General features: G+C 40.4%; 2 protein-coding genes across 3 annotated transcripts in view; both read right to left on the reverse strand.

Moving 5' to 3' along the window:
- Positions 1 to 3,562: 3,562 nt before the first annotated feature.
- On the reverse strand, positions 3,563 to 51,706 carry LOC109403570 (T-complex protein 11-like protein 1). 2 transcript variants are annotated; one of them, XM_029861575.2, is made up of 4 exons: positions 24,873 to 25,069; positions 11,567 to 11,704; positions 11,155 to 11,271; positions 3,563 to 5,526 (listed from the first exon to the last, which is right to left on the reverse strand). In XM_029861575.2, exons 2-4 carry the CDS (start codon positions 11,587 to 11,589, stop codon positions 4,149 to 4,151), a joined length of 1,518 nt encoding a protein of 505 aa, XP_029717435.2. In that variant the 5' UTR covers positions 11,590 to 11,704; positions 24,873 to 25,069; the 3' UTR covers positions 3,563 to 4,148. The 2 variants fall into 2 exon arrangements, with proteins under 2 accessions (XP_029717435.2, XP_062701345.1); XM_062845361.1 differs by lacking the exons at positions 11,567 to 11,704; positions 24,873 to 25,069 and adding an exon at positions 51,480 to 51,706.
- A 17,954-nt stretch (positions 51,707 to 69,660) lies between these two features.
- LOC109401108 (uncharacterized) overlaps positions 69,661 to 72,089 on the reverse strand; it is a 2,469-nt gene continuing 40 nt past the window's right edge. Inside the window, exons 1-4 of the mRNA XM_029861555.2 lie at positions 71,974 to 72,089; positions 71,760 to 71,884; positions 71,113 to 71,671; positions 69,661 to 69,797 (exon numbers count right to left, since the gene is read on the reverse strand). The exon at positions 71,974 to 72,089 is cut by the window's right edge and continues 40 nt beyond it. Of these exons, the coding sequence (XP_029717415.2) occupies positions 71,126 to 71,671; positions 71,760 to 71,884; positions 71,974 to 72,064 (762 nt within the window). The 5' untranslated portion in view covers positions 72,065 to 72,089 and the 3' untranslated portion in view covers positions 69,661 to 69,797; positions 71,113 to 71,125. The remainder of the gene's footprint in view (positions 69,798 to 71,112; positions 71,672 to 71,759; positions 71,885 to 71,973) is intronic.

The raw sequence follows: 72,089 nt of genomic DNA on the forward strand, positions 1-72,089 counted from the left end.
CGGTCGATACAAGATACATCTTGGAACCTATATCGACAACCTCATCAAGAATCATGGCATGGCAGATCCGAAGACAGTGAGATCCCCGATGGACGTCGGCTACCTGTAGGTCGAGGATACGAGCCAGCCTTTGGAGGACGTAACAAGATACTGGGGCCTAGTAGGAGTGCTAGACCGGATATCGTGGCGAGTACGGCGATTCTGGGGCGGCAGTTCTGTTTGCCCACTGAGGTTGGAGCACAGCAAAGCGATTGTTGCGTTACCTGAAGGGGACTCGAGACTACAGTTAGGAGGAGACTCGAAGGAGAGCCTGGTCGGTTACTCCGATTCCGATTGGGCAGGAGATACTGGGACCAGAAGATCGACTTCGGGGTTCGTGTTCCAGTTTGCCGGCGGAACCATTTCTTGGGCAAGCAAAAGGCAATCCAGCGTCACCCTCTCGACCATGGAGGCCGAGTACGTGGCGCTCAACGAGGCCTGCCAAGAGGACTTTTGGCTGAGGCAGCTGTTTCGTGAGTTCGGCGAGGGACAGGTGAAGCCTACAACAATCATGGAGGATAATCAGTCCGGTCTAACCTTCGTGGAAAGCGAGAGACAGAGCCGTCGATCAAAGCATAATGACACGAAGCAACGGTTCGTGTACGAGCTGTGCGTTGCGAAGGAGATAGATACAGTACTGCCCCACTGAGGAGATGCTGGCGGACGTGTTCACAAAGCCGCTTGGTCCACTGAAGCATAAGAGGTGCGGAGGAGTGTTGAGAGTGCGCTGTATACACTGCTCCACATCAGCGTGCCATTCGGTGCGCCACGTATGGAGAATTTATCTTCACCCGACTGCTTCCAGCCGACGCCGACATCGAGTCTGTATTTACCGCTTGTCCACCTGCGCCATCAATAAAGACGTGTTCATGTGTAGCTCTACCAATTTTAGGTACTAGGTTATGAGCCCAGTGCGGAAGAAAAATCTAGTTCGTTCCGAAAAGTAGTACACGCGGTCGTGGAAATGGGTGAAGAAAAAAATACTCGACTATCAGCAGAACGCCATCGAGGACGAGGAGTATGCGGAGTACACAGCTGCTATCAGAGCGGAGAAGAAGAAACTCGACAAGCGCATGGCCAGAGAGCGTAAGTGCAAAAATTAGCTGATCCACCGAATAGCGGAGGACCAACTCGATTACGTTAAGGACAAACGGACAGCGAAAGATGTGTGGGACGCCTTGAAGAACGCATTCGAGCGCGTTGGAATCACCGGGAAGCTGTTCCTGCAGTTCACCAGCAGTTCCGTCTAAAAGTAGGCGAAAATGTGAAGGCATGCCTGCTACAGTTCGAAAAAGTGCTCCGAGAAATAAAGGTCGCCGGAGTGAAAACCGAAAAGGAGGACGCCGTTTGCCAGCTTTTGAAGCCGAAGTTGTACGATGCACTATTTCACGGCGCTGGAAACCATCCAACCGGACCAGTTGACACTGGAGTACGTCAAGAAACGGCTGATTGATGAGTCAACAAAACGTGCGAACCAAACGTGTCATGTGGATGAACACACAGATGAGTCGGCTTTTGCGGGAAAGAAAAGCGAGTTCAAATGCTTCGAACGAGATCGCTTCGGGCACAAGCGTGCGGAATGCTCCGATTTTCGCCCGGCATGTGGCAAGGGACACGAGAAAAGTACCAAATCGACAACTAAAACGAACTGGTGCGCACGCCACATGTGAACATGAAATTTCGTTCGTTGCAACCACGGGCGACGGTGCACTTTCGGCGCCTTCTGCGATGTCGAGTGAGCGAATCGAGTGGATTTTGGATTCGGATGCGACGGACCACATGGTCCATGATAAATTGCTGTTTGAGGAGATTCATTCACTCAAGCGGAAAGTGTCCATTTCAGTGGCCAAGTCAGGACGAGTCATCGTGGCGGAATCTGCCGGCACAATCCGTGATCGATGGCAGGCAGAAGGCATCCTTCGGTGGTGAATACGAGCCTCTGCACGAATCTGGCGTACTGCTCACTCCCACAGAAAATTTGAAAACAGCTCGCACAGTAAAAGTCAAATGTGACTTTTACTGTGCACGCTGTTTTCAAATTTTCTGTGGGAGTGAGCAGGACGGGGCAAATTCGAACAAAGGCTCACAGTAACAAATTTTGAAAACGACGTATAATCAATGGATTACTGCACGAGTTTATACTGACCTGCTTACTCTTACACGAAATTTGACGTTTGACAGGTGTCGGCACCGTCCAAACGTCAAATTTTCTGTGAGAGTAAGCAGGCCAGCATGAATTCGTGCAGTGGACCATGCTACACCATTGATTATACGTCGTTTTCAAAATTTGTTACTGAATAGATGATTTGTACGTGCTCGAGTTGCAGTGCAATTTGTTCTCTGTGCGTAAGCTCGAAGACATCGGGATGACGGTGAAGATTGCTGGAAGAAAGGTGGCCATCCAAAAGGACGTAGTAGCTTTGCTCCCTTGTCATTTGCCTTGGCTACCCTCTATCGTGGGTGTCAACAAACAAGCGTGTTGGTCATAATATCAGTGCTGACACTATTCAACATTTTGCGCACCAAAACATGATTGCCCCCGAAACATGTCCCGAAAAGCTAGTTTTTAGAACGTATTTGGCTTTCCCAAATTTTAATAATTTTTGCTCAATTCCTACATCATTGATCTCAAAGAAACAAACGACACTGATTCTTCATTAGGGCCTAACTGATATTTTCGATTTCTCTTCATCGATCCTCTCTTTGTATTATTACGGAAAGTGTATTAAGTTTTCCAAGGATTTTTTGGTTGAAATGTGAAGACGACGACTACATCTTGCTCTAGAAGCAAAAAGAATAATGATTTTGTTTGTTATGATCAAGCTATTAGTGAAAGAGAGAATCGACGAAGAGAAATCGATCAATCAGTTAGGCCCTTAAGAAAAATTATTGTCGTTTTCTAATAATTACAAAACATTAGAGAATATATGATGTCGTTTTAGAATATTCACCTCAATACGGATATTAGGGTGTTCCAGAACAAATTCTATCAAAAATTTAGCTTTTTAAGGTCTTTCTTGATTATAAATGTGATAATTACATGTTTACTTTAATTTTATTGGCATACGTTGTTCGGAGAACTTGTAGAAAATAAGTATATCTTTCAACTTATGCTGAAAGAAATATTTTTTGACAAGTTTTACAATTTTTTAAAGTTTGAAAATAGTCGAAAAACACAAAATTGATTTGATGCAACTCCTAATTTCAATGGATTTTGCTGAAATTTTGACCAGTTACTTCTTTTACGATGCCAATCAAAAAAATGGGGATGGACTTGAGAATCAGAGAACATTTTTGAAAAAGTGGACGGACCTAATGGGCACCTGGCATAATAAAGAAGGGTGCATTTTGATTATGCCAAATCGTCATTATGCCAAATTAACGGTCATCATGCCACATATTTTTATGTCAACTGAACTTATGCCAAACGACCTAATGCCAATTGACTTTATGCCAAATGTCCCGCTCCCATCAGAAAGGATTACCAGTTCTTTCAAATCTTATCCATTATATATAGAATTCATTTCGTTTATTGTTTTGATATACCATTTTGTAAAATTTATTTCTACAACTATTTACTTATGAAGTGTATGCTGTATTCGGTCGAACACTGTTTGATCCATTATTATTGTATGTAGTACGATTACACTTACCTACGATGAACAGTTGGAGGATAAAGGCGCGAGTTAACGTAAGTCTCGGCACTTTCAGCTTCAGCAGTGTTTGGCGACAATTGTATGCAGGCATATTGTTTGTTTTGTTAGTATGCTAGCTGCACACGGAAAAGCATTAAACTCGTTGTTAGTAGTTGTCCTTGTCCGTCCGCCAATCTGTTCTATAAACTGTTATTCGACTCTCCTCAGCAGAATACAAATTCCTGTCAATCTATCACATTTCGAACTTACAAATTGCTCATACCAGACGAAGGGTAATGTCCTAAATTTTATCTACTGATGATATATTATGTTCATGTTTAATTTTGTATAATAATCTATTTCGTAATGACCAGTACGAAAGACAAAAAACTACACACAAATAGATGCAAATGACGACTGCGACTATAAGGAAGATCCTAACGTGTGACAATGACAATGCGCTTCGCACCCAGTCTACGCTTTGTTCAAGATTTCATGGTAATACTCTCCGTAAACGGCATAGTTGTAGTAGGAAATCCGCTTGAACGCCGTGGCTAAGCCCTCGATATCGTCAGCGAACTCCTGGAATCCGGGAGGCGCCGGAATGGAACTGTTCGTCCTTAGCACCAGCTGAATGAAAGCAAGAAGGCGTTTCCACATTAGATTCCGTACGGGGGATTCCTTTTTGGCGATTTGAAGAATCTGCGTTTTCAGCGCACCTTCAACCGATTCATCCAGCTTGGATTGGTTGAGCTCTTGCAACCGGGTAGCGATAACCGACCGCACGTGGAGCCAAATGTTCTCAATGTTGTCGTCCAAGTCCTTGGTGTTGTTACAGTGTTGCAGTAAAATTGCCAGCTCTTTGGCTAGATTCTTGCGAATATCTGCAGATTGGGCGATCGACGGTATGGCAGCACACGTGATGGCAAGCGTTGAAGCGCAGGTGCATAGACGGGAGGCACGTCCCTGCAGGCCGATCACTCTATCCCGATCCATTTCCAGCATTTCCGGGAACTCGTTTTCCGTGTTCCAATCGATCAGTTCCAAATAGGCATTGAATATGGTATCCTTTGAGCGACGATTTTGACTATCGCTACCGGTAGCGGACGGACCAGCCGTCGCCGCCGCCTGTTCAGCTTGGGCAGTGTGTTGTTCGAGCACTTGGTTACGTTTGAGCCATTTTTCCGTTTCCGGAAATCCGTCTTTGTAAAGTTCGAGGAATTGCTTAAATTTCTGTTTCTCGTATTCGACCGAGTTGGCAATGACGTCGTTCCTGGCGGCATCCAGCAAACAATTGGCCATGTCCAGCTTCATCAACTGTAAGGCCTCCAAGATCCCCCGGAACAGATCTACGACATCCTGGATTTCTTTCAACTTTGCAATCTGTTCATCGCGCACCGGAGCGCACGAGAGGGCCATAATGTGAATCACAAACTTGGCGTACACCTGGAAATCCAGCACGCCTTGCTCGGCCTGCTGCCGTATCACAGTTTCATCGAGGATCTCGTTGATCCGGGCTAGGGCACGTTCGTTGTTTTTGCTAAGAACACTCTGGAAGGCATCCTTGATGTCGGCCAGCAGCTGGATGGCCATATCGTAGCACGGGGGTTGACGACCGAGCTGCTCTCGCAGGACTTCCCAGTACGCCTTGTGCATGGTGTCCTTGATGATACGCTCCAGCGAGTTCTCTGGCGGTTCGTACGGCTGCAACTTGAAGTCACTGTTGATGGCAATCTCGTGAGCTAGGGTCATGTTTTCGATGTTCTTGACGGCGTCCTGGACCTCATCTAGGGTTAGAATTTTCGGCGGGCTTGCCGATGTTCCGGGCAGGACGAATCGAGTTGGACCGGATCTGAAAGTTAGATAGTATAGTAAAAAGGATTAATGTTTGAATAAAACAAAATTATGTGTGGATCAATATATCGGCGGCAAAAAATGGGGGGAAAAATATGGTATGAAATGGCTCAGTTATGCGATGAATCAAACTAGCGACAAACCAACTGCTATGGTAAAGTACTTTTAAAGAAAGCCCATCATTTGAGAGAGAAAAGGAAAATTATTATGTGATAAATTCCATAAGAAATTATGCCGGAAGCCTCTTCAGAAATGTGTGTATCAATTACACTAGTTTACAAAAAAAACGAAAGTAATGAACTTCTATCAACGACCAAAATTTGTAATGCATAACTATGCTCTGATATTAACCTTCACGTACCCGACCCCCGGGTATGGTAAAGGCTGGGTATGCTGCGCAATTCAGATGCCATTGTGATCCACTAGCTTCTGCCCAGCAACTCCTATCCCTACCTCTTCGCGGTACCGGCCGGAAACTATGAGCAACCTTAGGGAAGATCGGGTAACCAACCCCGGTGGGAACTTTGGTCGTAGGCTGACAGGGAACCCGAGCAGGGAATGAGAACAAACCTATAACAAATTGATAACTCATTTTGTTATTGATGACAAAATGAAATCAAAATAAGTTTTTATTTAATATCAAATTGAGATATCTTTTTGTTATCATTTCAAAAACTCAATGATAACAAGATTTGATTTCAAAAATTCAAAAAATGTTTAATATGCTTTATTAATATTAATTATATTCACAATATATTTGTTAAATCTACCAGAGTATTTTACTTACATATTGACACAAAATTTATAATTTGCTGATTCTGGGTAACGGTCATACTATTGATTTGAATTGGCTTGAAGTAAGTTTTTAGGGTGACTGGATATTATCGACAGGTTTGTTCTCTTCGTTATGAGGGGGTTTTTATCGGCCAAGTTGCCTGAAATTTGGTTGTATAGCTTGGTTGGGAAAGATTTGAGGCCAACTTTGAATTCAACAGGTTTCAAAAACCCTTCCATGACGAAGAGAACAAAACTACCCAGAATACAAAAGTTCCCAGATATCAGTTATTTCAATCTAAACATATTGCCAAATATTTTTAAATTTTTAAATTCTATATTAAAGGCAAATGAAGTTAGATATGGCCAACCAAAGTAATCCACGGTCATTCTACTGTTGGAGGTCACATATTTTACCTTTATAAAGAATTCTCGCGCGAAAAAAGATTCATTGTAGCTCCGTACCAAAATGATGAATCTCGTGATGTATGAAGTTTTGAAAATAACACAGATTTTTATCATACATGAAAATGATGAATGCCATTTCACTTATTGTTATCCCAAAAGGCCATTTTACCAATCGACTATTATGCCAGATTATGCCATTTGGCCATTATGCCAAAATATTATGCCATACGACATTATGCCATACCCGATAGAATTATTGTAGTAAAATATTTTTCCTATCGGATGCCTTATTTTTTCAATGTCATCATTTTCCCCGGGTAACGAGGGAAAAAGCTGAGAAACCGAATGCAACTCAATTCGTAGCTTGATGTCATTCAATTTGAGTCCTGATGCCTGTGGCTCTGGGGTGTCGTGAACATCTCCCACATTTGTTTTGCTGCAGTGCATATAATCAGAAGGAAAAGCTGAAATATAATTACCTATACAAAAATATTAACCATCGAGCGATCGCGCTGTTGTTACAACACGTTGAAAAAATCTCGCTTTTTGTACTCAGCATTAGCGTGGTGCTGGCGCAGGTAGTCAACCGCGCGAGTTACGGAAGGTTAAGGGCAGTTGTCCTTTGACTCCAAATTTACTTTTCTTTGTCACTTCAATGTCCATCATTAATCTTTTAGTTGAGTCATGGTATAGTTATGCTGCATATCTATGAGGATATCATATCCGGTTTCCATACATTTTTTCTTCGTTTAGGCTCCAAGTTACAAATGACTGTTGATGAAATGTTAATGTTACAATCGATAATACTAAGGCATTAATAGGTGTCATATTCTGATGATATCGTATCAAACAAAACAAGTTTTCAATCACGAGATTCTTCTAAATTTAAAATAAAATCTAATTTAAATTTTTACTTATTCATGTAAATTAATGCCTAATAAAATATCAAAATGAATACTAAATTGGTTATTAATTTTTAGTTATTACCCTTTAGATTTGATAACTCCATGAGAACTGCGTATGATATGAAGTCGTAAAATGTAGATAACAAAATGAGATATCAATTTGTTATCAATGAGAACTCATTCTGATTTCAATTAGATATTCCAGTACATTATTTTGTTATCATTTTTGTTATGTTAACACTTTAGTCATACAAAATGAAAACTCACTTTGTTATCAAAATTCGTGATATCTAAATAACTCAATTTGTTTTCAATTAGTTCTCATTCCCTGCTCGGGAAGGGGGGGAGGGGGGGTTGTTTGCTTCGGCAAACCTGAGCGTCTGTTCTCCAGGAGGAGTGGCTCACAACAGCGTCTGATTCCCATGTTAGGGGCGGCTGATCTACGTCCGAGTGCCAGGGAAGGACTCTAAGCTCAACTGTGTACTAAGGGTCCTCCGGAAAGTAGGGGGTTGGTGTCAGGCCCTACGAGCCAGCCGTAAAAAACCATTGTAGCGGAAAATCAGCAACAGAATAATACGAACCGAGACCAACGGCAACGACCCCAGCGAACAAAAAGGACTTGCGATTGGAAACTCGGTACGTGGAACTGCCGATCTCTCAACTTCATTGGGAGCACCCGCATACTCGCCGATCTACTGAAGGACCGCGGGTTCGGCATCGTAGCGCTGCAGGAGGTGTGTTGGACAGGATCCATGGTGCGAACGTTTAGAGGTAATCATACCATCTACTAGACCTGCGGCAACACACGCGAGCTGGGAACACCTTTCATCGTGATGGGTGATATGCAGAGGCGCGGTTGGCGGCCGATCGACGAAAGAATGTGCAGGTTGAGGATCAAGGGCCGATTCTTCAACATCAGCATAATAAACGTGCACAGCCCACACTCCGGAAGCACTGATGATGACAAGAACGCATTTTACGCGCAGCTCGAACGCGAGTACGATCACTGCCCAAGCCACGACGTCAAGATCATCATAGGAGATTTAAACGCTCAGGTAGGGCAGGAGGAGGAATTCAGACCGACGATTGATAAGTTCAGCGCCCACCAGCAAACGAACGAAAACGGCCTACGACTCATTGATTTCGCCGCCTCCAAAAATATGGCCATACGTAGCACCTTTTTCCAACACAGCCTCTCTTATCGTTACACCTGAAGATCACCACAGCAGACGGAATCTCAAATCGACCACGTTATGATTGATGGACGGCACTTCTCCGACATTATCGACGTCAGGACCAATTGTGGCGCCAACATCGACTCCGACCACTATCTGGTGATGGTCAAACTGCGCCCAAAACTCTCCGTCATCAACAATGTACGATACCGGCGATCGCCACGGTACAACCTAGAGCGACTGAAACAACCGGATATCGCGTCAGCATACGTGCAGAATCTCGAGGCCGCGTTGTCAGACGAGGGCGAGCTCGACGAGGCCTCTCTAGAGGACTGCTGGAGTACAGTGAAAGCAACCATCAACGACGCAGCCGAGAGCACCATCGGGTACGAGGAACGGAATCGACGGAACGAATGGTTCGACGAAGAGTGCAGAACGGTTTTGGAGGTGAAGAACGCAGCGAGGGCGGTAATGCTGCAGCAAGGGACTCGACAGAACGTGGAACGTTATAAACAGAAGCGGAAACAACAGACCCACCTCTTTCGGAAGAAAAAGCGCCGCCTGGAAGAAGCGGAGTGTGAAGAAATGGAACTGCTGTGTCGTTCCCAAGAAACACGGAAGTTCTATCAGGCCTCTTGACGGACGGATGTGAGGTGATCGAAATGTGGAGCACTTCAATCAGCACCTGAACGGCGTGGAGAACGTAGGCACGGGAGCCCATGGCAACGGAGGAAACGACGACGCCAGTGCAGTGTAGCGGAGGACGGAAATGAACCAACTCCCACGCTGAGGGAAGTTAAGGATGCCATTCACCAGCTCAAAACTAACAAAGCAGCTGGTAAGGATGGTATCGCAGCTGAACTCATTAAGACGGGCCCAGAAAAGTTGGCCACCTGTCTGCATCGGCTGATAGTCAGGATCTGGGAAACCGAACAGCTAGCGGAGGAGTGGAAGGAAGGGGTAATCTGCCCCATTCACAAGAAAGGCGACCATTTGGAATGTGAGAACTTCAGGGCGATCACTATTTTGAATGCTGCGTACAAAGTGCTATCCCAGATCCATCCGTCGTCTGTCACCTAAAACAAATGAGTTCGTGGGAAGTTATCAAGCCGGTTTCATCGACGGCCGGTCGAAAACGGACCAGATGTTCACCGTACGGCAAATCCTACAGAAATGCCGTGAATAGCAGGTCCAAACGCATCATCTGTTCATCGGCTTCAAGGCGGCATACGACAGTATCGACCGCGCAGAGCTATGGAGAATCATAGACGAAAACGGCTTTCCTGGGAAGCTGACTAGACTGATTAAATCAACGATGGACGTTGTGCAAAACTGCGTAAGGGTTTCGGGTGAACTATTCAGTTCATTCGAATCTCGCCGGGGACTGCGACAAGGTGACGGACTCTCATGCCTACTTTTCAACATCGCTTTGGAAGGTGTGATGCGTCGCGTCGAGCCGGGCTCAACAGCCGTGGAACGATTTTTACAAAATCCGGTCAATTTGTGAGCTTTGCGGACGACATGGACATTATCGCCAGAACATTTGGAACGGTAGTGGAGCTGTACACCCACCTAAAACGCGAAGCAGCAAAGGTCGGACTGGTGGTGAATGCCTCAAAAACAATGTACCTGCTGGTAGGCAGATCCGAAAACGACCGGATCCGTCTGGGTAGTAATGTTACAATAGACGGGGATACTTTCGAGGTGGTGGAGGAATTCGTCTACCTCGGATCCTTACTGACGGCTGACAACAACGTGAGCCGTGAAATACGAAGGCGCATCATCAGTGGAAGTCGTGCCTACTACGGGCTCCAGAAGAAACTGCGGTCGAAAAAGATTCACCCACGCACCAAATGTACCATGTACAAAACGCCAATAAGACCGGTGGTCCTCTACGAACACGAGACATGGACCATGCTCGAGGAGGACCTGCAAGCACTCGGATTTTTCGAGTGACGCGTGCTAGGAACGATCTTCGGCGGTGTGCATGAGAACGGCATGAGAACGGCGGAGAAGGATAACCATGAGCTAGCTGCACTTCATGGCGAACCCAGCATCCAGAAGGTGGCCAAAGCGGAAATGATACGGTGGGCAGGGCATGTTGCAAGAATGTCGGACAACAACCCTGCAAAGCTGGTGTTTGCAACTGATCCGGTTGGCACAAGAAGGCGTGAAGCGCAGAGAGCATGGTGGGCGGACCAGGTGGAGTGTGACCTGGCGAGCATTGGGCGCGACCGAGGATGGAGAGCGGCAGCCACAAACCGAGTATTGTGGCGTACTATTGTTGATTATGTGATGTTGTATAAATGTGTGTAAATGTATGAGTGTAGAAGTTAGGATCATAAACCCAGAAAAAGTACTTACTTATCGGAACCTTCGCTCTCAGTGCGTGCCCTCAAAATGGCAGCTTCGATGTTGGCCGGAATGTCTTTCGCCTCGCTCGAGGACGACGATTCAGCTGCGGACCCTGATGAGTCCATTCTACAAACATAGATAAAATACGTTAATCAAATTATCAATAACAATTCGGTATAGCTATTGTAATAACTCGGCTGGAAACTTGATCCTTCGAGAACGTGGTGATTTAAATAATTACAAAACTTTGTTACGTTAGTTAGTTAGTGTGCGCAGGAAAATCAGTTTCGCGCGCTCGTGGTCAGCAACCATACACAACCATACCATGCGTTCCCTTTGGATATTAACTCTACGACTGTTTCAAAAATAGATCACCACAAATTGAGCCGGTGTGCTGCCCGCTTGGCAGTGGCAGAATTACCTTGAAAATGCATCAGCTGGCATGGTTTTACTTTAGCTTGCTGCCTTGCTTGGTTGACGTGTTGCTTTCCCTCTCGGTAGCCGCCGCGTCTCGATCCCAACGAATAATGAACGGTTCGTTACTTACAACTTCAAGCAACTGTATACAATGAAAAGCACACGTGAATAGAAAGAAGAGAACACTGTAACAATAACCACTTGGCGCCGCCATTGTGCGGTTACTAGATGTTATGTAAGACTAATTATAAATTGAACCATATCACGATGATACGCCTTGTCGTCGTTGGAGTTTGAATGCGTTGTAAACATTGTTGATTGTTTTGTGGTGCTACGTCACATAAAAAATGCTTTCTAATCAAAGTATCTCACGACATTAATAGGACGAAGGTATAAATATTATCAATGAACTCAAACAACTCTTCATCAAACTGTATCAACTGCATAGTGCATAGAGGTAATAGGGCAAAAGCTCCCTTAGTGGAGGTAGTGCCAATAGTGGTGGTAGTGCCAATTTAGCACTATTTCGACCAAAAAGCTTGCAAATGACATTTTTAATAGATGCATCATACCTAAATAATAACATTAATTCAGTTTTGTGTTCAGGATTTGCAGATAAACGTATTTTAAACAATTATTTTCCTTAATTTTTTTGCTCCTTTGCACCTATAGTGGTGGTAGTGTTGCTATAGTGGTGGGTCCCATATGAATTCAATGGAATGCGCCACTATAGGAACCAATGTTAAATTTTACCTCCATAATAGGCACCATGTACCTATAGTTGGTGCAAGTGATTTATTAGCCAAAACCTAAATAAACAATGATTTTTACATTTTTCCTAGCAAATTTAAGTGAAAAATTATCGATTAATGTTTTCAGACCTTTTATTTTGTGGTATTATCAATTTTATTCAATTATTTTACTACAAGGAGCTACTAAGAGCACCACTATTGGTACATTTACCCTATACTTAATAGACAACAATGCTAAAATACACATGGTGTACCAATAGGGATGGAATGTCAAGGAAACTATAAGTATGTACTATCTGCAAACCCTTGATACAGTGATAGACATTCGTTTAGCCGAGACCAAAAAAAGTGTCAGGAAACTCATACAAAAGATTTTATTATAAAACTTTTTTATCGTAGTGATAGTATATCTAGTACTGTTTTATAAAAATGTGATACATTAAACTTACACATACATTGAAACAAAACCGAGGGTAAAAACCCTTCAAATGTCATTTTTTGCCTAGACATTCGTTTAGCCGAGGTAAATGAAAAAAATGTTTTCAATAGATTTTTTGCAATTTCGTGAGCATATTTCGAGGATATACTCCAAGGCCTTTAGTTTATGACGTGTTAGCAAGATAATTGACCTTAAAAGTTTATTTATTTGTGAAATTCAGAGAAATATTATAAAAAAATGTTCCGATAAGGAGAAGCGACGATAAACAAATTTATTTAAGAAAAATGATTTCTGTAAACACTCAAACGTAAGCTAGATTGGCAGTTTTGAAAATATGGCACAGAATTATTGTAAGAAATGTTCAAATTATTGCATAAAATGTCATGAAAAAATTAAGTATATTGGTTTTGGTTGCTTAAACTTTAAAATGGGATTGATAAAAGTTAAAATAAATAGTTCTGCATTGAAATAAAGACGTGTCCTAATGCCTGTGGAGTATACCTGTTTGATACTAGCATTACTAAATGAGTTAGAAGACTGCAAAGTGAAAGAACTGCAAGAAGTGTCAGATTTTTTGTACCCTGTTTATTCAAAAGCAGGTGCTCATACATAAACGCAAGATATGGTCAAACAATTGGCTTATTTCATTCAATCTGAAGAAATATATTATAAATGAGTCTTAGTTGTGAACCACATTCATTTTTAACATGTTTTATTTGAAAAGAATGTCTAAATTATGAAACAAGTAGTTCATGCTAGAAATTTGAATACTTTTGGTGCCATTGCTAGAAATGTGAGCCGTTCAATGTATGTTATTTCAGCCAGAATACAGTCTAGAAGATATTGGGAGCTATTAGAAGACGTAATAGTAGTAAACGCTGTTATTTATGCAAGTAAAACCATCATATTTCATCAAAACAATACTTAAATATGTGATTTTTTGATGGTTTGCGTTATTTTTTTCTGTTAAAAACATTGTTTTTCGTAAATTTTCAACCTGCTTCGGTCATGAAACTTTCATTCGATTCTTTTGAAACACTTCCGATTAAAATAACTACATCAAATCTCAATTTGGAAACATTTACAATATTATGATATATTTATATGAGATGCATGCAAAATTAATATGGCAACACTTCCAAAAACGATCTAATTCATGATTTACAAGTCGATCTATAATGCAGGTCACCATACAAAATGACTTTGTTGGATATTTTTAGAAATTTGATGTTTTTTTTATTACGGAATTCTAAAAATTGTACAATTCGGCTAAACGAATGTCTAGGCAAAAATGACATTTGAAGGGTTTTTACCCTCGTTTTTGTTTCAGTGTATATGTAAGTGTGATGTATCACATTTTTATAAAACAGTACTAGATATACTATCACTACGATAAAAAAAGTTTTATCATAAAATCTTCTGTATGAGTTTCCTGACACATTTTAGAAAAATTTTTAGCCTCGGCTAAACGAATGTCTATCACTGTATAGGTACTTAACAACTTTGCCGAATAAATGATCCTGTTCATTGGAAACTATTTTGAACTATTTGAGCAACTCCATAATCAACTTCCCAATGATTAATTTATTTTCCAACTTTCCAGGAATGTTACAAAAATTTCACAGGGGGATTAATCATTACATTTTCGATTACAAAATTCGGCGAACAATTTTCGAGGCCATCTACGACGGTCCCATAGCTCGTCGCCCCGGCGACGTTAAGCAATGCATTATACCTACTGTATACGTTGCTCCACTACCGTCCGCCTGTAGTAAACGCAGTGAAACGATCCATCGGGTGGATGCAACATAGCGGTGTTTCTCAAACTTTGATTCGTACAAGCAGTAATCCTGTGTCTCTCGTACATCTCTACAACTCTGGAGTTCGATTTGAATAGGTTGTATGTACCTCCTTTGATTCTCAACACAATTACGGCCTATTCAAATTGAACTCCAGAACTACTTAACAGGCTTAAAGAGTTTTGAGGTAATGATGGCTGTTGGAAAATACCAATTTTATGGCTGATGTTATCCTAAGAATCATCCCAGAATGGGGTACCGTCGTTGGGGGTGAGAATGGGTCAAAAAAGGATACTCAAAGAATGTTTGTTAAATAACAAATTCAATTGAAGTTGGAATAACTTTTTGTTTGGTATGTATACTCTTTTATGTGGTAATAATAGTTTAGCAAGAAAGTATCACATTATATGAATTGCTTACTAAACTACAAATGATTGAAAATTGACCCAATCTCACCCCTTAGAGGGGGTGAGAATGGGTAAAAGTATTCGAAATCGCCTATCTAAGGATATAAGTTAATTTTATTGATCACTAGCTGTCCCGGCAAACGTCGTACTGCCTGCCTACTGTGTTTTTTGACGTGCAGCTCCATGGGGACGTTCCCCGCAAGGTCATTTGTATGGGAGCCCCCCGTTCCAGGAACCGGAGAGGTCTCGCACCAAGCTAAGAACCTTCCCCGGTCCCAAAAATACCCAAACACAAAATTTCATAACGATCGGTTCAGTAGTTTCCGAATCCATGGTGGTCAGACAGACAGACAGACAGACAGACAGACAGACAGACAGAAATTCATTTTTATATATATAGATCTAGCAAACCTACTTGAAATACAATGTAACCATGACGAATAGACACTTAGGTATTTTTAAAAGATGATTAATCGACCTAAAAGGGCTAATACAACCAAAAAAATGGTTGAAATTTAATGAAATAACGTTTATACCTATTGTTGTATCGCCATTATTAGTCACCATCCCCATCCCCATTTAAAGTTTCAACCTCTAGAGAGGAGGGGGGATTACAACGAGGGAGAGGCGCATTGAAAGATTCACGAAAAAAAACATGATATTTTTAGTATACTGCATTAGAAATTTTTAACCAAATCCTCCGTTATAAACACTTACATATATTGCCAAAGCAAAACACTCCTTCTCAAGATAGAGGGTCGTTTAAATTATATGTTACACAACATTTCACACTATAAGACCCTCTCCCGCAATAACATTTAAACGGAATTTTTGATAAATTTTGTATGAGTTCTAGCACAACGGTAAACTTATTCTTCTGTCTAAACGCATCGGTTTATTGTTATAAATTTTGGGCACTAAACGTATGAACACTCCCGCTTGACACTTCTTCGACATATTTTCGAAGAAAGGCGTGCTTTTATGAAGATACGCTAAACGGGCGCCAACTGATTCCTTGATCAGCTGTTGCCGGCAACCAAGCCCCCAGCTTCTTAGCGCGGAAGTCGGGGGGTGTTCAGATGCAATGTTTATCAATTAATAAATTTGTGAGGATATTCTTCCGCGATGAATGTTTTGTATTTTCTAAAATAAGGTGTAATAAAGGCAATTTACCTCGCAATTTACATAATAACCAAGATAATAACCTATGTTTTAAGTTCTTAAGACCTGAATGTTTGCAATAATGATGTGCTCGAAACCAATTTGCTGATTGATCGATTTCTATAGAATACATCGAGGACCCCCTCGAACAAGCCCTCGAAATTCGACGACTGTTCTGAACAGTTTCACAAACAGTCGGGATAATCCAACTTTGAACTGAATACACAATACTCGCATCTCTTTACATCTTATGCGATCGACGTAAACAAGCCTATCGATTTTATCTGTCAAACTGAGGTCAAACCGGTCAAAACAGATTGAAACATTTCGACAATGATTTTTCATAAGGGCCTAACTGACTTGATCGATTTCTCTTCGTCGACTCTCTCTTTTGCTAATAGCTTGATCAAAACAAACAAAATCATTATTCTTTTTGTTTATATAGCAACATTTAGTCGTCTTCTTCGCATTTCAACCAAAAAATCTTTGGAAAACTAAATACACATTCTGTGGTAACACAAAGAGAGGATCGATGAAGAGAGCTCGAAAATGTCAGTTAGGTCCAAATGAAAAATCAGTGTCGATTTTTCCAGTGAACCACGCATTAAAGTTTGTCGTCGGATGGCCGCATCCGGAAAAGATGAATCCAGTGGCCGTGATACGAACGACCCGCCTGAGGGCGCCAGGGGGTCGAATGGGGACTGAATAACAAGTTGAATTTTTGTTAAGGTTATGTGCACTCGATAACTTGCTTGACCCAATCTCACCCCCATTCTTAATATTTAGACATTATGTCGAAAATATTGATTTTTTGTAATAAAAAGAGCAATGACAGCCCGCTTTTTTCATTGCATCAACCAAGTAATACCTACAGCTAACCACTTATAAGAAATTTTATGGTTAGGTACTTTTGTGAAATATTACGATGGAGAATTTTTTTCAGAGTGATTCAATAGTGCTTTCATCATATAAGTTTAGCCACAAATTTTACAAAAAACCATTATTGCTAAACATCTTATTCTGCGTCATGACGTGTAAAAACATCTCCTCTTTGAAATAATATAAAGTTATCAACATAAATTAGCGATAGTTGATGAGCTATTTCAAATTTTGTGTTTCTCTGTTTTGACCCAATCTCACCCCCCAGACCCATTGTCACCCCCATCGACGGTACATACTTTACATAATCAGCAAACGGCGTCACTGTTTTTTGATTGCAGGCTTCTGATCTATGAGAATAGCAAATGAGTGTATCTGAGTACAAGTGAGTATTTCCATCCCTGCCAGTAGATACTTTGCGATTTTACGATCTTACTTATAAGCTTGCAATATGCTCTTCCAAATTCTGAAAAAAAAAATGGAGTTTTCATTGAATGTTTCAAAGTATGTTCGATGCTTGAGAACCACTGTGATACAGGGTCCATTATTTTTGATCTTTTCTGGTTGCCATCGTGTTCGTCACTATAGAGCTCGCTAGACAGATACACAACCAGCCAGCAACTCGCGTGCTTCTCTATTTTTATTCTTTTACTACGGAGGTAGGTTTACACCGACCGTGTATGGGTAAGTAGGTTCAGCAACGTACCTTGGCTAATCGCGCGCGAGTCGGCAAAACAGCGAGACAGCGAAATGCGGTCGGATAGTGTCTGTGGTCGGGGAATTGGCCATTGCACGCAGTTGGACGGAATAGATCACGCTATAGTGGACATCGAGAACGTATTGTCAAATGTCATATAATGATTTTTGGAGTTGCCCTTTTCCAATTTTTCGTAATGAGTTTGGTTGCTGCAAATATTGAATTTGTTCTATGACAACCCTCCTTCAAAAATTCCCAAATATTTAAGGACAAGGTGTTTGGAGTGCACAGCTCAAATTTTCTCGAGCACAAATCTAGAGAACCGTCAAACGGATCTGACTGAAAATGTAACTCAATGTTTACTGTGCGGAAGCAAGCATCAAGATACATTTTCAGCCAGATACGTTTGACGGTTCTCTAAAATTGTGCTCGAGAAAATTAGAGCTATGTACTCCAAATACCTTTTCCTTAAGGGGTGCTAGAGAAAATCTTCGAATAGGATATTACACTAATTTCGCCTACAAAAGAAGAATTTATCAAAAATTGCTCATGATTTTTTACCGAAAGTTCCTGAAAGAATACTAACATAATGAGGTCAATTTAGTATTTCAGCAAAATATTATTTTATGTTTCCAGCATTCTAAGGAAACAAATCGTCATCGTTTACCAGAAAATCAAAAGCAGTTTTTTTCACTGAAATCACAACCAATTTTAACACTTATGTGTCGGGTACCTTTTTCAATTTCAAATCTCGATATTTTAATGTTTATTGAGACTAGGATGTTGGAACTCTGTTAAATCTTAGAACTCGTGAATATACATCTATTACTGGGGTTGACCAAATTTTAAAGTGAGGAGGGGCAGGGGGAGGGGCTCCTGCATTTTTTTATTACGTGGAAGGCCGGCAGGGTACCCGGGTACCCACGAAATCGAAATGATCATATCTCCGTCAATTTTTCATCGATTTTGGAAATTTTTAGCTCATTCAATTCAGAAACTCATCATCTATCGGGAAAATATTTGGTTAGACCGATCTAATCACCGTGGTTTTCGGAAAATCCATATTTTTGGGAGCATGTCCTTATACCATATTGAAACCCACATTGTTAAGGCTAGCATACCTTAAAGTGTTGATGGTCAACCATGGCCTCACGGGAAGCTTGTTCCGAAATCACAGTTTCAAAGTCAACACGTTTTATGATTCCAGGCCGGTGAGATACAATATGCCAAAGCAATTTTACGATGCTTGGTACCGAAATTGCTACTAACCTACCGAAAATCCCGTATATTGTATTGTATAAAAACACAAATCCGGAAATCCGGATTTTCCGGTACCTATGGTGATCGGACCGGTCCAATCAAATACGATCTCGATAGATAATGTTTCTGAGTTGAATGAGGCAAAAACTTTTAAAATCGGTGGAAAAATCGATGAGATATGATCATTTCCATTTCGTGGGTACCCGGGTACCCTGCCGGCCTTCTACGGGTGTTTTTTTTGCTGGCCACACTACGGTTAATGAAACTTTACCATTGTACTCTAATTACCATCTGGATAACAGTGAAATATTTTTCATTGACGGTTTTTAGATTTCTGGCAAGAAAACTCCTTTTGAATAATTGATGATTGCTGATGACTGAATGATGGTTATTTGAGCCTTAAACTTAAACTTCAGAGAATACAAACATGGCTGCCACAATGGCCGACTTGGTCCCCTACTCACGTTTTCAAGAGCACCAATCTTGAAAATTTGTAAACAAATGCTCTCGATTTGTAAAAGCTGCCTCATTTTTTGGAAGTGAGCAAAGCCATGAAAAACAAGCGCAGCTTGGCTCGATGCTTTGTTCGTCAGATTTGTGCCTCTAAAGTTTGTATGAAAAAATGCAATGGGATTTCTTGATGCTTCACCTTAAGAGTGAACATATAATTGTGCTCAAAATCTCTTCCAGTCATGTTCAGGATTTACGGCCAGGGTTTGCTCGTACACCCTAAGCACAGACAAACAGACGTCTCACTCTACCCACTCCCCGTCGTTTTCCTTTTTAACGGACTATTCAAATATTATGTAGTTCGCAAATCTCTCCCTCATAGCGCTGGTACCATTTTGCTCCTGTTTGACGTTTGCTCACTACCGCCATCTACTACATGAGTTTGCGATACACAGCATAATTAGCATTGGGCGATTATGCTCTTGTGATGATGATTTTAATCGCACTTTGTTCCAAGTAATACGTCTGTTTGTCTGTGCCCTAAGTATTTTTGGCAGATAACCAGCTAATTGAGCTGATTTTTTCCATGCTGAATGCATTCAGCAAAATTTTGGCAATTTGCTGAAACATCCAGCACTGATAACCAGTAAGGTTGTGCTGCATTCCAGCAAAAATTTAATCGCAGACAAACAGATGTATAACTTGGAACAAATTGCGACAAAAATCATCGTCACGAAAACATAATCGCCCAATGCTAACCAAGCTGTGTTACGCAAACCAATCAATAGGTTGCGGTAGAGAAAACATCAAACAGGAGCAAAAACGATGCGAGCGCCGTGACCGAGCGATTTGCGAACTACACAATATTTGAACTAACCGTTAAAAAGGATAACGATGATAAGTAAGTAGAATGAAACGTCTGTTTGTCTGTGATTTAATGATAATTCAGCAATTCGTTTTACTGATTTTCACTTTGCTGTAAGCGTTTGGTGTGTATAACACTCTACATGTTCGCTAAGAATTTATACCTTTTGAGTAACTATTTCCTACAGCCTTTCACTACATCGAACTGCAAAACGGTGAGTCCAAAAGGAAAGCGTCCAACATAGCTCTGATCCTCACAAGTTCCTACCTCATGCTTCCACGGGTCAAGCGATGACAAAGACTGCCAGCTAAGAGTTATGTAGCAACCTCAGATATCAGAACGCCGGCTCCAGAGGCACGTTATCCTCCATAGCAACCTCGCACTTAATTTCGACGGCTTTGGGACAGATGCTCGAAGGACAAAAGTCGAATGAACAAAAGTTCGAACAGACAAAAAGTAGAATGGACAAACATTTAAGTAGACAAAGTTATCAGCTGATGTGTCTCACTTTTTTTATTCTTCAATCACTTTACCTAATATACAGCTCTATTGTCCACTAGGGCACTGCGTGAGCGATTCTAATTGGAAGCTGTACATACACTCTGTACAGCGCCTAAATGTATTCTATTTTTATTGTACTACATCGAACTGGTTGCCGCTGCGCTGCTCTCACGTTCTACCCTATAGACGAGTGCACTGATGAACTGAATTCATCGCGGTTCGAGAATTTTGACACTAGAGCGGGGCCGCTTCCAATCAGAATTGAACAATTTCCAATCAGAATTGATCAATTCTGATTGGAAGCGACCCCGCTCTAGTGTCAAAATTCTCGAACGCGATGAATTCAGTTCATCGGTGCACTCGTCTATCATGGTAGAATGATGAGCACGAGGATGTTCATGTGTCGCTGTTGTTCCTGTTCGCCGATGTCCAAGTATCCGGGTTCATTTGAGTCATGAGCTCAGAAGAGGGTCAGTGTCAGCTGCTCTCAGGGGGAAAGAGCAACTGACGAAAGTGCCGGGGCTGGGATCGAACCCATGACCATCTGCTTGTAAAGCAAACGTGTAGCCACTACGTCACGGACCCCGGCATGTGTCTGACTTATAAGAAAAAAATATTAGACGAGTCTTTGTTGTTGTTCATTGAGAGAAACGTTATAGTGTTGTAAATCATAATGCTTTTAAGCCGCTAACATGTTCATAGGAAGAATTTCCTTCTTTTGTTCATAGGCTGCTATTTCAAGATGTTTTAACGTAGAATTTAATGGTAATTTAGTTTGATTCTTATTTGGCAAATTTTCCTTCTTAAATTTATAGGCTGTTCTTTTAACTTTTGTTTCTGAATTTCTAATTTTTCAATCAAACATTTTGCCTTCTCTTTATGGATTGATCGGTACTTCCTGTGTATTATACTGTATAAGTAATAATATCGTTTTGTTTGCTTATATATGTAATAAACAGAGCCTGCTTCTCAGCTTGTTTGTTCTGTAAGTTCTATAAGCTCTTTCACAGTTACGAACTGAGAGCTTTTGCTGTTAATGACCATGTTGCATGTGTTCACCGTGTGGCAAGCACGAAGAACCAAGGAAGTCAAGAATATTTCCTTTACGAAAAGTTCCTGGTCCGGCCGAGAATTGAACCTGTCACCCTCAGCATGAATTTTTCCTTCTTTTGAACATAGGTTGCTCTTCCTAGCATCATTGCCAACATAGTTTTTGGCGCTGAAACTGCTGATATTCAAATAATATTTTTTTCCTTCTTTTAAGCATAGGCTATTATTTCTAGTTTGATTGTTAAAATAGTTTTTGGCAATAATAGTTGAAAATGGTAAAAATAAAATAAAATAAAATAAAAAATAAAAATAAAAATAAAAATAACGTTTTCAGTTTCATAACTGCTGAATATTGCAATTCATTCTGATGGCTATTCGGCCTAATGACCTTCGGCCTAATGACCCTGCATCATTCATACCCTACCTGGCCTACCCTATATCCTATCATATACCCTATCCTATACTCCACCCTAACCCATTGCCAAGAAATCCCTGGCGTGTGAAGGCCTTGAAGAATTTCCGAAAGAATCTCGGAAGAATATTACCACAACGAATCATGGAGGTAAATCACTGAAGGAATCCAGGAACAGCGGGAGTAACCTCTGGAGGAATTTCTGAAAAAATCAAGTACAAATTACCGAAGAAATTCCCAAACAGAGACCGGTAGGAATCGCTGAAAATATGCTGGAAGACATCACGGGAGAAATCCCTAGATGAAACTCGGAAAGAATTAATGAAGGAAACCCGGGAGGACTCGAAGAAAAAATCCTGCGACCAATTCCAGAAGGAATCCCAGCAGGGATCCATGAAGGAAGTCTAGGAGAAATCTCTCAAAGTATCTTGGAAGAAAACCCAGAAAGAATTCTGTATCCGACAGAAATCACTAAAATATTCTGCAATAATCCCCGAAAAATCTCGAAAGCAAAGCCTTTGAACATCCTGGAGAAATCTTTGACAGAAAGCTTGAAAAAGTTCGGTAATTGTGCTAGAATAATCCCTGAATGATCCCTGGAGGAATCCCTCCCAAGGGAAATTACTGAAGGAATCTCAGGACAAATCCCTTGAAGAACCCTGAAAGGAATCCCTGAAGAAATCTCTTGAAAAATCCCTGAAGTAATCTCAAGAGTAATCCTGGAAGAAATGCTCCGAAGAAAACCCCGGGAGCACCCTAGTCGAATCCCTGATGTAATCTCGGGAATGATCCGTGAAAGAGTCCCGGAAGAAATCAATTAAGGTATCCCAAGAAGAATTCCGATAGGAATCCCGTGGTTAATCGATAAACAAATCCCAGAGACAAATGCCGGGAGAAAGCCATAAAAACACTGAAGAAATCCCGGGAGAAATACACAGCCGAGTAGTAATCTAAATGTTTCCTTATAAATGTCTAAAATCCGAACTACAAGTCTTGTAAGTTGCCAAGATCTCGGTTAAAATTCTGAAACCAAGATTTGTACAACCGAGCTCGGGAACTAAAAGTGTGCATGCAGGAATAACGTAAGGAATCCCGGAAGAATCAATGGCGGGAGGAATTAATGTAGGAATTCCGGGAAGAATACCGAAAGAAATCCTTGTAAAAAAATGCCGGGAAAAAATACAAAAGAATGAACGAAGAAGTCAATGAAGAAACCCCGGTTGGAGTCTCTGAAGGAATCTCTGGAGAAATTTCTGAAAGAACCTCGGAAAGAATCGTGAACACCGGGAAGAGCCCCTGAAAAAATCCCGACAGGAATACTAGAAGGGATCCCATGATGAATCCTGAGTGGAATACTGAGAGGGATTCCACGAGAAATTCTGGGTCAAATGCCTACAAGAGGAATTAGAAAATAAAACCTGAATTCTTCGGAGAAATTCATGGAGAATTAACTGGAGGATTTGCTGAATATTTTTATAAATAAATCCCTGAGGTTTTGTGCGGAGACTAACATATCTGTGACTTAAATTACATCAGTAGCATGTAGTGCGGTAGTTTTTGACTGGCAATCTTTCCGATACATGGCTCTTGTACAGTTAACGGTTTTGTTCAAAACGCCGTCTTTATATTGCTTCATTGATTTGATACATTAGCAACAGTAGTTTCTTCACCTCGGTGCCACCTGCTTGAAGGATTTCTTACTCAACCCTCCTTTGGCATTAGGGTCATTTTTGGCCCAAAGCGTACACTACGCTAGCGAGCTGTCCCCAACGTGATGCAAAATGAAGGTTAAAATTACATTACCGAACTAAGTTTGGCCAGATAAACTTATTTATAGAAAACATTGTTTTGTTGGGCTGAGAAAATATCAGTAGTATAAATCAATTATACTACAACATCATCTAGTGAAAAAAATCCAACTAGAAATCAATCCTAAATTTTTGGGCCCATCGCCCAAACGGTGTGGAAAACACCGTAGTTATACAGTTATTCAGTTGCATTTACATCCGCATGTTTCGATTGTTACCGAAAAACTTTTCCTAGTCACGTTTTGTTCCTAAGGTGTCAATAACTAGACACATCACGTTTATGTAATCATTGACCTTTGACAAATTTTCAACCAACGATGAAAATAGGGACAAAGAACGAAACGTCGTAGCCAAGTGCCATACTTCACACTTCCAGCACTCTCCATTGTTGCCACTTCAAATCTATGCTTAGATAGATACCTACTTCCCAACTGCTCTGAGTATCATTACCCATAGTCACGATTTCCCTTCGTCACCCTGCATTCTGGGTACAACACCGTGTGTGATGAACGTGAAACTCGTTTCAACCACCTAAATGCGCAATTACTAGCTTGCACATGAATCCCTTGTGTTTGAAAATAATCCCAAGCTTCCCAGCTTCTATATGGTAGCCTTTACGCACGAGACTCTACCGAAACGCACCACTTGAATCATCGAAACGTCTCGCACTTTCTAGCATTTTCGCGCAAATTCTCGTTCGCTTGCGTATGATTTCACAACAACCCACGAGGTGATGCAGAGTTCCCAAAAAATGTTTGCAAACAAACTCCAAACGTATTGCGTCAGGCGTATCGGATCGATAATGGCAAGGGGGAAACGAATTCACTCACTGCTAACTGCACTAGGGAAAAGTATTCACACTTATTCACTTTATAGAGTCACTTGAAAGGAATACCCAACTGGAGAACTAGCTAACCGTATCGAACAAAGATCAAGACAAGACTGACTGTGTCGCGTGCAAAAGCTAGGCAACTGCCTCGTCTATAGCACTGACTGGCTGGCTCGCGCTTCTGATTGAGACCAAACACAATCTAATTGAATACGCCATGCCAACCACCAGCTCAACCCAACCAAACGGATGGCATCATATCGATATATGGAGAGTCAGTGAATGGAAGCAGTCGGATAAATGCCACAGAGAAAGTCGAGAATTTTCGAAAATACTATGTAAAATAAGATTACATATTTCCAATCGGATACATACAAAAAATGTTGTTTAATTTTACAAATACATTGTTTTTTTTTCTAATAATATGGAACTAGCTCATCAAAAAAACTATATACTTGTTTCCATCGGAGAACCAAAATCGAGAGGAACTGAGCGGCCTCAACAAATGACTGACAACGTATGGCTGAATCTAATAGAAGCCAGTATTTTCATAAGCAACTTCCCAAGAAACATTGATAGCTGAATAAGAGCTTATTCAGTTAAAATTTTTGAAATCAAGCTGAAAAGTAGTTTATTCAGTCGTTGTACAGCAAAAAATGTTTGTTGGATTATGGAGCCATTTTAAGGAAATCCTTGGCCATCCGGGAATAGCACTTTTGAATCATCTAATAGATCCTAATGCAACGTCCATATTTCAGCCATGAATGAACCACCACAATGTGTCTGGTGGAATCATACACTGAAAAAATAAATCACATATCACATGGAAAATTTCCATTAGTTTGGCTATATAACTGTTATTGGATTTTCCGATGAAAATTTCTTTGGAAATTTCACATGAAATCGATACGGTACATGGAAGTCATTAGGAAATCACATAACTTCTATTGGAAAATCACATAACTTCGCAAAATCTATGTGATATTCCCATAAAATTCAATGGATAAGCGTATGGAAACAGTCCATGTGAAAATCGGATGAAAACAATGTGAAGATTTTTTTCAGTGTATGTTGAATGGGGTGGTGTTGGTCCAAGCGTATAGTCGTCGTCACTCTGGGAACAACCGCACGAGTAGATAGCAGGAGACGACGCGGAACCACGGCAACGGGTTTATTGTGTATACACAACAACAACGCGGGACGGCAGTCAGTCTCAGTCAGTGGCTTCAAAACAAAGTGTAAACACATGCGTCGTAGAAAACTGTGGTGCTGTGGTTCTCAGACCAGACCAGTTAGGTACCTATTGAATCCGTGGTGTTTGTGCGAGCGAGCTCGATCATATGGTTGGCTAGGGCATAGATCAAGTCTAGATAGATAACTATAATTTTTGCAATTTTTCTTGTCCAGAACAATATTAATTTATTTTTTTTTAAACGGATACGTTTGCATCCAAATCACAAGTTATGGTTTAATCGCCCAATTTAAAGCCTCAATTTATAATTTGGAATAATTAAATCGTAATCCATATTTTAGCTATTTCCAATTTTATTTGAACGACATACATTAAGAACAAATTTTGAATCAGAAAAGTTTTTTAACAGCTTTCTTTGACCCTGTGGTGCCAAAGGGGTCATATCCAAATCAAAAATGAGTGTATCAAATCATCCATTCGATAAAAGTGAACTTTGTCTTCGGAAAAGTTATTGCAAAAATTTCTCCTCTACTGAGGAACAAAATGAGTAATTGGGTTTGAGATAACATTGACATCCTAGAATATCCTGAACACCAAGAAATCCAATCTATTCTAGTCTACACATACACAGCCATTCATTGAGAAAATCCTGGAAAATGATTTTTTCTTGTAATTATTAATGTTTGGAGTGCATCAGAAATGCATTACAAGCATTAAAGCGGCCAGGCCTACTGTGCAGCGTTATTTATTTTACCATATAGGTAGCTAATGAGCGGGGACATCTCGTACCAACCGCTCAGTTTTGTAGTAAGCTTGCTTAAGGTGAAACGGGACGCCGTGTTATTTTTCCTATCTTGCCTCTCTTTCTAACAATTTGCCTCGCGATTTTGAAGATGGTAATCTCGAGTTCTATCGCACTGAAGATGCTGAAAAACAATCAGCATATGCACTGCAAGTGAGCATACACAGTGATAGGTTTTTGTTGCAAAATATGAAGTAGAATCTGAGATTACCATCTTAGTAGCAACAGAGCAATGGTGGATATTTCCCCGACCGTCCCGTCCGCCCTTAACACACTCTGCGAAGGGTCTGCGGAATCCAAAGTAAGCTCGATTTCCTGCCAAAATGCGCCTCTGAATTTCTCTGCTAGTGTTGTTGTCGGCAATTACCAGTGAGCTCAAATACACGAATACGCGGTGATACCTCCCTAGAGCAATTTGCCATCTTGGACTCATTCTTTAGTCGGATGTACATACGTTTCCGCCATCGTCTCAAATTTGCGAGCTATAATATCTATATCATCAGCGAAACCAAGCAACTGAACGGACTTCATGAAAATCGTTCCACTCGTGTTTATCCCCGCATATGGTACCCTCTACCGTCTACCCCCGTTGGTTCGAACGACACCTCATGCAAACCAACGGGGTACATTTTTTAATTTGAACTTATTGTAACCCTGTGGGCATCGAAAAACACACTGGTGGTAACCCTTTTTCCTGTTTGATTCTGCGTTCCGTTTCACCCCGTTCCATGAGAAGAATGACGTTTGAACCATTTTTTAGTTTGAACGATGTGCAGATTAGAGATGACGGGCTTGGTGGTCTAGTGGCTACCGCTTCTGATTCGTATGCAGAAGGTCATGGGTTCAATCCCTGGCCCGTCCCTTTTCATCCTACTTTGTATCTTTCTATCCACTTCCTCACTCTCTCTCTCTTCTCTACATATACAACTCATGTATACAGTCCGGATTCGCTGGTTGGGTCACGACTGCGCCCCGATTAGCGAATCGTGTTCGTTCGTTGGGGCAACTGACAACTGATCAAAATGCTCTAGACACACGCAAGTGACGAGAAATACGTCACGGAACACTCACATACTTGCGTAAACGTTCTGTATACAGGAGCTGTGATGCGACGGCGGTCAGACGTCAAACTCGTTTTGACATTGACAGTGCTTTTTAGTTGGGTTTTGCCCCAACCAGTGAACATTCAACCATCGAGACAGCCCATCTAACGAGCTCTCAACGAACGAATCGTCACTGTATTCATATGTTCATAGCCATCGCTAGAACCAGAAACGAATTGGAAAAAAGTCGTTTCCCTCCCTTCCAATTTCCACTCACAGCACAGTGTATAGAACACCTACAAGTTATGCAACCAAAGCGTGCTGTGCCGCTTGACCTTATTCACCTCATTCACCATACAATCTATCACCTTACGAACACTATAAATAACCCCCTATCCATGGATCGCATCACCGACCCACACACTAAGATTCAGATGTTCCAGCTCAGTAATTTTTTCACTGAGTTCAGTATTTTTTCCATCTTTTTACTGAGTTTTCAACAGCAGATTTATTTCGGTACACTCGGTAATCGTATTTACCGTTCACCAGTAACGATATTTACTGTGTTTCAGTAACTTTTGACAGTTTGTGAGCTGAGCTCGGTAACTCATTTGCAGAATATCCGCAAAATAAATAACCGAGCGTACCGAGTTAAATCTGCTGTTGAGAACTCAGTAAAAAGATGGGGAAAATACCGAGCTGATCTTAGTGTGCAACGGTGACTCCCAGATCTACCATCCTTTCCGTCTAACAAATACCCCAGTCCGTGCTGGTTGTGGGGATGCAGAGGTGATCTCGGTCTTTAGTAGCAACAACCAACACACTCTAACATTCCTTTCCCTTCCTAACTGACTATAAGGACGTGGCCGGCACCGTTATAGATCCAAAAATGTATGAGCTGCTAGAATTGCACTTTGAGAATAAGTGGAGTGTCCCCGCCCTTATTCATTTGGATCTCAGTACAATTGGTACCAGCTCAGATCAATCACGGAGTAGCAACCATTGACATGTATAGTCAGATTTGATCGTTGATGATGATCGTTGAACGATGTGCAGATTAGAGAAGAGGAGGACTAGGAGAGAAAAAGATTGTATGCATGATAAGTAAAGTGTTCCACATTTATAATCAAAATCATAATTTTCTTTAACTGATAAATTATTAAACATCAGTACCGTGATTTTGGGTGAAATTGGTCAGTGGGGTGAAATTGATCGACGAGAGGTCCATTTTTGTTTGTTAAAAATAACGTTTTAAACTTAAAACAAATTGTGGAAAATGGCCATCATCTTGCTCAAGGGTTATCGAATGATGAGATTACATGTTTTACAGCCAATTAGTTACATATTTCGGTATTAAGTTCAATATTTTCCGAAACTGTGTGTTAGGCGATCTTCATAGACACTTCCAAACTTTTGTTTCCGTAGTTGTATCGCACATGTAATGTACAGGGGATGGCCAAAATGTTTGGGATAGGCAACTTTTTTTTCTCTCACAAAAAAGTTGAACATGCAATAACTTTTCATAGAGCGCATCAAAAAATCTCAAATTTTGACTGTTTGTCAATATTTCGCAAAGTTAGAACCGTTTGGATAAAACACTATTCTTTAGACAACTCATTTTTGAGTAGTCATATCTCGGAAACCAGTGAACCGAATTGCATGAAGTTTTGAACGTACACTAACAATATGTAAATGGTTTAAAAACTATTAAAACATAGGTACTTTTTAAACGTTGAAAAAAGTTATCATGGATTGACACTTTTTGGATTTTTCTTGAAAAAATGTATTTTCTTTATATCAATGTCAATAAATTTTAGTGTTGATATCCAAAGATTTTCCACTTCTGTTCTCAATTTACCTCTAATCAGATATATTAGAGCCTATTTAGATTGAAGGAAGAACACATTTAATATTTTTTGAGTGGTATTGTAAATTTGACTTATTTTCCTCTATATGGGTAAAAATTTCAACCCGGTATAACTTAACTCGCCGTGAGAAAATATTACATTTTATAACGTCGTATTAAGAATCAATATATTGTTGATAAACGTTAAAAAATTCATTCAATTCGGTAATCTATGCATAAAATTGCATTTATTCGGAAGTACAATATTGATACACATAATTAATAAGAAAATTGCATACTTTTAGGCAATTTCTTTGGATTTATTAAACTTTAAACTTAAATAATTAAAAATATACTAAACATGCAACAGTTTTGCATAGCTTTTCGCATTCTGGGGTGGTTAATTCAGTTGGAAAAATAATTTTCAGCACTTACAAAGGCATTTCACTGAATGATCAATTTCACCCCGAAAGTGAAATTTTCGATTTTCTATTTAAAATGATATTTATTATAATAGAATGATTTGCTGTAAAACTTTCCACCTCATTGACTGATGAAACCCATGGTCGTACTTTTTAAATCATTGAATTTAACCATATCGACAAACATGCAAAAATTAGACGCAAAAAACTGCGAAAAGTGATCAATTTCACCCGAAATCACGGTATTTAGAGGTAGTAAGTAAGCATAAATAATGAATTGAGTTGCACTCATCCCAATGAATTTTGGATGAGTTGCGAATTTGGAATCACCCGACGTCTAGATTTCGATTACCCTGTGAGGTTATATCGTGAGTTGACATAATTCTGATGGAATAATATGGATTATGTAATAAGTATTACAGGGGATAGACAAAATGATCGGGACATGTAAAATTTTCACTTTTAAAAAAATGGTCAAATAGCTGTAACTTTTTGAAAAGTGCATCAAAAAATCTAAAATTTTCACTGTGAGTTGATCAACTAGTTGTGTATCAATGGTCCAATTTTTGGAAAGATCGGGCTATTTTACATGAAGTTAGAAAGATTCTAGAAAAAGTCAAAATTATTCGATAGCCAACTTTAAACTGTTATATCTCCGGATTCAATGAACCAAATGCAATGAAATTTTGAGCGTTCATGACTTATATGATGAGCTTTGCAACACTTTTGACATAATCTAATATTGTTCACAAGGAATAAAATCATAGCGTTTAGATTATTTTTCTGATATAATACCACATTATCGAAAATTTCAACATCGCTTCAAAGTTCGAGATGGTAACACTAGTTTATAGCATCTTTGAACTCGGTAAGCTGATGATCGTTTTTGGTGTAGAATCATGCCCTGAGTTCAAAAAAACGCGAAGGAAAAAAAATACAGCAGAGCGGAATTTTTTCGACTTTCCATACAAGGTTGATGATTTGAAATCGATGTTTGTTCTATTTTTAAGCAAAGTCGCTCACTTGACACATCTCATTCTCCGTAATCAATGCTCAGATTGAGCTGATTTTTTTACTGTAACACGCCTACATATGATTTGTCAAATAAACGTTGAGAAAGATATTTTAAATTGTTTTTATTCTTATCGAAAAAAAATACATTTCTTCAAATATTTTTTGAAAAATTTGCTAAAATTTAAGGAGATCGTTCCCAAAATTCGCCATTATTTTGAATGTCATCATTCTGACGCAAAACCTGCATTCAGATGATCGAATGGTATTATATTCAGCTTTTAATTTTTGGAAAAAGATTTAAAATTGGTTGAACAAAACGCAAGATATTTGAATTTTGAATTTTATTAAATTCCATATTTTAAAAAGTTGTCAAACTTAATATTGAGCTAAAACTCAAAAACTGTTCTACTTTTAATTTTTTGAAGCACGGTTTCGAAATCAGCGCTTAATTATGTTTCAAAAATTTTGGTCGTTGACAGAAGTTTACGACTTTCGTTTTATTTTGTAGACTAGTGTTTATTTGAATTCGCTCGAATTGACTTTAATATGAATATGTTTTGAAAGGAAGTAACAAAACAACCGGCATCAAATTTGAAAAGTAATGGGAAGCATTTCAAAATTAGACCAATTTACTAAAAAATCATAAAATAAATGAAATCGCTGTAACTTTTTTCTTGTTAATAATTTCAAGTTAAGTTAAGCGTTTTTCAATGCTTATTATATGCGTCATAAACGCTCAATATTTCATTGCATTCGATTCACTGAAGACGGAGATACAACAGTTCAAAGTTGGCTATCGAATAATTTTGACTTTTTCTAGAATCTCCCTAACTTTATTTTGAATAGCCCGACCTTGACCAAAATTGGACCATTGATACACAACTAGTTGATCAACTTACAGTAAAAATTTGAGATTTTTTGATGCACTTTTCAAAAAGTTACAGCTATTCGACCATTTTTTGAAAAGCGAAAAATTTGCCTGTCCCAATCATTTTGTCCATCCCCTGTAATTATGTTTTGTAGCTCATATTCCGTTTCATCGTCACTCAACGATAGAGATTTACGGAAGCTTGTTGGGAAATATAGAGAGTTGAAGTGAAACCGATATAAGTAGTCAACAAACTAGACAATTAAGAATAAACGTTAATAAATTTTCGTAGCTTTTAGCTCTCACACCTGATAACGACAAACTAAGGTGTTTGCTTAAAGGACTTCTCAAACCCCACCTCTCAGCACCCCTCGAACTCTCTTACAATCGGTGATAGACGGCGGCATAAAATTTGAGAAAGTATCTTGTAGGCAGCGTTCAACTTGTCGCTCTTTTTATAGAAAACAATATACATTAAAATGGGTGTGGTTTACCAGCCCAGGCTTAAGCGCCTTTGCTCGCTCTCGGAGTAGCGTGTGATTTTGGATATAGTTTATATTCATACGAATTTGAATAACCTTCTTAATGAATATGGAATAATTCGTCATTTTTTGGGATGTTGTAGGCATGGGTTTCAAACTGTTCTGAAACTCAGCACTTTAAATCTACAGAAGTAATATTGCTCATTTTAGCAACAAATAATTTGTTACATTGCATAACCTGCTGCAATAGGCTATATTCATGAATCTTTTGGAAACTTGGAAGTCACTCATTGGTATTAATAGGATAATGCAGGTTATCCCAACTAATTTGGAATTCAGAACCACAGATCTATACTCGTAACAGAAGATATACCCACTATGCAGAGTAACATCGCATAATCAACTAAAAATACTGGACCTAATAAACTAAAACAACTGCAAAAAAGTCTACGTTCTTTTATTCTTTTAGAATTTTCTGCAGGATTCATTCAGGGATTTCTGCAGTGATCCCTTTGATGATTTCTAATCTGATCTAATCTAATTTAAATCTAAGAATGCTTTGAGTTATTTCTTAAGAAATTCCAGACCCCTTCTATAATGGACTGTGTGGAATACTAACTTTCTCTTTCACTCTTGCAAACATTTTGTTAACACCAAGGCCAAGAAACTCCAGAAGTTTCTTGTAGAATTCCCAGGGAGTTCTGGATGACATTCTTCCAGGATTCCTAAAGAGGTTCCGTCTGGGATTACTGCAAGAGCTTTTGTCAGGATTCCTCCACGAAGTACTCCCGAGATTCTGCCACAGAATTTCACAGTGATTTCATAAGAAACACCTCCTGAGACTTCCGGAGTTCAGAAATTCCTTCAAAATTCCTTCCGAAATTTCTCTAGCAATTAATTCCGAGATTCCTCCAGGAATTGCTTCTAGGATTACCCCAGCTATTTTTCCTGGGATTAATCCGGAATTTTCTTCCATGATTTCTCCACAAATTAATTCTAGGATTTATCTTAGGATTTCCTTTTGTGATTCTTCAGCTCCATCTGTGATTGTTTTAGGGGTTGCTTAAGTAGTTCCCTCTAGGATCCTTTCTGGGATTCCTAAAAGGTTACTCCAGGAACTCCTTTCAGGAATCCTCCAGAGAGGATTTCCAAGGATTTATTCCGAAATTTCTTAAGGAGTTCCTGGTATCTTCCAGGATTCCCGCCCTAGATTTTCCTAATAGAATGAGATGCCTGCAGAAGTTTTTTTTTACTTGCAGTAGGTATTCCTGGAAAATATACCTGGGAATTCTAGGAATTTCACCCAGGATTTCTTCCGCAATTCCTTTAGGAGTTCTCTCGGGGATTGTATCAGGAATTCCTTCCAAGATTGCTACAGAAACTCCTTCCAAAATTCCGCCTTGGATTCCTTCCAAGAATTTTATGCGAGATTCCTCCCGGAGTTCCTTCTGGGATTTTTTCAAGTTTTCTTTCTGAGATCCTTCCAGAAATCCTACAAGAGCTTCTTTCAGTATTCCTACAAGAACTCCTCCGGGATTTTTCCAGGGGCTTCTTCCGAGATTATTTCAGTGAGTACTTCTGTGATTGTTTCAAGCATTCCGAGAATTTCTTCTGAGCTGCAGTCAAGAATTCAGCTTTTGGATTTTTTTTTCAGGAACTCTTCTTCCAGGATTCATCTAGGAACTTTTTTGTTTTATGTTCTCCAAGAATTCCGTTTGGAATACCTGCAGATCCTTCTGCAATTCCTCCAGAAGTTCATTTTTGAATTCTTTCAGACGTTTCTAATGGACATCCTCCAAAAGTTTATTAGAGAGTATTTTGCAAAATACTTCCTGCAGTTTTTATATATGGTATTCTTTTCATTTCATTTCATATCATTTCATTTCTTTATTTCGTCAATCCAACGTAGACTAGTACCAAAGAATAAAAATATAAAGAATGCCCTCTCTTGTCTTTTTCTATGTAAACATCAAGCGACAAGACAAGTGGCGCTCTCTAAGCGTTTCAAGGTGGAAGCTCTATGTAACAGTGTTCGTGATTTGTCATGAGAGAAGGTGGTGTGCGTATGTTTTGGTATCCGCATACAATCAGTAACGCACACTACCGCATGAAGCTTGAACTTTCATCCGCAGATAGCGCTGCGGTATTGTCCCCCCGAGCATCAGCGGAGTGGGCTTTCTTGATATTCTTATTCTTTGCTAGTACATAGACGTAAACAAAACATATACATAAATTTTGTTTTCTATTTCTATTTAATGCATTTTATTATTTTTTCCTATTTCTCATCGTAATAGGCTGTTTTATCTCACGCAAGTCTGACAGGAAAAGGCCTAATTTCCCGCACCAAATAAACAGTGCTGTAAGGGTTCATTACAGCACTGATTTGCGTTGCGTAATGAACCATTACAGCACTGTTTTCAGTTTTAATCAACTTCTTGATGCTTTCTGGACGCAGTTTTGAAAAATAGTGACAACTACACAGTATAACCTGCTATAATCAAATTTTCTTAAATAAGGCTATGAACACCAGTGTGCAGTTTGATGGAAAAGTTTTGTTAAAAACTAACCTCAAGCGGTAATTTATGAAATTGCAAAAAACGTTGTACGCAACTCGGTGCAGAACTCGATTTTTCCAGCACTTGTCGTAATTATCCAACTCGGCAAGCCTCGTTGGATAAATGTACGACTCGTGCTGTAAAAATCTTCATTCTGCACCTTGTTGCGTAAACTACTATTTTATAGGGGTCTAAAAAGTAGTTCGTTCAAACTATGCGTGTCTATTTCTGTTATTATTGAAATATTGTTTCAGATTATGCCGAGACATTGTAAAGTCAATCATTTTGCAATGTTCATTATAGATTGACATCATTTGATTAATTGGTCCAAATTTAGCGTAATCCGTCCGATTATAACAAGTTTTAAAAGGTGTTCGACTACGAAGACGCCGTGTAGGCGTATTGAAATTGAATTTAGATAAAACTTCAGATGAGTTAATTCGTTGCGAAATAATATCATTTACAAATGAGATCATGGCGATCTCACGACGCTCTTTTAATGTCTGAATGTTAATAGGCATGCAGCGTGCTTCATATGATGGAAGAGGAAATACTGTGCAACCTAGTTTCCGAAGAGCATATAATAGGAATTGTTTTTGTACTGATGCTATCCTGTCGATATGCGTTATTCTGAAAGGGGACCAGACAATGCTGCAATATTCCAGAATTGACCTCACATAAGAAATGTACAGAGTTTTTATTGTATACGGGTCTTCAAAATTGTAGCTGAAGCGTTTTATAAACCCAAGCATATTATTTGCTCTATGGATGATCGTATTGTAATGGTCTGTGAAAGTTAGTTTAGAATCCAAAATAACTCCTAGATCCCTAACTCTTTCACATGTTCCTACTTCTTGGTTTCCTAGAGTAATTGCGTTAGTAGGTGTGCTTAGTTTTCTGCTAATTCCTAACGATGCTCCTGCAGGATTTCAGATTTCTTTGAGGAAAATCCTCCAGCAAATTTCTTCTGGTTACAAGGAATCCCACAAGAAACTCCTAGAGGAGTTCTGGTACATGTTTGTGGAAAAATCGCGAAGAATTGCTAGAAGGAATCCCGGATGGAAAGTCTGTGGAATCCCAGAAGAACTTCCTGGAGGGGTGTTACCGTGTCGTCATCAAGTCATAAAACAGCACACTTTCCCCGGCACGCGAAACCCACAAAATAACTTCCCACATGTTGAATTTAATCATACCACCCATGAAAATCTGGCGACATTATTCGAAAGCTTCGGAAGCTGACGAAATTTTTCTAAGTCTGAAGCGTAAACAATAAGGCCACGAAACGCCGAAGAGGATTTCCTAGTGGTATTTCTTTTGATTTCTTCACGAATTTCTCACTGGCAAATTCTTCTAGAATTTTTCAAGTCTTTTCTGTAGGCATTTGGTTCTATAACATTCACCCGAAAACCATTTACCCGAAACACATTCACCCGAATGACATTTACCCGAACGTCATTTACCCGAATGCGACATTTATCCGAATGCGACATTTACCCGAATGCGACATTTACCCGAATGCGACATTCACCCGAATACGACATTTACCCGAATACGATACTTACCCGAAAAATGCGAAACCGTGGACTTGATCTCCATATGATTTGTCAATAATAAATATGTTATGGCTCGGTGTTATACAGCCGGCTTTCGTTAGACCTTATAACCGCGGTCACCAAAGTGCGGCCCGCGGGCTGCACGCTATGTCCAGTTCTCTATGTTGCCGTAGAATTCCTTGCAATGTTACTTATGGATGTTGTCCTACTCCCGAAATAATCAAAAATAACGTGTTGAATGATTCGCAAATCGATCACGGTGTTGCAATAGGAGCAGTTGAAAAATGGGATTGAGGATCACTGCCTTATAATTATCAAGCCAAGTGATCATCAAGCACTCTGGTACAGGACTAACTGACGGTCAAAATGCAATTTTAATTTGAGGATTTTTTAAAGTTTTGTTTTTATTTTTTTTTAACGTCTCCACATTACAAGCCCGAACGCCAACCCGAAATCATTCGGGAGGTCGCCTAAAAAGTGTTCACTGTGGACAATTTATTAGAAGTTGATAAAACTTAATCAGTTAGAAAATGGTAATCCTTGGGCAATCTTTAGCAACGTTGTGATTCATGAGAGGTTTACGTAGAGGAAAGAATTATCATAAGTTAAAATTGCATAATAAAAAGAAATAAAAATATTAAGGGATTACGGAAACGTAAGAAGCAAATGCAATGCATTTAAGAAAACTGCGATGAAGGGTTGCTGATTCAAACAATTTGCCTGATATTCAGCGTGCAGAGCTGAAGAGCTCAGTATGCTTACCTAACCGGCCTTTTTTGAAACTATTGTGTTCTCTTAAAATATGCTTAAACATATGCTATTAGCGCTAATTCCAAATCATATTTTAATAAATAATTCTCCCTTCTTTTTATTATTGGCTGTTCTTTGGAACTATAAAATGCTGTTACAATATAGTTGTTGAAGTTTTTATTTGAGAATACTTTTTATATCTAGCTATGAAAGTTCTTTCGAAGTTATAGCTATTTCTTTGAAAGCTATAAGAATTTAAACCTGATATGTTTCCTTCTTTTAAATGTTGAATGTTCTTTCAAATAGACGATCTTATAATCATACCCCCACGAAGTTCGTTTTCATTATAATTCATTTAGTACCGAATTCTTGCCTCAGACCTTGTCAAATGGCTAGCTTTCTGATAAGTGAGAATGCCCGAAAAGACATCAAGCCATTCGGCTGAAAATTTTTATGCCGAAAGCCACAACTGAACATTTGAGTGTAATGACTTTTCCATTACCAAGCTATTACATTTTAACAACACAGGCTGCTTTGAGCTACTTATATACATTTATATACTCGCTCACAATTTAGCAGCCATACTGCAAGTATTCTCCACTTCTTCTAATATTTGCCTTCTTTTTAAAATAGGCTGTTCTTTTTAATTCGCAGAGTCCAACTGTGTACTGTAGCTGAGTTGGTCGACCGAACTGGAAATAGAGACTATTTTTCGAGTTGGAATGTTATATACATAGCTTATTTGCAGACGAACTTCTAACTCCATGAAAGATTTGTCCTTCTTTGAATAATAAGCTGTTCTTTGAAGTTAAGATTTACACAATTGAATGGTGGCCAAATTAGCAATTTGATCAGATATTTTCTTTTTTTTAGAATAGACTGTTCTTTCGAGGCCTGCTAATCGATCGATCTATATTTTTTTTGGCCTAATGACCACTCTGTTAGTATGCTGGGCTTACTATCCATTTCTCTACCTATAATGGGGTAATGACCCATTCGTGGATAAAGTCCTATTCGGGGTTATGGATTTCGGGCCGTGCCATTAGGGGTAATTTGGTAGAGTTTCTTTTACAGAAATAGTGTTAACCTCACTAAGTTGTTTGGTGGCCAAACTATTCCTATCCATCGGAGATTTTTCCTTCTTCTCTTCAAAAGCTGTTCTTTCGAGTTGTACTGCTGCATATTTTATTGGCGTTCGAACTACTAACTGTATATGAGTTTTTTCTTCTTTCGATCATAGGATGTTCTTCTAAATTACATTTTCACAGGATTGAGTGATGGATTCCAAGTCTACACCTAAAAGTTTTCCCTTCTTTTAGAAACAGGATGTTCTGTATTGTGAACAAATTGCAAACTTTTTCATCAAAGTTTATTTTTCTAATGATATGTTGATTTGCCGAGGGCTGTTCTCTAATTGATTCGACCTAGTGACCATTCGGCCTACAAATAGAGTTTTTCTCTTCTTTAAATCATAAACTGTTCTTTGCTTATCGAAAGAACAGCTTATGAATCAAAGAAGGGTAAATCTCTAGAGGGAATGCCAACAGCAAACACAAAAAATATCAAGCTGCAGTGATTAGTTTTATTCAGGTGTTTGCCCTGTGAATTCCTATCGCGGATCATTTCTGAGAAAAAATAATAAAATGTGTTTTTGAGGAATTCGACATTAAACATATTTGTCTGAGCCGCAATACAAAATAATACATGTACTTTTTACATTGAACAAAACAAATTAACTTTACTCACAAAATCATAATTTATGCAGAGTAATAAACTATTCGGGTAAATGTCGCATTCGGGTATGTGTCGCATTCGGGTAAAAGTCGCATTCGGGTAAATGTCGCGTTCGGGTAAATGTCGCATTCGGGTATTTGGCATTCGGGTATATGTTACATTCGGGTAAATGGTTTTCGGGTAAATGTCTTTCGGGTAAATGGTTTTCGGGTAAATGTTATAGAATCCTTGAATACTAACAGATATTTCTCTAGAGATCTCAATACGAATTCTTCCAATGATTTCTTTAGGCACTATTCCAGATTTTTTCCAAGAATGCCACTAAGGATGGCGCTAGATAATTCCTCGGAGATTGCAATAGAGTTCCATCAGAAATTAGTCAAGAGATTTATCCGGGAACCCCTCTAGAGGTTTGTACAGAAATATCTTGCGAGTTTCCTACAGGATTTTTTGTAGAGTTTCGTCCTGTAATTTCTCGGGTAGTTTCTGCAGGAATTCCTACAAACACTTCACCTGGAATTTCGACAAGGATTTCTCCAGTGATTCATCTTAGGATTTTTTGGAGGTTTCTCTAGGGATTTTTCGACAGAGAAATTTCTAAAGATTTCTCTAGGAATTTTGCTCAGTGTTGTAATTAGCATGCTTTCCCGTTACTGGCATAACCGCTCCCAGTACGTGTATGTCCTGTACACGCGGCAGGGGATGCTTTCGGCTTAGAACACTTTGGATAAGTTGAAAGGCAGCGGAAACAGATGCTCCGCTTCCGTTGCAGTCTACTGATACAGTCTGATATAGCTGTGTTCAAGTAGGGAAGAGAAATAAAAGATTGAATAGTTATGTTGTGAAATGCAAAAGAAAAACTACAGAGAAACAGACGTATCACTTTAAACAAATTTCATTAAAACCATCGTTACGAAAACGCAATCGCCCAATGCTAAACGTACTGTGTTTAGCTGGGCGATCACTAGGTGGCGCTAGTGAGCAAACGTAAAACAAGAGTAAAAACGATTCCAGCGCCGCGAATGATTAATCGACCAATTACCGAATATTTGAATCAACCCTTAAAAAGGATGGAAAGCGAGCAGAGTTTGGCGTCTGTTTCTCTGTGGAAAAACATTTGTTATGATTTAGCACTGAATATTCACTCAGCACTCCAGGCAGGAATCAGCACCCACTTCAATTTTTGAACACAAAGCACCACCACCCAACCATCTCCTGGTTTCCAAGATATGACAGTTCAAAAATTGGTTGGCTAAAAAATAGTGTTTTACAAGAACGGTTCTAGCTTCGCAAAATATTACCCAATTGAGCTAAAACTTGTACCAATGATGTGCATACAAAAGGTTGACAAACAGTCAAAACTTGAGAATGTTCGATGTACTCTATGAAAAGTTACGGCTTGTTGAACTTTTTTTTTGTGGGAGAAAAAAAAACAGCTGCCTATCCCAAACATTTTGGCCACCCCTTGTATTACCTAGTTTTACAAAAATTCAAACTTCTCTTTATTTCCATCAAGAGACGAACCAGCCAAGGGCTGAAAGTCTCTCTAATAAAGACAAATCAATCAATCAATTTATTTCCATGAGGTGCGTGTCGGATAAAACAATGAGCCGATGCACACGAGCGTTAATTGACGCTGCGTGAATTCACGCTGCGTCACCGCAGCGTTCCTGTGGGGCATGCGTTGACATTGCGTGCCGCACACGGTGCGGCGCGGTTGCGGTGCGGCAGCGTTGCGTTCTCGTGTGCATTCTCCCATTTGATTGTGTGTAACTCAAGACGCACTTGCGTGCACGCTGCGTTGCCGCGCCGCCCGTGTGCATTGGCTCTAGACCACCAACCATTTTTCATACAAAATGGCCAAGTTTGACGATGTGGTGATCCTCGGTTTCTAGCGAACCGATTTGGCTGAAATTTTGACAGTCGCCACAAATTGACCACAAATAACCATCATTAAAATCTGGTATTATTGTTTTGTCGCATCGTATATTTGCAACTTTTAAAGTAGTGAATAGAACTCAATCAATTTCAGTCAAAATTTTAGCATAATCGGTTTACTAGAAACCGAGTAACATATTGTCAAACTTGGCCATTTTATATGAATAGGACCGGTGGTCTTATTTTTTTGTCCAACACTGTATATAATCCCCCCAAAGGGCCCATATAGCCGAGGCGGTAAACGCACGGGTATTCAGCATGACCATGCTGAGGGTGACGGGTTCGATTCCCGGTCGGTCCAGGATCTTTTCGTAAAGGAAATTTCCTTGACTTCCTTGGGCATAGAGTATCTTCGTGCCTGCCACACGATATTGACGGACGTCCACTAGCAGAGTATAGTGGGATAACTCGGATTAATCGAAGGAAAAAGGGTAATAAACGCGATTAAACTACGAACGAAGATTTATTAACGTGTTATTCGTACAAAGGAAAAACGGAATGAGTGAAAATTTTGTTTTTGCTCTGTTGGTAGCAACGAGGGAATGCACGGTGGTTATTCTCTTCCAACACTCCTCCTGAATTACCACCGAAAGTCCTTATTTCGATAGTCCAAGTCGATCCACAAATGTTGTCAGCATTGTAGGCCCTAACGGTTTCGTGAGGGCATCTGCGATCATTTCAGCTGACGGGCAATACTGTAGAGTTACGATCTTCCTTTCACACAGCTCACGGATGTAATGACTCTTCGTGTCAATGTGCTTAACTCGACCGCTGCTGCGTTCTGCCTTGACGAAGCTGAGACAACCTTGGTTGTCTTCAAAAATGGTGGTAGTCTCCAGTTGAGGTTCATCTAGATCCTTGAGCAATCGTCTCAGCCAGACTGTTTCTTGACACGCTAGGGACAAGGCATTGTATTCTGCTTCTAGAGTAGAGAGAGCTACGCTGTCTTGCCTTTTGCTGACCCAGCATATCGGGCCCCCACCGTAGAAGAACACGTATCCGGTTGTTGACCGCCTTGAGTACTTGTCTCTGGCCCAGTCAGAGTCGACATAACCAGTGAGAACCCATCCATTACCAGGGCCAAACCTCAGCTTGAAGTCTTTCGTCGTCTTCAGGTATTGCACTACTCTTCTAGCTGCCGTCCAGTCCATTTTATTTGGCTCGCTAACCTTTCTGCCAAGAAGGCCAACACTTACCGCAATATCTGGTCTTCCGTTTACTGCTATGTACAGCAGTGCTCCCACTAGACTCCGGTAGAGCGAGGTGTCTTGGAAGTTCTTGCTGTCAGCGTTCTGAGTGATGTACCCTGTATCCATTGGTGTTCTAACCGGCTTGGATCCTTCCATGCCGAATTTTTCGATCAGACTGTCGATATACGCTGTCAATTGCATCGTGTAGTACTCACCCTCTTTAACGATTTCGTGGCCTAGGAAATATCGCACATTTCCGAGAGACGTGATGTCAAACTTCTCCCGCAATTTAACGAAGACACGATCAATTTCGGCCTCTTCTGTGCATGCCATCAGAAAATCGTCTACGTAAACAAGTAAGTAGATCACAACGCCAGAACTGTTGAAAACATAGAGGCAAGGATCAGAACCACGCTGTTTAAAACCGATGTCCAGTAATGCTGCGTGTAGCGCCTTATTCCAGCACCTCGCTGATTGCCGGAGCCCGTAAATGCTCTTCTGCAACTTGCACACGAACTCCTCCTGTCCAGGTGCTGCAAAGCCAGGGGGCTGCCGCATATATAGCTCTTCTTCGATCCTTCCGTTTAGGTACGCTGTTTTAGCATCGTATTGCTTCACCAACATACCTCGTTTTCCTGCCACTGCTAGCATCGCTCGTAACGTTGTCAGACGGGTTACGGGTGCAAATACTTCCGTGTAGTCAACGCCGTACTTTTGTGAATAGCCCTGAGCTACTACCCTTGCTTTGTATTTCATCACTTCACCAGCTTCGTTCTTCTTAAGTTTGAAAACCCACTTTGCGCCAATCAGTTTCTTTCCGGCTGGAAGCCGCTCTAGAGTCCACGTATCGTTTTCTTTGTGTGCCTGCATTTCTTCTACCATCGCTTGCTTCCATTCAGGAGCCGCCAACGCTTCGCGGTAGTCGGTCGGCTCTTCCACGCGAGTTGCCAATCCAACGACGAAATCATCGTACCTGGTTGGCAACACGCCGCGCGTAGCACGGTTCGATCTTCTTACTTGCTCTTCTTCTCCGTAATACATATCGTCTTCCAGTTCAAATCCAAGAAAATCACTTTCTGCGTCTTCATACACTTCTTCTTCGGGTTGTTCAGGTGCTTCTGCCACTATTTCTTCTCGATTGTGCATTACTTCTACTTCACATTCGCTGCTCGGAGCTGCATCCACTTCCACCGGCTCTTCAGCGCCGTTGAGCTTATCTGCTGCCTCCCGCTGTTCAGAACCATTGCCCAATTCAACGAACCGAGCGTCACGACTGATGATGATCCGGTCCGTGTTGCGATTGAGGAAGCGGTATCCTTTGTGATGCTCAGAATACCCGACGAAGATGAGCTTCTCGGCCTTTGGTTCGAATTTCTTGCGTTTTGCATCCGGAATGTGGACGTAAGCCTCACATCCGAACACACGAAGCTGCTTGAAGTCCGGTTTCTGCCCTGTCCACAATTCGTACGGTGTTCGCTGTACTGCTCGTGACGGTAGACGGTTCTGGAGATGGACCGCGGTCATTACCGCCTCTCCCCAATAACGTTTGGGAAGTCCTGCGTCGAGCAGCAGACAATTCGCCATTTCTTGCAAGGCTCTATTTTTTCGCTCGGCCACTCCATTCTGCTGTGGCGTGTATGGAGTGGTGAACTGATAGTGTATGCCTTCAGCCTTGTAGAAGTTCAAAAGATCCGTTCCGATATATTCGCCCCCGCCGTCCGATCTGATAGCCCGGGGCTTTCGGCCGAACAAGTTTTCGACCGACCGAACGTACTCTTTTATCTTGTCTGCCGCGTCGCTTTTTGATTTAAGCAGGTATACCACGCAGTACCGTGTACAGTCATCAATCATGGTCATTAGGTACTTATTTCCGGCGTACCAAACCTCGTCACGCTCCAGCAACGTTTGCAGCAGCAGACAATTCGCCATTTCTTGCAAGGCTCTATTTTTTCGCTCGGCCACTCCATTCTGCTGTGGCGTGTATGGAGTGGTGAACTGATAGTGTATGCCTTCAGCCTTGTAGAAGTTCAAAAGATCCGTTCCGATATATTCGCCCCCGCCGTCCGATCTGATAGCCCGGGGCTTTCGGCCGAACAAGTTTTCGACCGACCGAACGTACTCTTTTATCTTGTCTGCCGCGTCGCTTTTTGATTTAAGCAGGTATACCACGCAGTACCGTGTACAGTCATCAATCATGGTCATTAGGTACTTATTTCCGGCGGGGGTCGGATTGTCCATTGGACCGCACACATCCGTATGGATCAGATCCAGAGGTTGCGATGATTTGCGTTCAGTGATCTGCGGGAATGGCCTGCGAGCCAATTTTCCTTTCAAACAACATTCGCAGACAACTCGCGCGCCGCAGTCTTTAATTTCAAATCCGCTTACCATGTCGTTTTTCTTGATCACACTTACGATGTCCATGTCTCGGTGGCCCATTCTGCGGTGCCAGGTGTGTTGACACTGTTCGTGGTGGTTGCCTTTCACAGCCAGGCACTCCTCAGCTTCCTTCAGCTTATACTGGCTACCCACCGTTTCGCCAACTGCAACAACGGAGCCTCCCGCCGTTCGGATTTCACAGCCGCTTGCCGTAAAAGTGACCATGAACTTCTTCAGTGCTAGCTTCCTGACTGAGATTAATCCACCTTCCAGGTTAGGGACATACAATACGTTATCCAAGGTGATCGCGACGCGTTTTCCTTCGCCGTTAATGCCAAAGAATACTCCAGATCCACAGCCGGCCGACCGAGTCTTGGTGCCGTCGGCTAGAGTCACATCGACTATGACGTCCTTCTTGAATTCGTTGAAGAAACTCCGATCATTAGTCATGTGGCAGGTACAGCCACTATCCACCGTCCACGCGCCAGCAATTGCTCCTCCTGCAACAAAACAAACCGCACCATACACAACAGTATCGTCGCTCACTTGTACAGGTGCTGATTCGGCCTGAGCTTGCTTCGCATGTTGGTCCGACGTCGCTTGTTTCGATTCACTTGGCTTGTCACTCTTCTTCGCCGCAAGAAATTTCCGGCACTGGCGGCGGAAGTGACCCGGTTGGTTGCAAAAATAGCACTTTTTCTTATCAGGTTTCTGCGCATCCACCTTCATGGCTCTTTCCGCTCCAACACCGCACGATTGCTGGCTCTCTCGCTTCTGATTCTCATCTCGCAGTCGTGAAATCACGAAATCCATTGTCAAATCGACCTGGGGACGATTTTCGAGCGAAGTAACAAAGCTGTCAAATGACCTCGGCAAACTTCGTAGCAGCATAATGATCCTCAGCAACTCCTGCAGCTCAACACCAGCGTTATCAAGCTTTTCGAAAAGATCCTCCGTTTGTTCGATGTGCCGCTCGACGTCACCACCTTCTTCCAAACTAAGCGCGCAGAGCTGCCGCAACAGAGATGCTTGGTTCCCAATCGTCGCCTTGTTGTGGTACGTTTTTAGATTGTCCCACATTTCTCGCGCAGTCGTCGATTTCTTAATGAACCGCAGCTGACTATCTTCGACAAAGAAAGCGATAGTAGCTCGAGCCTTTGCGTCATCCCTCTTCCACTGCGGCAGCGTAGCATCCTGCTCCTCGGGTTTCGCAGTAACGATGACGTACCAAACCTCGTCACGCTCCAGCAACGTTTGCATTCGATACTGCCATGAAGAGTAATTTGCACCACTGAGTTTGGGAAACACGACCTTCACGTTGTCCGCCATCTTCCCGTTTCAATCGCGCGCGAACAGTTCTCGGAAAATTACTTTTTCTTCCGGATTTCTCGACGATACCGCATGTAGTGTTCAGTAAAACACATTTGGTAGCTTTGGATTTCTATACATAAGTGACGTTTATTCATCCTACCTCATTCATAGCCTACTACATCTCTCCTTATCTTTAATAAAATTTTAATATTAATTTTACATTATTTCATTCTAATTATAACCATGTGTGTATCTACAGATAATGTTTTATGAAATTATGTTTTCAATACCTATGGTTGACTAATTTCCAGAATACTATCTGACGGGACTAATTATAAATTTGCATTAATCTGCATCATCCTTGGAATCTTCTACATCATATTTCCTGTTATGAGGCTCGCTAAAGATGAAGATGAGAGTTCTTGAATCTGGTGAAAAGAGGTATTAATTAATATTTGAACACCAATATTTATGTATATTATTTTTTTTTCCTCATTATACTTAGCCATCACTTCTATATTTCTCCCTCATTTTTTCCAAATAAACTGATTATAATCATGAATAATACTTCTTGTTTTCTTGAACTTCTGTTCAATGGTTTGCTGAAATGAGACTTAGAATTTTAACTGTCATATATAAATAAAGAGTCACATTAAACAAATTAATAACTTGACTCTTATAGTAGACTATTGATTTGCTAAATTTATTGATTTAAGCATAGATTCGTTTTATGGTCAATATGGTGTTGTTTTCTCTTGTGTCAGCCGTCAAATTATTTTATTTCGCAATATACTTTCCAAGAAACGGGCCGGACGATTCGTTTTATTCCTTCGATTCATTCTTGAGCCGGGCCGAATTTCAACGATCTCCCTACGTTCTTTTTTTTTCAGAAATGGACCAGGAACATTTTCCTCTTCATTTCATATGGAGAAGTAGACCGGAATCAGTATTCCCTTTACTCTCTTCTGTTTACCAAGGAGCGGACCGGACGATCTGTATTTTATTCCTTCATTCTCTATTTGGAATGGACCGAATTTCAACAATCTCCCTTCGTTCCTTTGACAGAAACGGACTGAGATTTACTAATCCCCTTCGTTTCATACGGAGATGTAGACCGGAATCAGTGTTCCCTTTACTCTCTTCTATCTACCTAGGAGCGGACCGGACGATCTGTTTTATTCCTTCATTCTATGCATAGAATGGACCGAATTTCAACAATCTCCCTTCGTTCCTTTGACAGAAACGGACTGGAATTTACTAATCCCCTTCGTTTCATACGGAGATGTAGACCGGAATCAATGTTCCCTTTACTCTCTACTAATCAACCAAAAACGGAATTGGAGAATTGTGCTATTCCTTCATTTCATCATCGAAATGGACCGAATTTTCTCAATCTTTTGAGTTCCTTTTACAGGAACGGACCAGGAAATCCTATTTCAATATAAATTCTTTTGTTTCAGATGTAGACCGGAAGCACTCATAGTGTTTCCTTTACATGCATTTGTTATTCATTATTCCCTCAACTCACTTATGAAACGAATTTTCACAAATTTTCTTAATTCGTTCTACAGAACCGGACCAGATTCTTTTTTTTCTTCTATGCTGTGTTTCTCTATGGAGAAATATACCAGAATAACTGTAGTATTCTCTTATCTCTTAGCAGTAATTCAAAATCAGACAGTATTGTTAGTAGCGCTATTTTATTTCACAAAATCAATGTTTTAAATATGTTTTTCTACGAGTTATAATCCTTTTCATTTCTAGTTAGTTAGTTAGTACATCTGAGAATGGAAACCATATCTGTAGCAAAGGCTTATTAATATTCCTTTCATTCGCAAGAATACCAATCTCAACGATTAGTGGACAAACGCACATGTTCTTGATTAATCTGAACTTTCCGCAATCCAACAATGTTAGAATAAATAAATAAACCGTGAGGACTTGTAAATTAGATTTGTGTAGTTACTTTCATATTCAATTGAATAGACAAAACACCGCTTACTTGATTAAGTAAATAAACATAAGTCTTATTTATCTTGTCTGTTACTTTTCTATTCATTTGTTTGAATAAATTGCACTTACTCTCCTTTTCGAAACTACTGGTTGGACGAAAAATATCTCGATTATTTGTCATTACATTTAAACACAATGTAACTTTACTAATTTACATCATGCTCAATAAAGTGAATGAACATATTTTTACTAATCATTCCTCAAGAATTTGTATTGTTTTGGAACAAATGGATCAATGCCCATGATTGTGGAATTCTATTATTACATTTAATTCAAATGAAACTGCTTCAAACTTTAATGATTTTTATTGTGCTTGTTGAGGGTGTAGGAATATGTGCAAAATAGATGAAAGTAACCTTCCGTAACTCATGTGGTTGGCCGCCAGCACCACGCTAATGATGAATACAATAAACGAGATTTTTCAACGTTTTGTACAAAATACAACAGCGCGATCACTCGAGGCTTTAAATCAAACCGTATAAACTATTTATTTTTATTCAAACTTCTCGTCGAATAAAAACAACTAGAATAACCAACGACATAGCATTTTCTTGAACGGTAAATTTGGTATGTCAGGCTCCTTTTTTTTCTAAACCATAGAAGGATAATCTACAAATAAACACCCTGATATCAAGGATAGGGTAGTGTGGGGCTACAATAGTAAAAACCAGTACTACTCTTTCCTGGTACCCACTAAACACATTCCTATTGTCGCTAAACCCTACGTCATGTCAGGCTCCTAATAAAATGCAACTTCCTAATAGAGTGCATAGTTTTCCGTTCTTCAAAATCGGAATCATAATGTCACGTCAAATTCTCATAACTCTCCACACTAATTCATATAATCAAAAAAAATATCTTTCAACGAGTTATTATGTTTTTGTTTTATCATATTAAGCTTAGAGTACTGATGAAAAATTTCATTTTTTTTTTTTTTGGAATATTGACCTTGGAGGTAATAGTAGCTTCTTGTAGTAAATTAATCTAATTAAATCGAGCATACTACACAATGAAAGGTTTCAATACGTTAGCCGGTAGTTTTGCACCTTAAATCGGTTATATGTAAAAATATTAAAGCTACGCTTATTTCAGCTTTGGGTAATAAATCACTTACACCAAAAATAGATACATATACTGTACCTAGTATGGAGGGAAAATTTAACTTTGATTTCAATTGCTTTGAAATAGGTTTCCGGAACTATTACAAATACCCTTTTTTCCAACATAAAAGTTGCAAAAGCGGTAGGTTTCAAACTGATGCTATTCTAACAAAGAGAGCGATTACCCCAGTAGTTGCGTTTATTTTTAAATATTCGATATTGCTTCAATAGTACAAAGAATACACAAGAGAAATTTAAAATCAATAACTGAACCGTTTTACCATACTATTCTTGAATATTTTGCAATTGTCAGGTATTTCCATTTTGCTTGAATATGTTATATTAATTATTTATGGTGGGCCTGACTAGAAAGATCCACTCAAAAATCAACTTTCAATACCCAAACTCCCACAAAGATTTTGATATACTATTATTTTATGAATTTGATTCAGGAATGTGTATTTATATCTAACTAAAGTAATAAAGTATGTTTGTCTATTTATCAATTTCTATGTTTTTTTTTCATCACAGTAACTAAACTATTAGCTGTTTCGCTGCTTAGCAACGAACCAGTGTCAGACAAAATCAAAGAATTTTTTTTACACCACGTCAATGTACAACCCAACAAAATTTTAAAACTCCAAGTCAAATTGGTCTGAAATAATTTGTTTAAAGCTAAAACTTTTTTTCCGTCCTGAGCTTTATTCCAATCTGGAATTGTGAGCACATCATCTGAAACAAATCACTACGCCACCTGCTGGAATAGATCACCGTATGGAACAACATGTTACAGAGGGATTACGTTCATTCCCGCATCAAGACACCATTGTCGTGAAGAAAATCCATACATAGTAAATAAGATACGATACCTGTTGCCGGTGAGACAGTCACAAGTCTTACTATGAATCCCTCCTTCTGTGGTCCGCGATTGGGAAGCCTCATACCGTCAGCGAAACTCCACCTTCTTTACGGTATTCATCTGAACGTTGTATTCACACCAGCCGACGAATGCCGTCCCGAGCTTTCTCCGCGGGCTTGATCGCTGCCGAATTTTCCGATTGCTGGAGCTTGTGTGACCCCCGACTTGCGTTTCTTCTGGATTCGCCGCTACACCAGTTTCTTCTTCCAGCTGCCTCCTTCGGAAGGGATCCCATCCTCGTCGCCAATGTAGTGTTCAGTAAAACACATTTGGTAGCTTTGGATTTCTATACATAAGTGACGTTTATTCATCCTACCTCATTCATAGCCTACTACACCGCACTTTTCCCGATTTCCGACACTGGGGCCAGAACCTGACGGACGTCCACTAGCAGAGTATAGTGGGATAACTCGGATTAATCGAAGGAAAAAGGGTAATAAACGCGATTAAACTACGAACGAAGATTTATTAACGTGTTATTCGTACAAAGGAAAAACGGAATGAGTGAAAATTTTGTTTTTGCTCTGTTGGTAGCAACGAGGGAATGCACGGTGGTTATTCTCTTCCAACAGATATACGCATGCAAAATGGTCATTGGCAGAGGAAGCTTTCAGTTAATAACTGTGGAAGTGCTCATAGAACACTAAGCTGAGAAGCAGGCTTTGTCCCAATGAGGACGTTACGCCAAGAAGAGAGAGAGTGTATATAATCCCTTAACCAACCACAAAAAATACAGTTATTAATAAATAACTTCAGTTGAGTATTATGCTAAATTGCATAAATAAATAATAAATTCTACATTGAAGATCTTCGAAAGAAAAAAAAGAATATTATTATAATTCAAATAGGATCATATATTTAAAATAATGAATAATAGTTTAATAGAAAGATTAAACAGGTTTCATATGATGATTACTGCTTAATGATTAAATTTTGAAAGTAGTGTGATTTGAATTAATGATTAAGGATTGAAACAATTATTAGGGTGTTTATTATTAAATATTCTTTTTTATTAAATTTCAAGAATAAATTAAAACAAGAAATACTATTAACCATCACTCTATCACCTGAAGCAGAAAAAAAAACAAACTCCAGACAACAAAGAAATTCAAATCACGAGATTTTACTCCCTACTATGTATACTACGGTACATATTATAGTAACAGAAACTATGCAATCGGTAGTGGAAGTATTTCTCCATACGATTCAAGAATCAAACGTAAATGCAGACTCAAGTTCTTCCTCTGTATCCCACCAGAAGAAAATCGATAAATCTTCAACTTTCTTCAGTGGAACTTACGTGGGCAACGTAAACAAAGAATGACCATGAAAACGACGCAATTCCACGATCACAGGGGAGGAAGAGTTGTGTATCATGGGAGTCGCGCATCTTGACCTGAGGGGCTGAAACTGGAACCACCTTCCTTATAGGGAAAATCAAGTTTCCAGCTGCCGTGTCAACGAAAGAACAAAGAAAACCAATCGTTTGCTACTTACCTTTGTGTTGTTTGGTTGTTTTCTAGGTAGAACCGTGGGACAAGAAATCACAAGACTAATTCACTTGAACAAAGCGGACTTCAATGGAACACGAATCTTCCAGTAACACAGTTCGGGTTACTGCACAATAATTTAGAATCACTGTAATTAGGAGAACAATATTTTTAATTGCTTTGCCAAATTTAGTTGAACCATACGAAAAAGACGCGATCGACAAACAAGTTGCTTCGCAATTTGCGTCAAAACAAACACGACGAGACTGACGAGAGCGGGGTAGCTGTCAAAATCAGCTGCCGTAAAATTTGGAGTTGTTGTGGGATGCGAATGCGGCTCTCTTTCCTCTCTTTGAGCGATCTCACGAATACTCACGAAGTCTTCTCTGCAAATTCATCAACGGAATCTGTACAGGCCGTAGAGGCGTTGTGTACAATTTTCAACCACTAACCAAGTGGTGTTAGTAAAAGCAGTGCGCAAGTTTGAGTCAGAGAGGGCGCACAGCAATCACTCTGGGGTAGTGGGTGGTGAGGTGGGTGGTGTAAAATGGGGTGATTTCGGTTTGGCGAAACAGGGTTTCCAAACTCACGTTTACCGATTTAGATTACAGCCACAAGCAAAAATGGCAGATTAACATAAAGTAGTTTTGTATTTTTTATTCATTATTTATTATTAAGGGGAAATATTCCATCTATTAACCCTAAAAGGGATACCTGGGGTCCATTGGACCCCAGGCGCCTTTCAGAGCTCGTCTTTGATGGAACACACTCAGCGAGGTGACGAAACTGAGGCCATGAAGGTATCCCTTTTAGGGTTAAGCAGAGTGCTCCCCAATTCGTCCCTACTTAAAACAAACGATTGAAGCGTACACACTTCGAAAAAATCGTGTAATATTGTGTCATTTAACGCCGACATATAGCAGCGAGCAAAATGACACAAAAATAAGTAAGATTTTATTTTTACACTAGGCGAAAACTATGCGACGCAGTAATTTTACAGCACCGCTTTTCTCGTCGACATAACCTCAAACTTGAACCCGATATTTTTTACTCCCAATCCATACAAACATTTCATCCGCACAGAATTCCCATCCCACCCAGTTTCTTAGTTTACCGGCAGAATCAGAAAACACTTTGTTTTACTTAAATTCATAACAATTTATTTATCATATTTACTGTACTGTTTTGCGTAAAGACAGCTGGTAATGAACCTCGACTTCTCGACTGCAGGAAATCAGGGTACAACGTCTAGCACTTGATGTTCTTCCAATTCGATCGCTTTCTTTGCTACTGGTCGTTTTCCACAATGCAGGATAACATTCAATCGTCACCAGAAACTTAAACGCACAACAATCGGTACAAACTTAACTCAAAACCCAGTGTAAACAAATGGACAGACCGTTCGCGAGCCACTCATGTTGATAGTTTGACGTTTCGTCAGCGCATGCATCGTGATTGTGTCGTGGATCGTGTAAATTTAAGTTACATATCACAGAATATTGAACGTCAATACTTTTAAATGAGCGCATTCTTCTCATAATGACACAATATTCATTTAACCATGTACGTTGTAACGATCGCATCAAAAGTAACTCAAAATTCAGTCAATTTTTAGTTTATGGCATGGTAGATTACGTATGTTCTTCATTTAAGTCACCCTTAAAATTGAGATTTTTTTGGTGTGTAGTTTATTTTCTCTTTATTTTTGCATTTTTTTGTTAGAAGTGAGCATACACGAAAAAAATTTTCCTTATTATATGTATAATAAAATGTTATACATTTTTGCCATTTCGATTTCCTAATAGAACCTATGTTCTAGTTGTTATATACGATAACTAATTATAATAAAAACTCGACCGATAAAGATTTATGTGAAATAAATAATTTGGGAAGAAACTCTTTCTATGAAAGGAAGTAAAATACGTTAGATACGTTCCGACTCCTCTCATGCAACGGCTCATGCTAGACTGAGCTAGCTCTTTATTGATGGACTCTCAGTCTCTTTTCAGATGCGTTACTGGATAACATATCGATATATAGTTCAGATTAGGGTGGACACTATAGTTCTCCCTTCTTAAGAAAAGACAATAATCAAATAAATTTCAGAATGAACATTTCAATAATTCAAAGCACTTCAAACATTCGATATCAAAACTCGTTGACGATGGTAATTTAGCTCCAGCAAGTTGATGCCTAGCTATGTATGTCGGGCTGCTCTCGAGCGGGTGTTGATGGGACTTCGGACGAGCTTGGCCTTCTTCCTTTCGTGTATGCGATCAGATGTCGGTTCTTCCGGAAATCCATAGAAATCGTCATCATCCTCGATTGAGTCCCTTCTACGTTTATTCATCGCGTTGGCAGTGACTGGGAAGTGGACCACTGTTCGGTTTCGCTTGGATTCGTGAACAGCCTTCAGTTGTCGTCTATGTGCATTCGTCTTATGCTTACCGATCAGAATCTGGAAAATATTATCAGACATTCTTTTTATAAATACGGCCTCCAACCATCTCGGGAATTTGTTGACATTTTCATAAAATAGCTTATCCCCTGCCACCAGCTTATCTAAACCATCTTGAGGCATTTTAGAAACCGTTCCTAGTTCCTCCTCTTCTGGTAAGGAACTTTGCTCGGTATCTCTCAAATAATGTTTGTACGTTTTCTTCGGATTAATCAAATCCAGTAACATTTTTGGCTGGTATGAAAGAACTCTTTCAGAAGGAAATTCGCCATCTGCACCAATACAACTATTTCTATAGTTAATCAGAAATAAATTTAGTTTATCGTCAACGTCTAATGACTTTGTTTTACTGTCAAGTAGAAACTTTTTAAGTGCCTCTTTAGCCACCCTCACCATCCTCTCTGCTTGGCCATTACTGGCTGGATGGTAAGGAGGACTTTTCAATACTTTAATACCGTGATTTTACAGGAATCCAACAAATTCATGCGAGTTAAATGGCGGTCCTCCGTCGGTGACCACCACATCCGGTAGACCAAACCTCGCAAACATTGTGGCAAATTTCTTATTTACAATTCTCGCCGTCGTACCAGAACGCATCCAATCAATTTCTAGCCACTTCGTATGGCTGTCTACAATTAAAAGAAAGTTGTTTCCCTCTAGATAGAAGAAGTCCGCGTGTAGACGACTAAAAGGACGAGTAGTGGCAATCCAAGAACCAGTTGCTTCTGGCTTCTTGATTACTTCCATCTTAGCACAGCTTGAACATGATTTTACAAAGTCTTCTATATCTGATGTTAATCCTGGCCAATACACTGTTCTCCTAGCTAGCGTTTTCATTTTAACCATGCCTTGATGGTTCGTGTGCAACAATTTTAACACACCTTCTCTCAGGCAATAAGGAATTATTACTTTATCTTCCACCATTAACACGTTATCCACTAGCTCAAGTTTTGTTTTTTGTGCATGAAAATCTCTAAATTGTGGAGAAACAACTTTTGGCCATCCAAATGTAACAAATTTTATTATTTCAGTCAAATACTTGTCCGATTGAGTTTCCTTGGAAACTAATGCCAGATCTAAAGGTAGATCATTGGAAAAATTTAAACTTTTGATGTACTCTTGATCCAAACTACTAGGTATTTTTTGTTCAAGTGGAAATCTACTACAGAAGTCTGCATTTCCTAATTTACTCCCAGGACGGTACTCAATCACAAAATCGTAAATTGAAAGCTCCATTACGTAACGTTGTAACCTTGTGACAAATATGGAATTCCGGCCATCTCTTCCAAAAATACCTATTAGAGGCTTGTGGTCAGTAAAAACCTTGAATTGTTGGCCAAAAAGAAACTTATGGAATTTTTTTATGACACATACCAAAGCCAAAGCTTCTAGATGCAATATCGGGTACTTTTTTTGCGCCGCATTCAAAGAAAATGAAGTGAAACATATTGGACGTTCAGCCCTATTTTCTGTTTGTGCTAAGACACCCCCTAAACCATAAGTGCAAGCATCCGTAACCACGATCAAAGGTTTTTTTGGATTGTAAAAGGCAAGAATATTTGCATTTATTAAATTTTGTTTGCTTTCTTTGAAGGCATCGTCACATTCTTTTGTCCATTCAAAGCGAATATCTTTCCTTAGAAGGTTGTATAAACATTTTAGCTTTCTGGAGATATTTGGCACAAATTTATTGTAATAATTTATTAAACCAAGATATGCTTTCAATTCGGTCACGTTTTCTGGTATTTTGGCCTTTACAATAGTAGATATTTTGTCTGGTGAAGGAAGTAATCCGTCTTCTGTAATCAAATGTCCCAAATATTGCAAAGAGTTAACGAAAAATTTACACTTTTTAAAATTAACATGAATGTTTGCATTAGAGAGCCTTTCAAGAACTTTCTCTAATTTGTCCATACATTCTTTAAATGTCTTGCCAGCTATGAGCACGTCATCAAGGTAACAACACATCCCATCCTCGTCGCCACTGTTATATACGATAACTAATTATAATAAAAACTCGACCGATAAAGATTTATGTGAAATAAATAATTTGGGAAGAAACTCTTTCTATGAAAGGAAGTAAAATACGTTAGATACGTTCCGACTTCGTCTCATGCAACGGCTCATGCTAGACTGAGCTAGCTCTTTATTGATGGACTCTCAGTCTCTTTTCAGATGCGTTACTAGATGACATATCGATATATAGTTCAGATTAGGGTGGACACTATACTAGTGTAATAAAATATATAAGGCAAAGCCAAAACACAAAACTTATACATTCCATTATTCTTGCTTATGTATAGTATTAGGTTTTGATCATGGTCATTATAACGAAAACTAATAAAACGCATAATGCACGCTAATGCGTTTCATGTGATTGATTCATACTCTTTTTAGCGATTTTAAAAATTCAAAAAGAATAAATTCTAATTTAAATGCTATGATGAAGGAATAGTTGCAACTTTCTGCATCATAGCATTTATTTAGCCTGAAGTTGAATGTGGATTAGATTTGCAAATTAGGCAGAGTTTATTATCTTTCATAGCTTGGGTTACAATTTATGGAAAATTACAATGGGTAAATTTATTGATGTTCTTATAATACAAAATGGTCTTATAAACTAATGTATAGCCTCGTTCCGTCAAACCTCCATTGAATTAAAATCGTGCTTTTTGCGGAAATACCATCTATTATTGATACAGAGTGGTTTAATTGGGGGACCATCGATGTAATCGATACTGTAGATGCAATATTTATCGGTCTTGTCAATGATTTTATATGCCAGAAAATGTTCGTCAAATTGTCCTACCACCCATCTTAGACCTACTAAAACACACTAGAACCAGAGACTAGAATATCGATTATTTCCAGCAAATCTACATTGAGATGTTGGGTAATAGTAACATATGTGCCGGTTTTGAAAACTGTGCCTTTATACTTGATCTGTGTAGTTTCTCGCATGTTTTGATCGACTCCGAATGGGAGAGGTCGCGGTAAACTTTTAGCATAATGCTTATCTTCCAAACAGCACGGTTTAAAAGTACCTTCCAATGAATCTTTAAAAAAATCTTTGTGGAAAACATCGTGGCTAAACTGCAGAGCGGCTTTCATACATAAAGTATAACATATGTTTTTCCTAGACGAAATGACCCCTGCGTATTCTTTGAATGTTTTATGCTTCGCTTCATATCGGTAGTTCATCAAAGAGCTCACGCTACCGCTCATTAGTGTTACTGATTTGTAATGACATAAAAAATGCTGCTTAGGCTTCAAATGTAATTTGAATAGAATTTGATATTGTCTGTGATGCTCTGAACATAATTGTCGCAATTCTTCCAACTCTATGTCGTTGAATGTTGGCATAAGAATTTTATCAGTTATTTTCACCAAAGTCTTACAAAATTGCCATACTGCGTCGCTTTGTGGTACAAATGGACCTAATATAAAAGTAAAATAGTAAAATAGTGTCTCTGATGGTCTATTGGTCTTGACGTCATTATTATAGGTTTCTATTGTTCGTCTGTATTCGAGCTGTTCTTCGGTATCAGTTTGACACTGGTCACGTGAACGCGAGCAGAATCTGCAATAAAAGTTTGCACTGAACGTCATAAATTGATGCATTTGGTGCAAACCAAGGTTATCTCCTTGAACAATCGATAAAACAAATCTAACGCTAATTGCTTTGTCTTCAATAATAAACGTAGTGCCCTTTTCCTCAATTCTTTTGAATTTTTGAATTACTTCGTTAAACAGTTTACTAATGCCTACCTCATTGATTTCTACTTTTCGAATCATGCCAGCAACAAAGATGTTGCATAACTTTGAGCGGTACTGATCTGGTATTGTAGGAATGGAATAATAAATCCCACATATTACGTGTTTTTTGTTATGTGAACTCAAGCAATCGTTTACTTCAAATTCGTCGGAGTAGATGGATACAGGAATCAAAACATCGCCTGGGTATCTTTTCTTAATAGTTTTCCAAACATTGGCATTAACTATATTACTAATGGAAGATTGTTTTTCGAGCGCAATTGTATTAGCAATAGTTTTCTGTAGAACACCGTCGGAATAAAAAATAAGACTTTAATTGATGTTCGATATCCAACAGAACAATTTGACCTTTCACATTCTCAGTTTCCTGGTATTGCTGTGGCTTTGATAAAGTTTCATCATTTCTTAAAACAACTGTAGTAGGAAAACGGAAAATATCGAGATTTTCAATATATTTGAAAAACTTATAATCTGTATCTATAAAATCAAATGGTTGTTTTAGTCGTTTTAAGTATTTGCTAAGCTCAAACTTAGATTGCGGATTTTCATCTCCAGTTAAAACTGAATCAAGGACTTCTTCTACTCTTTTGACAATATTCGTATTAAGTTCGCTTGCTTTTCTCTGAATGGTTATAACATCACTTCGAGGAATATTGGTTTCGTTGTGTAGTTCTAGAGTAAACGCAACGGCAGCTTCATTGATATCACGTAAATGATTGGTCAGTGGTGATGTACTTTGTGGGGTGTTTGACGGGCCTGCGCTGCAATCAAAGTGTGGTACATTATTACTTATCTCATCGACTATCTGATGAACATTTGGAACACTGGATGATTCTCCACCGCTATTAGTATTGGCACATGCACCTGTGTTAGTATCATGCCGGAGGCAATGCCTTTTAAAAGTGTACCAATTATTAGTTTTTTGAATGCAATCAGTGAATGTGCAAACGTAACGATAGTTAACAGGTATTTTATGACTACTGTTGAGATGTTTAATGTAGTTCGAGCTAACCGTAAACACCTTTTCACAGCCCTCAATGAAGCATGCAAACATGTTTAACTCGAGAGATATTCCTTCAAGTTGTTAATGCACTCGTATTGCTCTTTAACTGGAATGTTGTAGAAAAACGAAGAGATAAAAATCCACACCAGCCTTGAGATACGGGAGTGTTCCAACCCAAACACTGCGTTACATTTCACGAGGATGTCGATGGCTCTGGCTGCGGTGTCGAAACTGTACGTTAGGTGTTTGTACCTAACTTGAAACTCTCCGCTAAGCTTGCGTACACTTTCACCAATGAATACCAGTTTCGGAACAGGTTCAAATCCGTATTTGACGTAGTCTTCGGTGAATTTCTCGAAAGTGACGGCAGCAGAATCGGCAGATGCAGCAAATAAAATCACCTCTTCTTGAGCTACCAGAACGGATGGTTTGAAGTTTCGTGTGATTTTCGTTGGCTTCAATATGTTATTCAGCAGCAGAAGGATTGAGCAGTTTTTAGTGTCTGAAATATTTAAGATTGATATATCATGGTTATCATTATTTAGATATATAAATTACGCTTCATACTTATGTGTGTATCCGTGGCTTTCAATGACTCCAGAATACTTTTGGAGAACTCATCCTTATATGGCCGATCCAAATATTGTACCAGTTTCGGAAATGCATTTTTCCATCTCTCTATGCCGTCGCCGAAGCCCTCTGTGTTGCCGTACATCGAAATAAAGTCGGACGCAATCTGGAGAAAAATCATACTGATTAATACGCTAACACTAAGCTGATTAGCAGGACTTGTCCCTGTGGGAAGCTACGCCAAATAGAAGAAATGGACCGTGGAACTCGGCCCTTCCCGCAATGCTGCCCCTAATCGCATAACAGTCTAATCCTTAAAGGGTTTCCTATTCACATGGGACTGTTGTGCAAATAGCTGCAGTGGAGTCTACGCAGTTTATGGACGAGCATCAAAATAAAAAGCGTCTTTAAATTGACACTCAAGAAGACATGAACAGATGATCGCTGATCTCGTGAATGACCATAGTAAACATATAATTTAAAAAAATTGCCAAACTTACCGCTTGGTATCCATTCGGATCCCAAGTAACACAGAAAACATCTTTGGATATCAACATTTTTAAAGATGTTTTTTAAGCGTATTATAAGCGACATAAAATACATCTTGTGTTGTTACCTGGTTGTAAATATGCTATGCAAAAACAAACAGCACCGGAAAATATCATGTACGGTACCACGCATAAAATACTTCGAAATTACAACTAAACAACAGAAGAATCTAGCAAACAAATAACTTTAATCAAGTCAAAATGTAAAACAAGAAGAAGCAACCAATGCTTATAATGGAATATAATATTTTTAGGATGTTGTTGCCAATGGATTATCCGTTTCACGGGCGTATAGACGGCGAGGGATTAAAGACAGCTTCTTTCAAGTACCAGTGAGTTTTCAATAATGGCCACAAATATGTTGTGCGTTATTCTATTTTGACCAGTGATTGCGTCTTGGTCGAGCCACCATCAATGTTCAGTTTATCACATAACCTGCCACCCCAAACAGAGAATGATTATGATGGTTCCGCCACATATAATCACAAAGAAAATATAGTTAAATCTGGCCAGCATACGCAAAGGCAAAACATCCTGAGTCTAACTGGCCTCTCCAGTAATATCGACGTAGGTTGAATGGATAATCTTCCAAAAATAAACAATAAACTGTGCTGCAGAATAATTTTGCTGATCCAGTTTTAATCAATCGATGGAAACCAATTTCTGACACCTCCGGCGCTGTTATCAGCTGATTTACATGGTTACACACTCGGCCACTGGCTGACATGAAAACCTCCGGGACCCTGTCTTAGGGATACGGTTTGCTGAGTAGTTTTTTGATAGTTACGACCACCTAGAATCCTCCGGCAATTATAAACTTCCGTCGGGCCACCGAGACCAACAAGCAACGCTAGTGAGATTGGCAATGTTTTGATATTTTGACAGCTGCTGCTCTGTTAAGCATATAGTTCTATATAAGTTATTTTTACGTTTTGAAGATTTCCACAAAACAGAAATATGGCTAATGACTCTGATCTGTTGAAGAGATGTTTTTTAGATGTATTTTCAAAGTTCTTAAAATGGTCTTGGACAATATGTTGTACAGTTGTTATCGGAGTGTAATTTTATCGTAATTTCAACATTTCTAAATGCAAACACTGGAATTGTTGAGATATGTTTTGATTATTTTATAAAGACTACAATACCGGTCAAAAGTATGGTTACGCAAATAAAACAAAATACAAATTGGAACGTTTTGATGAGGTTTTTCAAAAATTTAAAACTTAAATTATTATTTTTTTTGACTAGATATTTTTAATCTTACTTGAGTCAAAGCGAGTAGTGAACTATTGGCACATTTATAATTTTGTTAGAAATTTAAATTGATCTTAACATTTTTGAACGACACTGTAAGCGGCATTGAAGAGATGCCATATTGCTTTTCTTGTGGATTGAGGAAAATATCCCATCAAACCGCATCATTTAGTCGGTTCAACTTACAATTTTCAATAAAATTCAATGGCGATTGAATTATGGATGAGTAGAAACAACTGTTTCACCATAAATCTCAAACCGCAAGTGGAACACCACACTACTGACGAGTGTTGGAAATGTCATGAATTTTATAGTAATTATTTACAAAATGTCATGTGTAATCATCGCAATTTATCACTTGGACTTATTTTTTTCCAAATTGCTAGAATACATCTGTTACGGAGGATACTGCCGTCGCTCTTTGTACCCCTCGATCTAGCAAAAACGCGTCGCTTCAATAAATGACCGATGTCATGACAGGTGTTTATGACACTTTGGTACGAACGGTAGAGGTCAAGAGCTAATCCGTCATGTGTCGACTATACCTAAAGCAGTCCATAATTGATTTTTCCATTAAATTACACTATTAATTGATTAGTATAAACTAAAACTGAATTCGTGTTATCCAAAAATACCTTTTTGTAAGTACTACTGCATAAGACATGAATTACATAACTGAATTCCGAATTGATACTGAAAATATCTATTTGATTAGATTTGCATTACACCGATAACGCCAGAAAGCTGCATGATTCAGCAAATTGACAGTTTAGGACCCATAAAGTAAGTGATACTTATATGAAGTGTGAATTCAGAGGTTAACCTTGAATCCTTACAGTTTAGCTGGTCAGAGTATTGATTTGGAACTGTTGGTTATCAAATTAGGAGTGTGGACCAAATTTGTAAGTTAAGTTGAAAACTAATGGAACCCAAATAACTAATAAATTACTTAGCTTTTAGCGCATCAAACCACCAAAATCATCGGTGTTGCAGCTTAGAAGAATCCGAACACTCTTACGCCAACAAATCTAAAAGAAATTTGACACTATGCCAAGGAGTACTCGCAGTGCACCCGGTGGAAAATCGGACTGCATGGCATGTAACAGGCCAGATACGTTGCGAATGGTGTCTTGCTGTCAATGCGGGACTTGGTGGCATTTTGAGTGCGTCAATGTAAACGACAGTATTGCCGAAACAGATCGTACGTTCTTTTGCCCAAAATGTCAAAAGCCTTCACCGACAATTCCGTCTCAACTGAAGCCTACGTCCGAAGCAAGCAGGAGAAAGGCCGTCAGTTTATCTGGAGTTTCGTCCACCTCCAGCATTAGAGCTAGGAGGGCTCGCCTACAGCTGGAAAAACTCGAGGCAGAGAAAGCTCTGATGGAGAGGCGTCTAGAGCAAGCACGTCGAGAACAACTAATTAGGCACGAGCAGGAGAAACGGATGCAGGAAGCTGAAATAGAGCAAGCGCGCTTAAAGATGGAGCAGGCTATAATCGAAGAAAATTTTCGCGTTAGAGAGGAGGAGTTGATGGAGGAAGAAAGTGACGGAAGGAGCGTTTCATCCGAGCAGAGCAGCATTAGCAAGGTGCAACAGTGGCAGAAAGAGCAACCCTATTCTGCACGGACTTCAACGATGACGGAAGCGGCGCCGACCACCGGCGGTTTGGTACATACTCAGGTAGCCCTCACAATTGGATCCGAAGGTAACATTGTAGACGAGGAATTAGAAGGTACGTCATTGAATCCATGCTATGTTGAGCCAGTTTTAGGAGGTATTATTGATAGGGCAGCTAGTATGTTAGGCACTATCCCCGAGGTAGATTCCCTTGCACGCAATAGTAATCCGGGCACAAGCCGGGGCACTGCATTGCCATTAACCCTTAGTAAGCAATCAGATACGAATATCCTCCAAAACTCAAATAGTGTAAGCTTCCAACCGCCATGCCGCTCTTCGTTGGCAAACGCGAATTTGGCCGCGATTCGTTCTAATGCATCTCAGCGAGACGGTCGAAATGCAGCGTGTGAATCGAGTGGTGAAGTGCATTTAAGTGATGATCGAGTGAGTCAAGTTTCGGAGTGTGAAGTGCGGCCGCAGCGTCAGATTTCTGCAAATCCAGGAGCACCTTTACCACGTCCGCGACGAATGGGACCGGAAGCATCCTTCCCACGGCAACGAAGCAGTATTGTAGATCCGCCGAGGTTCCAACCGCAATCTTCGGTACTGTGGGCACCTCAAGCAAGTGCGACTGTAGGAGAACAGCGAATGCCGAATCACCCATCTCCCATCGAGAATCAACCTTTCCAATCATGGGGGCCGACTCCGCAGCAGCTAGCTGCCCGACATGTGATGTCGAAGGAACTGCCGACTTTCTCTGGTAGCCCGGAAGACTGGCCACTTTTTATCAGTTCCTACAACAATACAACTCAAGCGTGTGGATACTCGGAAGCGGAGAATCTTGCCAGATTGCAGCGGAGCCTTAAGGGACATGCGTTGGAGTCAGTGCGTAGCCGCCTTTTGCTGCCGCAAGCGGTGCCTCACGTTATTGCCACACTGGAAACACTGTACGGTAGACCGGAGCTATTGATTCACACCCTTCTGCAGAAGGTCCGAGGAGTCCCTGCACCGAAGCACGATAGACTGGACACGCTCATCGGATTCGGAATGGCAGTGCAGAACCTTTGCGACCATTTGGAAGCCGGAGGTCAAGAAGCCCATCTTAACAACCCAATGCTTCTTTTCGAGTTGGTGGAGAAGTTACCTGCCAATATGAAATTAGACTGGTCGTTATACAAGCAGCGATGTGGTGATGTGAATCTTCGCGAGTTTGCCCAGTATATGTCTACCCTGGTACGAGCCGCAACGGATGTGACCTTGCACTACGGTCCCCGAGCAATACAGCAGAATCGAGAAGGCAGACCTGAAAAAAGCGGTAGGGATAAACATTTCTGTGGTGCACATTCGACGGAAGATTCCCCAATGCCGAGAAGGAAGGACGCAGAAGAAGCGGTGGGTAAACGGGCTACCACATCCCCCTCAACTCCAGCGTGCCTCATCTGCAAAGATCCAAAGCATCGAGTGAAGGAGTGCGCAGAATTCGCGAAAAGGAGTTTAGACGAACGATGGAAAACTATTCAACATTTCGGATTGTGCCGAAATTGTCTCGGTGCGCATGGCCGCCGACCCTGCAAGCTTTTCAAGCGTTGCGAAGTAGATGGGTGTCAGTTGAAACATCATCCGCTATTGCACTCCAAACTGGATAAACGAGATGTCAAACTGGACAGGAATGAGGATCAACCGCAAAGCTCGAGAGCTATGACTAACTATCATTGCACGGGGAAAACTACGCTTTTTCGCATCATTCCTGTGACGCTGTTTGGGAATAATCGAGCTGTTTCTGTATACGCATTCCTAGATGACGGTTCGGAGCGGACACTGATCGAGGAAGAGATTATCAATGAGCTTGGAGTTCAAGGCGAACATCTTCCTTTGTGCCTGCAATGGACTGCAAACGTAAGACGGACAGAAAGCGACTCGCAACAAGTCGCATTGCAAATATCCGGTGCCAACGGGCTGAAGCATACGCTATCAGATGTCCGTACGGTTAGCCGATTGGACCTACCACAGCAATCATTGAACTATTCCAAGCTTACGGATGAGTTTCCGTATTTGCAAGGACTTCCGATACAAGACTACGACCATGCATTGCCTCGTATCTTAATTGGGAACGATAATGCTCACATAACTGCCACTCTCAAGTTGCGGGAAGGGCAACCTGGTGAACCCATAGCGGCAAAAACACGATTAGGATGGACGGTCTACGGGATTAATCCAGGAAATCCAGTTGATTCGGCTCACATCTATCACATTTGTGAATGCCGGAATGAAGACTCTCTCCATGAATTAGTAGCACAGTTCTTCAGTGTAGAAAGTTTAGGAATATCGACCGTCACTTGTCCGGAGCCAGAAGATATGCAGCGGGCCAATAGGATTCTTCGAGAAACTACCAAGCGAGTGGGAACACGGTACGAGACCGGGCTTCTCTGGAAATTCGACAAGTGGGAATTCCCGGATAGCTACCCGATGGCAGTGAAACGGCTGCAGTGCTTGGAGCGACGAATTCAGAGCGATCCGGTGATAGGTGAGAGCGTGAAAAGGCAGCTGGCGGAGTATAAGGTGAAAGGATATATTCACAAAGCCACGGAAGAGGAGCTCAACGAAGCGGATCCACGCCGTGTTTGGTATTTACCTCTCGGCGTTGTGCTGAACCCGAAGAAGCCATCGAAGATACGCATTTTTTGTGATGCTGCAGCCAAAGTGGATGGTATTTCACCAAATTCAATGCTCCTGAAAGGACCAGACCTCCTCAACTCTCTGTTGGAAGTTCTCTTCAGTTTTCGCGAAAAACGAATCGCTTTCTGCGCTGATCTGAAGGAAATGTTTCATCAGATACAGATACGAAAAGAGGACCGACAATCGCAGCGCTTACTCTGGCGGGAAGACCCAACGAGTGATCCGGAAGTATACCTTATGGACGTCGCTACGTTCGGATCTTCGTGCTCCCCATCCTCAGCGCAATTTGTCAAAAACTTGAACGCCACGGAGTATGCGAAGGAATATCCAGCTGCAGCAGTTGCCATACATAAAAAACACTATGTGGATGACTATCTGGATAGCGCAGACAACCTGGAGGAAGCTGTGAAGATAGCAGAAGATGTACGGTTCGTGCACTCAAGAGGTGGATTCCATTTGAGAAACTGGTTGTCGAACTCTAAAGAGTTTCTCGTACGGGTCGGGGAGAGCGAACCTGCCTCCGAGAAAAATCTCCAGCTGGCTACAGGGAGTTCAACCGAACGCGTTCTTGGATTGTTTTGGAGACCCGATAGAGATGACTTCACATTTAGCACGGATCCTGCGAGGCACGTGGTGCAGCCGACGAAGCGTCAAGCGTTGAGCGTGGTTATGAGTACGTTCGACCCATTAGGATTTCTCGCATTCTTCCTAATCCATGGCAAAATCCTCATTCAAGAGTTGTGGAGAGCGAAAGTTTCATGGGATCAACAGGTACCGGAGAAGATACAAGAGCGTTGGGCTCGGTGGATGGAGTATTTTCAATGTCTGGATCAGATAAGCGTCCCGCGTTGTTACTTTCCACGGCATTCGGTCAAGGATGTCCGATCGCTGCAGCTTCAAGTTTTTGTAGACGCAAGTGAAGAGGCATTTGCTTGCGTGGCGTACCTGCGAGCAGAGATTGCGGATAGGGTTGAAGTAGCATTGGTGGCCAGTAAATCCAAAGTGGCCCCTCTTAAAGCTTTGTCTATACCGAGACTGGAACTAATGGCGGCAGTGATTGGAGCACGTCTGCAAGAAACCATAACTAGTGGGCATTCATTCCGTATTGATCAAATCTATATTTGGAGCGATTCCAAGACAGTGCTTGCATGGATAAAATCTGATCATATGTAGAAACTACCGTCAATTCGTGGCCTGTCGAGTAGGAGAGATACTTTCGAAGACAAAAACCGATCAGTGGCGGTGGATACCATCCAAGGAGAATGTTGCGGATGAAGCTACCAAATGGGGTAAGGGGCCAAGTTTTTCGCCGAGTAGTAGATGGTTTAGAGGCCCAGACTTCCTGTATCTGTCAGAGGAACACTGGCCAACGGATATCCAGCTGGAAAACGAACAAACGAATGAAGAACTCCGTGCTTGCTTGGTGCACCGCGAAGCAATAGCTGAGCACTATGTGGATTGGAGACGTTTTTCGAAATGGACACGCTTGTGGCGTGCGACGGCGTACGTTCATCGTTTTGTACAAAACTTGAGACGAAAATTGGTGAAAACTCCGCTGGTTTTTGGACCGTTAACCCAAGACGAACTGGCCAGCGCGGAGACAACTATTTGGCGATGGGTGCAAAACGAGGTGTATCCGGACGAAGTGGTCATGCTTTCCAGAGCTCGCAGCGGGCATAGGAGTTTCGGAAGTTTGGAACGAAGCAGCAAAATTCGTAAGCTGTCGCCGTTCATAGACGACGCCGGGGTAATACGCATGGAGAGTCGAATAGCTGCAGCCACTTTTGCTTCTTTCGACACCCGTTACCCTATTATTTTGCCAAAAGATCATCCGGTAACTGAGCTGTTGATCGAGTGGTATCACCGAAAATATCTTCACGGGAATGGAGAAACCGTCGTGAATGAGGTGAGACAGCGTTTTCATGCACCTAATCTACGAACGGCGATACGCAAACAAAAAAAGAAGTGTACATGGTGTAAGTTGAAATTAGCTGTGCCAGCAATTCCACGGATGGCTCCGCTACCGGGAGCTAGATTGAAGGCTTTCGAACGACCTTTTTTGTATGTCGGAGTTGACTACTTTGGACCGGTAGCCGTTCGCGTAAATCGAAGCAGCGTTAAAAGATGGATAGCTTTGTTTACGTGTCTCACCGTCCGTGCTATCCATCTGGAGGTCGTACACTCGCTCACCACTGAGTCCTGCAAGATGGCCTTCCGCAGATTTATAGCACGGAGGGGTGCGCCTGTAGAAATCTACAGCGATCGGGGAACCAACTTTGTCGGGTCCAGTAACGAACTACAACGACAAAAGTGCGCAATAGACCATGAGCTCGCCGAAACTTTCACCAACGCGAAGACCAAGTGGATCTTCAACCCGCCCGCAGCCCCGCATATGGGCGGCGCGTGGGAACGGTTAGTGAGATCTGTGAAGACAGCTCTAGCGGCGATGTACACAGCTAGAGTTCCCAATGAAGAAACATTAGCAACGCTGGCAGCAGAAGCAGAAGGTATAGTGAACTCGAGGCCACTAACTTTCATTCCGCTCGAAGAGGAACAACAGGAAGCGTTAACCCCAAATCATTTCCTGCTGCTGAGCTCCAACGGTGTTGTTCAATCTCCAAGAACGTTAACAGATTCTACTGAAGCTTGCAGAAACCAATGGAACCTCTGTCGCGTCATGGTGGACGCATTCTGGCGAAGATGGGTTCGAGAATACCTGCCAGATTTAACTCGTCGTACCAAGTGTTTCGAAGAGGTGCCACCCATCCAAACAGGCGATTTAGTAATCGTCGTAGAAGACAACGTGCGCAACGGGTGGATACGAGGACGGATCGCTGAGGTGATCCCAGGATGTGATGGCCGTATACGCCAGGCAACGATACAGACAGCTGCGGGACTGATGCGACGACCGATTGCCAAGTTGGCTAAGTTGGACGTACAGAGAGGTAAGGCTGATCCAGGAGAGCCAGAACAGCTTACGGGTCGGGGAGATGTTACGGAGGATACTGCCGTCGCTCTTTGTACCCCTCGATCTAGCAAAAACGCGTCGCTTCAATAAATGACCGATGTCATGACAGGTGTTTATGACACTTTGGTACGAACGGTAGAGGTCAAGAGCTAATCCGTCATGTGTCGACTATACCTAAAGCAGTCCATAATTGATTTTTCCATTAAATTACACTATTAATTGATTAGTATAAACTAAAACTGAATTCGTGTTATCCAAAAATACCTTTTTGTAAGTACTACTGCATAAGACATGAATTACATAACTGAATTCCGAATTGATACTGAAAATATCTATTTGATTAGATTTGCATTACACCGATAACGCCAGAAAGCTGCATGATTCAGCAAATTGACAGTTTAGGACCCATAAAGTAAGTGATACTTATATGAAGTGTGAATTCAGAGGTTAACCTTGAATCCTTACAGTTTAGCTGGTCAGAGTAGTGATTTGGAACTGTTGGTTATCAAATTAGGAGTGTGGACCAAATTTGTAAGTTAAGTTGAAAACTAATGGAACCCAAATAACTAATAAATTACTTAGCTTTTAGCGCATCAAACCACCAAAATCATCGGTGTTGCAGCTTAGAAGAATCCGAACACTCTTACGCCAACAACATCCCATTTACTTTTTGGCGGTTGCAACTTAGCGTACGCATTAATAAATTTTCTATTCGTATCAGTTTGTTTAATAAATGGTATCCGTAGGTTGTGTGACCTACAAATAGCCTAAATACAACCTTAACATATGATATGTAATATAAAAGTTGCGCATCAGTTATATAACTTTGAAATAACTTAATTTCAACCAATGAAAATAATTGTACCATTTAAGTATTTAACAAGTTTTTTTTATTGACACATAACTTAATTTGAGCTAATCAATGAACGAAAGCTGGGTGGAACGCTATTATTAGTACTATAAGTATATTGGAAAACATCTTATACAACCTGAAAGATGTTTTATAAGCCGCCATTTTTTGCGCTGTTTTAAATATATAAGTGTTCAAAACTAAGTAAATAATACAAGAAAAATACAACAGAGCTTGTACGAAAAGTGTATTTTAAACTATTATATAGCAAGCTGTGTTACTTGGGATCCTGATACACGGAGGAGTGTCGGTTCAATAATTCATCAGCGAAGGTCTTGTTTCCAAGCTGGCTTTTTCTCAAAGGATACGCTTGCTCCCACTTATCCAATGCTGTTGTCCATGGCAGTTTATTATATTTCAACCACTCAACTGCTTTCACAGCAGACTCATCGGATGTTTCCGGACTCGTAGCTGGTTTCTTGATGGCCAGATGAGCTTCTTCGCGCAGTTTCCTTTTAGCAGCTTTCTGCCTGCTGTTGACGATTTTGTTATACAGCTTGCCGCCGGGGTTTTTCCTCCCACCAGCGCGAGGGATGTAGTATGTTCCCTACAACAAATTATAATAGAATATTCAGTGTGTGTATCTTAGTATGGGAAATTTTGAATTTTTCAATGGAGTGTAACACAGCGGTAGACCCCCTCCGTCCCCTTTTAGTGTTACGTAATATGGGAACAAATCCCTGTACTGTATATACTACTAAATATTCCAAATTTCTAAATAATCATATATTCTCAAGAACTAGACTACCGTGAATCGCATATCAGTCCCATCTTTGCTGGATTTCCTATGCAAATGGGACAGATATGCGATTCACGGCAGTAGACGAATTCAAACAAATGGAATTACATAGACTTCTACTTATTATATATTATATATTATATATTATATATTAATATTTACTGAAATGGCATGAAAGGGTGTCGGCAAGGGTAAGCCACCTGGGTTTGAGGTCGAACTATTTTTGATTGACATGCTCGATTTGCCCGAATCGATTGAAATTAGTGGTGTTCACTATGCACCGTTTTTACCAGACATTAGGAAACGTTAATAATTTACGTTACGTTTCGTGCGGAGCGGAGGGGAGCTCAACAATGTGTGACGACCCGTACAACACGTTCAGCGAACCCATACAAAAACGTGATAATATGGGAGAGAGGATTGGCGAAATGGACAATTTTTGTGTACTATAATAGTCCTGTTAACTAACTAACATACTACAGTAGACGTTCGGTCGGTGCAAACGGTTTAACTGCAATGCTTTCTAACTGCAAGTCCGGTAAGTGCAACAAATTTGCAGTTATCGCACCGCCAAACGTCAAAATGGTGCGCCATGTTAGCCCTAATGAACAGTCGAATGAATTTTTCGTTCATTTTACGTCAATTGACGGCTTGTTGACACTGTCAGGCGTTGCAGTTATCGAATTTTCGTTCGCTAAGTGAAACGTAAACATGTTGCAGTTATCGAACGTCTACTGTAACATACTAACTAACATAACTATAATAGACAATGTTAGAGCAGGATGGAGCAACTTCGACCTACGTCGTTGAACAGGACTAATTTATGGACGTATACTGTAGGAATTTACTAGTAATCAATGAATCGCGCCACTTGGGCGAGGGTTTCTATATTCGTCTGTTTTTCACTATAACTCAGTCAAATTTGAATCAATTGACACAATGTTTGCAATGTGGTGAGATAGATATAGCATCTACCCGTGTACAACATTTCAAGTCAATTGGTTCAAAATTGACTGAGTTATAGTGGAAAACAGACGAATATAAAAGCCACCGCCCAAGTGGCGCGATACCCTATTGTTTTTGTACAAAAAGCAGTTGAACTGTTTCAAAACCCAATACTCACAGCCTTCTCGTATTTAAAAAGCGCCACGATGCATTCCGCATATTCCGCCAAGCATTCTTCCTTGGCTCTTTTCCCAGCGTTGCAGTGATGCTCGGTGAGAATTTGGACCTGCTCCCTTTGGCTGTCGGTCGAGAGCGGCCCAGAAGCTCCTCTTTTTCTTATGTCCTGTCCGGTCAATGTGCTGCGGGGTAAAATACTTGCTCTGGGCGGCAACAGCAGCCGACGACGTTCCCGGAGCATTCCACACCTCTTTCAGTGGGTGCCGCTCGTGTCGCTCAACGTCGCGAACAACCTCGCCAACAACAGAGGCATCCGACGACTTTTCCTCCTGACTGGGTTTCGATGATGGGGAATCGGCTGGCTTTTCTGCTTCGATGATGGGTTCCGGAGTCACTTTGGGACTCGTAGCCGGAATCACTTTGGGATCCGTTTCAGTACCCTCGTCGGAAAGATAATCTTCGATGATGATTGACGATGGTGCCGGCGATAGCGGCGGACTCGGTGGTGGCAGTGATTCGCTGCTGAGCTCCACGGCTTCAAAGCCCAGTAGTTGAAAGCCCTGAAAGAACAGATTATGTTATATAGGTATTTAATTTTATCGCTGTTAATCGGGTTTGTGCTTTTAGATACCAGCTACCGATTCTTACCTGTTCCTGCCTCCAGCGCGTCAGACGAGCAAAAACTTCGTCAACATTCCACTCTTGTGGATCAATAATTTGTGCCAGGCCGTCTTTGTTTATATTGGTGAGCTGCTCCAATTCGATACCGCTGTCTGAAAATTTGTCAAAAATAGAGAAATTAATGAGTCTATACCAATCATATGATCAATTTGTATTTAGATTCATATAAAAATGTAATTACCTGTGAGAATTTTCAATATTTGATCCGGGAGTTGCAGTTTTTCGATAATGACGCCAGCAAGGCTCTCATGGGAGTTGTTTCCAGACGCCATTTTGACTTTCTAATCGAAATGTAGT

This window comes from Aedes albopictus, chromosome 1 (assembly GCF_035046485.1).
Source record: "Aedes albopictus strain Foshan chromosome 1, AalbF5, whole genome shotgun sequence".
Taxonomy (NCBI): Eukaryota; Metazoa; Arthropoda; class Insecta; order Diptera; family Culicidae; genus Aedes; species Aedes albopictus.

Bases quoted from the DNA above. Each gene is read 5' to 3' on its own strand.
- LOC109403570 (XM_029861575.2), bottom strand. From the start codon at position 11,589: ATGCCAGCTGATGCATTTTCAAG. The intron at 11,272-11,566 runs GTAATTCTGCCA...CTATGTTTGTAG, and splicing joins CCAGCTGATGCATTTTCAAG to AATGGACTCATCAGGGTCCG. The intron at 5,527-11,154 runs GTAAGTACTTTT...TCTAACTTTCAG, and splicing joins GAGAGCGAAGGTTCCGATAA to ATCCGGTCCAACTCGATTCG.